General features: G+C 32.7%; 7 protein-coding genes across 10 annotated transcripts; 5 read left to right on the top strand and 2 right to left on the bottom strand.

Annotated features, from left to right (window-relative positions):
* The first annotated feature begins 5040 nt into the window (after positions 1 to 5040).
* LOC107927766 (protein trichome birefringence-like 10) lies at positions 5041 to 9055 on the top strand. 2 transcript variants are annotated; one of them, XM_016858874.2, is made up of 4 exons: positions 5041 to 6129; positions 6927 to 7316; positions 8102 to 8260; positions 8366 to 9055. In XM_016858874.2, the coding sequence occupies exons 1-4, from the start codon at positions 5654 to 5656 to the stop codon at positions 8730 to 8732; spliced, it is 1392 nt and encodes a 463-aa protein (XP_016714363.2). In that variant the 5' UTR covers positions 5041 to 5653; the 3' UTR covers positions 8733 to 9055. The 2 variants fall into 2 exon arrangements, with proteins under 2 accessions (XP_016714363.2, XP_016714364.2); XM_016858875.2 differs by having other exon boundaries at positions 5047 to 6129; positions 8335 to 9055.
* A 5440-nt stretch (positions 9056 to 14495) lies between these two features.
* LOC107927636 (uncharacterized GPI-anchored protein At3g06035) lies at positions 14496 to 16848 on the top strand. The gene is made up of 2 exons (XM_016858745.2): positions 14496 to 14773; positions 16140 to 16848. Exons 1-2 carry the CDS (start codon positions 14692 to 14694, stop codon positions 16658 to 16660), a joined length of 603 nt encoding a protein of 200 aa, XP_016714234.1. The 5' UTR covers positions 14496 to 14691; the 3' UTR covers positions 16661 to 16848.
* An 805-nt stretch (positions 16849 to 17653) lies between these two features.
* LOC107927640 (peroxisomal adenine nucleotide carrier 1) lies at positions 17654 to 20491 on the bottom strand. Its single transcript, XM_016858748.2, has 5 exons — positions 20076 to 20491; positions 19433 to 19664; positions 18584 to 18730; positions 18242 to 18402; positions 17654 to 18166 (listed from the first exon to the last, which is right to left on the bottom strand). Exons 1-5 carry the CDS (start codon positions 20216 to 20218, stop codon positions 17884 to 17886), a joined length of 966 nt encoding a protein of 321 aa, XP_016714237.2. The 5' UTR covers positions 20219 to 20491; the 3' UTR covers positions 17654 to 17883.
* Positions 20492 to 23442: 2951 nt separating this feature from the next.
* Positions 23443 to 31687, top strand: LOC107927788 (protein phosphatase 2C 70). Of its 3 annotated transcripts, none has more exons than XM_041088113.1 (14): positions 23654 to 23838; positions 24701 to 24768; positions 25586 to 25775; positions 25875 to 26078; positions 26177 to 26352; positions 26448 to 26606; positions 27316 to 27459; positions 27548 to 27609; positions 27989 to 28124; positions 28645 to 28739; positions 29563 to 29678; positions 29776 to 29905; positions 30868 to 30922; positions 31334 to 31687. In XM_041088113.1, exons 2-14 carry the CDS (start codon positions 24766 to 24768, stop codon positions 31493 to 31495), a joined length of 1632 nt encoding a protein of 543 aa, XP_040944047.1. In that variant the 5' UTR covers positions 23654 to 23838; positions 24701 to 24765; the 3' UTR covers positions 31496 to 31687. The 3 variants fall into 3 exon arrangements, with proteins under 3 accessions (XP_040944045.1, XP_040944047.1, XP_040944046.1); XM_041088112.1 differs by having other exon boundaries at positions 23660 to 23838; positions 24718 to 24768; XM_041088111.1 differs by lacking the exon at positions 24701 to 24768 and having other exon boundaries at positions 23443 to 23838.
* Positions 31688 to 32813: 1126 nt separating this feature from the next.
* On the bottom strand, positions 32814 to 39397 carry LOC107927756 (ARM REPEAT PROTEIN INTERACTING WITH ABF2). Its single transcript, XM_016858858.2, has 19 exons — positions 38994 to 39397; positions 38150 to 38307; positions 37451 to 37623; positions 37245 to 37365; positions 37087 to 37161; positions 36893 to 36987; positions 36676 to 36751; positions 36348 to 36455; positions 35618 to 35746; positions 35455 to 35523; positions 35232 to 35291; positions 34945 to 35068; positions 34685 to 34824; positions 34372 to 34435; positions 34177 to 34256; positions 33921 to 33985; positions 33702 to 33819; positions 33476 to 33600; positions 32814 to 33202 (listed from the first exon to the last, which is right to left on the bottom strand). Exons 1-19 carry the CDS (start codon positions 39235 to 39237, stop codon positions 33109 to 33111), a joined length of 2118 nt encoding a protein of 705 aa, XP_016714347.1. The 5' UTR covers positions 39238 to 39397; the 3' UTR covers positions 32814 to 33108.
* A 5597-nt stretch (positions 39398 to 44994) lies between these two features.
* On the top strand, positions 44995 to 49889 carry LOC107927757 (vacuole membrane protein KMS1). The gene is made up of 8 exons (XM_016858859.2): positions 44995 to 45404; positions 45929 to 46140; positions 46817 to 46895; positions 47458 to 47757; positions 48303 to 48460; positions 48921 to 49037; positions 49175 to 49354; positions 49454 to 49889. The coding sequence occupies exons 1-8, from the start codon at positions 45347 to 45349 to the stop codon at positions 49619 to 49621; spliced, it is 1272 nt and encodes a 423-aa protein (XP_016714348.1). The 5' UTR covers positions 44995 to 45346; the 3' UTR covers positions 49622 to 49889.
* Positions 49890 to 53877: 3988 nt separating this feature from the next.
* LOC107927805 (TVP38/TMEM64 family membrane protein slr0305) lies at positions 53878 to 59738 on the top strand. The gene is made up of 9 exons (XM_016858923.2): positions 53878 to 54444; positions 54938 to 54999; positions 55486 to 55540; positions 56140 to 56238; positions 56440 to 56526; positions 57538 to 57654; positions 57757 to 57849; positions 58102 to 58132; positions 59368 to 59738. Exons 1-9 carry the CDS (start codon positions 54349 to 54351, stop codon positions 59553 to 59555), a joined length of 828 nt encoding a protein of 275 aa, XP_016714412.1. The 5' UTR covers positions 53878 to 54348; the 3' UTR covers positions 59556 to 59738.
* Positions 59739 to 70032: the final 10294 nt, after the last annotated feature.

The raw sequence follows: 70032 nt of genomic DNA on the forward strand, positions 1-70032 counted from the left end.
TTTGGACTATTTAGGTAAAATAGCCTTCTCTTTCACCATTACATCAACGCGGCAATACACAATACAATTCAAGTTGCTTGAGCTGAAAATTAGATTAGTGACTTTTCATGTTTTTTACTTTTTACTTTTTTATTTTTGGGTGTATTATGGTAATAGTTGCGATATGGATATGACTATGTGGTGATCGAGAATATTTGAGAATTTTTTTTATTAATTTAATTTAGTAAATGCATTTTTAAGTCAAAAAGGGAAAAAATAATTTATTTTTTTATGTACTTCATATTTATTTTAGAGTTTATATATTATAATTTCTTTCAATTTTATAATTTTTATAAAATTATACGCATTTTTTTGAATTTTTATATATTTATTTTCATTTTTAATAATTTTTAAGGTCTATATTTTGATAAAAGGAAAAATATTTATTTTTTATAAAGGAATCTCATGTGACACTTTTTCATTGGCTAAAATAGCTCAAATGTTTTATTTTTTTTTTGTAATGTCTGTTAAATTAGGGACTAAAAAAATATAATGTAAGCATACTTCAAGTACTAAATTGAGATAAGAAAAAAATTAAATAGTAATATGAGAAAACATGTATACTGCAAGGACTAAATTATGAATTAAGCCAAATGTTAAGAATTTTGAAATTTCCTCTCTAAAATTTATTTTGATTGGTTAGTTGACTTGGATTAAATTGATTTAATTAAATAATTATTTAATTCCGTGATTATAATAATTGATTTTATTAAATCTGTTGGAATCTCAAAAATTAATTGCAGAAATGAGACACCAACACGTGTTTTGCTAGTTACTAATGAAAATTTAGGGTGTTGCGTAGCTGTCACTTTTGCTAATTGCTGGCTTTCAATTATGTTTTAATATGTAAACAAATAAATAAAAATACGATAAAGATGGTATAAAATAGAGATATTATCTCTTTTTAATAATTTAATGACATATTAGTAATTTCATCTTAAAATTTAGGATTTTTATTTGAATTTAATTTTTTTCAAGATGAAAATATTGATATGACATTAAATAATTAAAAAAATAGATACAAATGATTTGGCGTCACAATTTCATACAATCTTTTCCCGTAAAAATCTTAAAGCTGAATTAGATTTTCTCCGCGGTTAAGGCAATAAAATAATAAAATAAGAAAAGGGTTAAATTCTAAGTTTAGTCCATAAATTATTGCTAAATCTAGATCTAATCCATGCACTTTAATTTCACTTTTTTTTTTATCTTAGCAATGATGGTAGTTTGAGAAATTAGTCCAAATTGTTGATAGTGTTAGAAACTCGATTAAGCATGAGGTTGACTTTATGGTACAATTGATAAAGGTTGAGGTTGACTTACTAAGATGAAAATGTTGATATGACATTAAATAATTAAAAAATAGATACAAATGACTTGGCGTCGTTATTTCATACAATCTTTTCCCGTAAAAATCGTAAAGCTGAATTAGATTTTCTCCGCAGTTAAGGCAATAAAATAAGAAAATAAAAAAGGGGTTAAATTCTAAGTTTAGTCCATGAATTATTGCTAAATCTGAGATCTAATCCATGCACTTTAATTTCACAATTTTTTTTTATCTTAGCAATGATGGTAGTTTGAGAAATTAGTCCAAATTGTTGATAGTGTTAGAAACTCGATTAAGCATGAGGTTGACTTTATGGTACAATTGATAAAGGTTGAGGTTGACTTACTAAGATGAAAATGTTGATATGACATTAAATAATTAAAAAATAGATACAAATGACTTGGCGTCACTATTTCATACAATCTTTTTCCGTAAAAATCGTAAAGCTGAATTAGATTTTCTCCGCAGTTAAGGCAATAAAATAAGAAAATAAAAAAGGAGTTAAATTCTAAGTTTAGTCCATGAATTATTGCTAAATCTGAGATCTAATCCATGCACTTTAATTTCACAATTTTTTTTTATCTTAGCAATGATGGTAGTTTGAGAAATTAGTCCAAATTGTTGCTAGTGTTAGAAACTCGATTAAGCATGAGGTTGACTTACTAATGAGGCTATGGTACAATTGATAAAGGTTGAGGTTGGAATTGTGGTTGTCTGGTTTGTAACGTTTAATTAGATTATGAGTTTAGTTCTGTATTATCACTAAATTTGAGATTTAATTTCTTAATCAAGATGATAATTTTCAAAATAAAATAAAAAAATTTACTACACAATTGAAATTCCTATAACCCATGTAAAAGTTACATTCAAAATTTCTAAATTGTTGTCCAAAAATCTTATATTGTTTTTCGTCCATCAAACATGCCTATCTACCCGATAAAAATATAGGATCAATTTGTTACTACCTAACTATAGCAACTTTAATAGTTAATAGGGTGATGGAGATTAAGACACGGATCATGTTGCTCTTTTGAGACGATACATACACATTTTCAGTGATAATAATTTGTGCAAAGAAATTCCCTAAAATATAACAACTCACCCAATGTACACCTTGTTAACTTGTACATGTTAAAAGTAAAAACTCTACCAAAACTTCACTTTCTTCACCCAAATAATTACAAATTTTCAAAGCAAAACTTAGGAAAATCTTTAATTGTAATAAAAGCTAGACTTGTCTATAGGTTGGGCTAGGTCTCGTACGAAAAGTGGGAGGATTTGGGCAAAAAAATAAGGCCCGTTCAGAAAATGGATCGGGTCACGGATAAGCTTTTTTTAGCCCGAGATCAACCCCGGCCCAGCTTGGATACCTTAACGAAGTATCAGTACCTTTCACAAAAGTATCGATACCTTGCCTAGTAGCAATATCGTTTTAAGGTTCAATATCTTGAAAATTAAAGAAAATTTGCTTGAGTATCGATACCCTCCTCAAGTGTCGAAACCTCGTAGCAAGTATCGATACTATAGGTTTTAATCTGGGTCGAATCGATCCGGACCCATGTTTAGCATATATAAATTGGGTCGGGCTTGGACAAAAATTTAGGCCCAATTTTTAGGTCGGGCCGACCCGAACCTATCAATCAGACTTAAATTTTTATTAAGACCCGACCCGACCCGATTCATGAGCAACTTTAATAAAAACAACTAAGTTAAGTTGACTATAAATAATTAAACTTATATTGAAAGCAAAAGTAGGTTAATTAAACATATATTAATGACTTTTTTAATTTTTTATTACTAAAGAAACATTTTCATTTTATTAAAATACTCTAATAGAAACATCCCAATCACAAATGCTTTAATTAGGTTTAAAAAGTTTAGGTATTCTTAGTAAAGGTCAAAGTTTTGAGTTTTTAAATGTTTGGGTTCAAAATTTATCATGTGTCAATCTCTAACTTCATCATGCACAATTGTCATGTATGAATTTTATCTGATTTTTTTGTCAATTTGTGTTTTGTATCAGTATGATTATACTTTATAGTTGTTCATATATGTATTTGTAATTGTATTATACTTGTGATTATATTGTATTTCTTGATATCGAAAAGTTGGGAAGAGGAGACAAGCAACGATTAACCTTCTTTGAGCGGAGAGTTATACAATTTTTAGTAGAGTAGAGGGGTTGAAAGGGAGGGCCAGTTGAGAGGGTGAATAAGATACTGTAGTACGAGTTCTAGAGTGAGGAGCAAGTATATCCTCAGCTTCGGGTTACGAAGGGTATTTATATAGGTTAGTCTTTCCCTACCACATATTATCTATGACTGGTTGATCCTTTATATAATTCCTTGTTAGGTCGATAGTACAATATAAGGTGACTAGACTACAAGGTATGTAAATAATCTAATTGTTTGGGGTAGGTGACTCGTTTGTTCCCTAAGATCTAGCGAAATAGATCCAATAATAGAGGAGATATATTAGGCAGAGGGATGGTTATGACCTATATGTGTACTTATATTTATACTTACAAACTCTAAAAAAAATAATAATCAGAAATTACATAACATTTTTTATAGTAAATGACTGTAAAAATTGATTAAGTACTTCTGAACACTCTGAGTAAGTATTAAAGTTTGATTCTCATCAATAATCTTATTTAATTTATAAAAAAATATTAGTATAGAACTTAATTTCAAATTTAACCCTTAAAATTACACTAAATTTTCAATTAAGGACAAAAAAATCTCAATTTTTTATAAATAAAATTAATAATAGTAAAAGTACTAAAACCATAATTTGAAAGAAAAAAGTAAATATAGGCTAAAGGATACCTAAATATTGTTGACAAATGAATAGACAAAAAAGTACACTCATTTTTTGCCTTCTTCTCAATGCCAACGTGGCAACTTTGTTGTCTGTCTCCGTCCCTCTGACTGTAATTTAACCGACTAACCATCATTGTGATGAGGCCACCACTTGTCACCCTCCTCCACTGCACGTGTGATCCACGAACCAATTAGGATAAATGTTGAGACATAACATGAGAAAGATTGAATGAGGAATAGTTGTCCTCCACGTGCTCAATGGAAACTGGGATTCAATCCTATCCGTTACCCCAGTAAAATGGAAAAAAAAGAGTTTAAATATGCATTTAATCCTTATACTTTAGCAAAATTTAAGATTTAATCCTTATAATCTTATTTTTGTATATAAACATTATGGTTCAATTATTAATACTGTTAATATTTTTTATCCAAAATATTTAATATTTTCATTTTTCAAGAGGCCTCGGCTCACTTAGTTAAATGATAAATTTACTTTTAGCCCTAAATTTTTTTAAAACTTTCAATTTTAGTTTTATTTAAACTTTTGATTTTTAATTTTAACCTAGCTAAAAGTTTATAAATTTATCTCGACTCTCTAAACAAAAGTCTTTGATTTCCTTCTACATTATATCATATGAGAGTAGCCAAATCAACATGCCAAAATTAGTAAATTTTGATTGCAAATTTAACACGATTTTAGTGATTAGATTAAGATTTTCAAATAAAAAAAGATTTAGTGATTAGTAAATATAGGGACTAAGTCTCTAATTATGCCAAAGTACATGGACTAACGGCATATTTTGAATAAAAGAAATAAAAGCAAATCAAGTCCCCACTCCCCACTCCCCACTCCCCAGTCTTTCCCACTCCTTTCATAGAACATTGAAACTGAAAAAAAGAAAAACTCCGTCTTTATTAGACCCCATGTTTTTAAACCAACTATTTCTCTCTCTCTCGCTCTCTCTCTCTCTCTCTCTCGCCCTTTATTTTTTTATGAATTTATTTTCTTGTTTTTTGATTCTTGAATTTCGAATGAATCCATTTTCCCAGTAGCTTACAGGTTCCTGTTTTTATGATTCTCTGAAAAAAAGGAAAGAAAAGAAACTGATAGAAGATAAAGAAAGTATAGTAACTCCACCATGAATGCTTCCTTGCTTCATCGACACCCATTTTTTTAAAATTTTTGATCCTTTTCTCTCTCTCTTTGTTGTTGCCCATCATTTATAACTTAAACAAAACTGACCTACCAAGCAAAGAAAACCCAAAAGCCAAAAAAAAAAGAAGAAAAATGGTTCATCACCATTGGACATGAACATGCTCTATTTTGCTTGAAAAGCACACTTCTATGCTCTTTAAACCTTAATCCCCTTTCCTTCCCCTTTTACTGCGCTTTTCTCTCTTTGGGTTTTCTTCATTTTTTCAAATTAAACAATACCCAGATTCAAGTTCCTTTTAGTTTTTTCAAATGTGTAAAGGTCCTTCTCAGCAGCAAGACAATGAATCCATGCCGAGCTTCAAGAGATTACGGCTCTTTGAGCCGTCTGTTGGGGTTCTTGGCTTCTTTCTTGCTGCTGTTTGTGTGATTTGTTGTTTCTTTTACTTGGATTATAGAGCTGTGGTTAAAGGGTACAGGGTTCCAACTCAGTCAGATAGATTCATGTGGCTTAAACTAGATGAGTCTTCTTCTTCTTCTTCTTCTTCTTCTTCTTCTTCTTCTTCTTCTTCTTCAAGTGATATTGTCAAAAGAGTTGATTTCTTGAGTTTTGAAGGTGAAGGGTGTGACGTGTTTGATGGTGATTGGGTCTGGGATGAAACGTACCCCCTTTATGAATCTCGTGATTGTAGCTTTCTTGATGAAGGGTTTAGGTGTACTGAAAATGGACGGCCAGATTTGTTCTACACTAAATGGAGATGGCAGCCTAAGCATTGTAACCTCCCCAGGTTCTTATTGTTCTTCATTATTTGATATGCAGTGCTTATTTTCCTTCAATAATTTTATCGGTTTAGTGGCTTAATCATGAAGTATTAGAAACTCTGCACAATGAAAATGACCCCCGTTTCATTTGGTTCCTATTTGATATGCAAAGCAAATTTGATAAAGAAATGGTCGATGGTAAAGCCAATTTGTGATGTGGTTTCCCGTGATTTTTGATAAAGTTTTTGTCTTTTTACATTTATGTCAACATCATCCTTGTTGGTTTCTGATTTGTTCCATTCATGTAGTTTTCATGGCCATTTTATACGGTAGATAAGCCTCAATCGTGGACTTATATGTAGTCTTTTTTAAATTAAACAATTATGACAAAATTGGCTTTCTATTTGTTTAGTAGTTGATTTTGTTTTCACATGTAAACGTTGTTTTCTAATACTAGTTTTGATTACAGTATATCTTGTCGATTATGGAAAGGTATTGTATTGTTGCGTTGAATGCACCCTGAAATGTTTGTCCTCCGCCTCTAAGGAGAGCTTAGGGGCGTCTAGTGTATGGTGTCGAACCTATGACTTGTAAGATACAGACCTCTATATGCTAGAGGTCTTGGGGTCGAACTGCCCTCCATTTGCTTGGTCTTTAGTGGCCATGAAATTCCATGTGCTCTCGCTCTTCAATGGCTTTAAGAGGCGCCTTTAAACTCTCTTCAAAGCCGAGAGACAAAACCTTGAGGGTGTGTCGGTTCTTCACCAAGAGTTCCTGGTTAATTGACTGAAGCTCTTTAATGGCATTCTTTTGTAAACTGCAGGTTTGATGGAAAAGTGATGTTAGAGATGTTGCGGAACAAGCGATTGGTTTTTGTGGGTGATTCCATTGGAAGAAACCAATGGGAATCACTCCTCTGCATGCTTGCTTCTGCAGTTGCTAATAAAGATTCAATATATGAAGTGAATGGCAATCCGATTACAAAGCATAAGGGGTTCTTGATATTCAAGTTCAAGGATTACAATTGTACCGTTGAGTACTACCGATCTCCTTTCCTTGTTGTACAAAGCAGGCCGCCTGCCGGGTCTCCGCAAAACATCAAGACAACCCTTAAGTTGGATCGAATGGATTGGAATTCATTTAGGTGGAAAGATGCCGATTTGTTGGTCTTCAACACCGGCCATTGGTGGAACTACGAGAAGACCGTTAGAGGGTAAACTATTTTCATTCCTTCCTCTTGATATTCTTTATCGTCTTCTAATCTATATATTGTTATTTATAAGCAGGTTGATTTGATTGAAGACATTATCGGGTTGGTATCCGATTTATGCTTTAATATGTTAGTAAAATTATGCAATGAAAGATGAGTCTTTCTCAAGCATGCTATGGTGAAAATGACTGAATGGGTGCAGCTTTTGTAGATTAGGATAAGTGGAGGGCCCTTATGGTTGATAATTTTGACATTCAGAATGGGAAATTTAGGGTTTTAATTGAAATGATAATGCATGGTATGGTGACAGCTCAACAACTTTGCTTTTGGAAAGGGCTTTTTTTCTTCTATACTTGCTAGTGTGAAATCTGCTTCTACCTTAGTAGGACCATGCATGCATGCATGTATGTATCTTAGATGCCAATGTGATATCTAAGAGGGTCCCATATATATTGTAGATGAAACTAAACAGAGAAGGTAGTTTTGAACTGTGGTGGCCTGCATGCATGCATAGGTCCATTTTAAATGACAATTTCAACATTTAACTACAATGGACCCTACATCTTCTCCGTTATTGATTTGGGTTGCATATCAGTTCAATGTATGTTGGTTTGGATTTTGTTTCTTATACCCTACATGAAAGGGAGGAATGGTATGAAGGAGAAGGCCCGATCGTGAATAGAAACTGAGATTCGGTGCTTGTAGTAATCATATGTTCATGTATGGTTGATGTAGGTGGAAGGAACTAACTAATCTGATCTTAAAAACTTCTCATTTGTGTGTGTCAGGGGATGTTACTTTCAAGTCGGGGAAAAAATCGAAACCAAGATGACCATAGAACATGCGTATCAGAGGTCTTTGGAGACTGTGATGCAGTGGCTACGCAACGAGGTGAATATGAGTAAGACCAAGGTCTACTTCCGCACTTTCGCTCCCGTACATTTCAGGTTTGTCGGTTTTATTTATTTTGCATCCTTGTTTTGAAGAATTGAACATTTGAGGTAAAAAATCGACCGTGAAGTTCACGGCGCAATTTCGTATGACTTTTGCAGAGGAGGGGATTGGAGAACCGGGGGAAGCTGCCACCTCGAGACTTTGCCGGAGCTGGGAACAACATTAGTGCCATCGGAAACTTGGGAGCTTCTCGAAATAGTAAAGGATGTGTTATCACCTCACTCAAACACATCCCATGGAATAAAATTCGACATATTAAACATCACTCAAATGACAGCACCAAGGAAAGACGGGCACGCGTCGCTATACTATTTAGGTCCCAAGGAAAGCCCGGCTCCGATTCATCGGCAAGACTGCAGTCACTGGTGCTTACCCGGAGTGCCCGACGCATGGAACGAGCTACTCTATGCTGTGTTCCTCAAGCAATCCACCAATCACACATTCAACTCATCATCAACATTATGAAGCAACAAAGGCGTGTGATTCTCCATTGTTGAAACCTCTTAATTTAAATACACCATCATCACCTATACAGAAAGATAGAAGAAATTTTTACAATGAATTTTGGAATAGGATCACAGGTTGTTGGTCCATCATTTTGGCAGTGTTAGAAAATGTAATATTTGATTGAAGGACGCTCAATTCTGGGAATAAAGTTGTATGACAAATTTATACCATTGAATTGGGTATCCTTGGAGAAAAAAAAATGTAATTATATTTTTCTTTTTAATTTTTTTCTTATTAATTTTGTATAATAAATGAATAAAAAAAACGTTAATGATTTGGTAGCTGGTGAGCACTAAATATGTGTGCAATGCCTGTGATATCTGGTATGTGATGATTGTGACAGCTTTTGAGTGGGATGTAAATGGAGCATACAGGGGTATTTCAATCATTTTAAATAAATGAATTAAAATGATATTAAACCCGTATTTAATAAATTCTTTATCACTACATTAATAATAAATCTTAAATAAATTTTTTTAAAAAACTAACTTTTAATATAAAATATTTTCTCTCACTAAATTTGCGTATCTATACTTCTATACTATTAATAGAATCTCTAATTAAGTTGGTGTCACGAATTAATTAAATACCAATTCTGTTCAGTTTATTAAATGACTATTATTATTATTTTAATGGTCTTTTTGTCTTTTCATACTTTACTATAATTTTTAAATAAAAAAAAACTAAATTAACATATCTACGGATTAAATTTGTGTTTAATAGATTTATAAACAAATTCTTTACCATTACACCAATAATCATTAATCTTAAGTAAACTATTTTAATTTTCTTTTACTTATAGGTTAAACTAATTTTTTATTTTAATTTTGTACATATTGCACGTGATATTATTATTAGTTTCAAATCTTACTTCATTATTTATTCTATGTTATTTTTACCACACCTGTGTTTTAAATACATGGTTTCCACATGCATTCGCGTGTGATAGGATTTCTAATATTAATAATGTTGTTAATTGAGTTGGTGTTACAAGTCAATTCGACACTAACTCACAATTGATGACAAAGCCATTATAAATTATTATAGTGCATTTAGCATTGTTTATCTGATGTATCTATGTGTTTAGATTTCATTTCTCTCATAATTTAATCTATTTTTATTTTAATATAATACATATTTCATGAATTATTATGATTAATTAATTTAAAATAATACGTTTTATTGTTTACTATGTGTTATTTTTAAATATATATCTATACTATAAATTCGTGATTTCCATATGTATACACTTACAATAAAATTTTTAGTTATAAAATAAAATAAAATAAATAATTTTAGATATATTTTGTTGAAGAATTTAGTGGATAGTTTTTCATAGTAAATAACATATTATTTATTATGAAATGTAAAATGTAAGTGTTATCAAGTGATTAAATTTGGAATAAATGTAAATTTTATACTTAAATGCAAATATTTTGTGACTCTACTTATAATTTACTTGAGTTAAATAACATATTTATTATTTGATAAATTTTAAAGCTCCTTTCTGTCCCTATAAGATTTTCACATTTTGATTTTTATAGTTTAAATATTATTAATTTTGATCACAATTATTTTAAATATTTTAATTAATTAAATTTTATAAAAAATGTATTTAAAACCCATTTTATTAAAAATATTTATAATATATTTAAAAGGTAAATGATCAAAATTTAAAAAAATCACAAAAAAGTATAAAAAATATAATTAAAATTTATTTTTATTACGTTGTTATCAAATTAACTCAAGTGATTAACTTCAATTATAATCTATTTATATGTCACTTTAAGAAATAATACTTTTTTAGATTGTTCGGAAAACAAAAAATAATCTCATCTTCGAAGGTTTAAATCCATGTCCGCTCGTAGGATCAAGATAATATTAGACATTACGCAATCAATCTTCAACTCCTTTCCAAGCAACATTTCTCCCTCTTTTTATCGAAGAACTCGCGTCCCCTCAACGATGAGTGCCTCCACTCAAGCAATGGCCAATAGAAAAAAGAAACTTCCCATTGAAATAAGAGAGCAATGTGTTTTAACTAGAGGTGCTCATGGGCCGGGCGGCTTGCCCGAAATATGGGAGAGTTTGGGTAAAAATATAGGCTCGAAATATGGGCTTGGGCAAAAAAACGAGGCCCGATTAAAAAATAGGCCGGGCCTCGGGCACCACTTTTTTGGCCCGGGCCTGGCCCGGCCCGAATATAATAAATATTTTTATTTTTTTTATTTTTAAAATACTTTTTTTAAATTTTTTAAATTTTAATTTTTTTAAAATACTTTTTTAATTTTAAAATATTTTTAAAATACTTTTTTTTTAATTTTTGTTTTAATTTTTAAAATAAATTTTTGGTATTTATTTAAAAAACGGACCAGACCGGGCCAGGTCCGGGCTTATGATTTTTTTCTCGGGCCGGGCCAAAAAATTTTTCTGAGCCCGATCCGGTCCGACCCATGAGCACCTTTAGTTTTAACGCACTCGAATCTATAATTTTTTTGTATTAATAAAAAAAAGGACAATATATAATATAATTTTTGAACCGACCAATCAATCCATCAAAACCTGGAACTTGCCTGTCATCATTGAAGAGAAAAGAAGTTTTTGTCTTTTAAATGATTTTGGTAATTTCTTTATTTTGTTTTGTTTATATGTACAACATTATTATTATATATGTACCACGTGAATTCTTGTCATTTAATACATTTTTGTGCATTTTTTCAAACAATAAAATTAATAAAATGTGTTCATTCATAAAAATTTATATTAAAAATTTGTTCCATCTAAGTTTATTGTTACTGTTTAATGTAAAATCAAGAGTTCCAAAAAGGGAAAAACACAAAGAAATTTAATATAAGCTTTTATTTTTCATAGTTATAGAAAAATAATTTTTTGAAAAAAAAGAAGAAGCTAAATAATATGTTCTACCTTATCTTAAAAGAAAACATTACACTACTTCAATTTATTTTTATGTTAATAGTGAGTTGGTGAGGCGAATAAAGAGGTAGGTAGGAATTTTTTATTTTGAAACCTCTTCAAAATTTATAAGTTAATTTATAGTAAAATTATAGTTCGGTTTTTAAAAATATTAAAAGTTCGATTTAACATTTTTGAAAATTATAAAGATGTGAGTTAATATTAAGTGAAATATATTTTAGCTACCATAAAAATATATAACTTAATCTCGGTCTCTAAAATATTTTTAGTTTCGCTCTTGTGTATGCTATGTTTTATCATGAATTTTGAAATTCCATTGGAAATGATTATGTGAACACTTTGGGGGTTTAAATAGATCCCCTGTGTGTGCTATGTTTTATCATGAATTTTGAAATTTCATTGGAAATGATTATGTGAACACTCAGGGGTTTTAAATAGATCCATTAATTTGTGAGGACTCAATCAAACTTTAATTTTTCTGATTCCGAAGGTTGATAATCTTTGTAACACAACCTGCTTCAAATTTATTAACCTTTGTAACGTGATTTACAAAGTTGTTTCAGAGATTATTGTCAACAAACTTAAATCAATTTTTTCGCGATGCATTAATGAAAATCAAAATACTCTTTTCTAGAGAAGAACAATTATGGATAATGTTATGTTAGCTTATGAACATACGCACTTTATTAAATCAAAGAAGAAAAGAAAAAAAATGATAAATATATCCTTCAAGCTTGATATGAGTAAAGCTTATCATATACAAAATGAGTAAAGCTTACTCTATTATCCTTAGCTAGAGGTGCTCATGGGCCGGGCCAGGCCCAAAAAAATTTAGCTCGCGTCCTAGGCCTGGCCCAGCCCTTGGCCTAAAATTTTGTCCAGGCCCGACCCAAGAAAAAATCCTAAGCCCGAGCCCAGCCCGGCCCGGCTTATTTTTTGAATAAACACCAAAAATTTAATTTAAAAATAAAAAATAAAAAAGTATTTTAAAAATATTTTAAAATAAAAAATAAAAAATAAATATTTATTATATATTCGGGCCGGGCCGGGCCTGGGGAAAAAGGTGGTGCTCGAGGCCCAACCCGTTTTCTAAACGGGCCTTATTTTTTGCCCAAATTTATATTTTGGGCCTATATTTTACCCGAACCCTTTCATATTTTAGGCGGGCCATCGGGCCGGGCCGCCCGGCCATGAGCACCTTTATCCTTAACCACAAGATTATTGAAAGGGCTCAAATAAGGAGATACCCTCTCATTGTTTATTATTATTATTTTTTTAACTTGTGTATGAGGCCTTTCAACTTTGCTTAAGAAATATTATGATTTGAAGGATGAATTGAGAGTCAAGCATGCCAAAATGGCTTGAAGGTCAATCACTTATTCTTTGCTGATGATAGTCTAAGGTTTGCTAAAGCATATAAGGTTAGTAAGGAAAAACATATGGATATGTTAAAAACTTACTAGGATAACTTAGGATAAAAAATCAACAATGAGAAATTAATATTGTTTTTAAACTCAAAAAAAAAAAACTCATGAAAGATAAGAGATTCAGAATCTATTCGGGTTCAAAGAATCTTTAATCTAGAGAAGTACCTCAGATTCCCAACAGATCATGGAAAGAAAAGTATCTTTAAAAATCTCATTGATAAAGTTAGAGGTAGAGTTGAGGTTGGTTCGACAAATTTCTTTCTTTTAATGGAAGAGAAATTTTTATAAAAGTTGTTTTACAAGCTATCCTTATGTATACTATACAATGCTTCCTCTTCCTTGAAACTCTGAGTCGAGATTACTAGGATGGTGTACAGTTATTGGTGACACAGCAAAAATAAAGGTAAAGACATCTCTTGGCTCAATAGGTTGGGTTGGAATTTTGTCTCTCGACTTTGATGAGAGCCTAAGTATTTGAGGCTAAGTTCATAAAATGAGAGCGCCTAATCAGATTAGGTCGTATGTGGTGCACAACTACCTACCAAGAGAACGTGTGCACCGTGTCCTTGGTAGGATTTGAACTCTTAATCCTTAAATGACATCTAAGGTCACATATTAACCTTAAGCACTCGAGCTCGCGTTTGTGTCGAGAGACAACATGAGGTGGTCGGTTTTCTAGGTTCATCCACCTCCAGATTCGAGCAAAACTAAGTCTTCCCAATTATATGTATTGGATCGAAGAATGCCCCTTTGAATGAATCACATTACAGTTATTAAATAAATGTTAAAAGAACTATTTCATAGGTTGTTGTAAATCTCTAACAAATGAAATTAAAGTACTGCCCATGTGATCTTTTTAAATAAATATATATATATATATTTTTAATTACATTTAAGATCACTGAATTATTAAAAAGTTTATGTGTTGATCATGAAAGTTTAAAAAATTATAAAATGGTCATTAAATTATTTGAAAGCTTTCATTTTAAGTCATTGAGTTGTTAAAATCATTGTTATATGGCTTTTTTATTCGCATCGTCTGCATCAATCGAAAGCTCCTCTTCCTCTTCTCTTTTACAATTCAACCATTTTTTTTAATGAAACATCTTTGAACGTCACAAATATGCAAACTGAAATCTAAACAACTTTTTTATCTGATTTCTGACACTAACCATCAAATCGATTTCATTGACGAATCGTCCCTTGGAGCTCACTAGCCGGATTTTGAAAAAAAACTTAACAATCCAATGACTAAAATAAAAATATTCGAATAGTTTAATAATTAAAATTAAAACTTTCGAATAGTTCAATGATGATTTTGTAACTGTTTGAAATTGAATGACCAAACTGTAAACTTATTAATATTTTAGTGATTTGGTTGTAGTTTACCCCAAAAGGAATAGCTAAGGTCTGAAAACTCTGTTGTGATCTCTGTGTCGGTCCCTCTTGGTCATACAACGTCTTTCAGACAAAGCTTCCACCTCAGACACACTCTCCTTTCAGACAAAAACTTCCCATCTCAAATATCTCATCATCATCACCGTCATCATCAAGCAATGGCATTTTCAAAGATCTCTCTTTTCTTCCCAGTGCTCCTTTCCATTCTCTTCATCATCTCCCCTGTTTTCTGTGACAATGGTAACCTTTCTTTCTTTTTTTTTTTGCTTCTTTTAACTTTCTGGATCTGGGTACTTTGCTTTGTTGCTTAAGCAGTGTTGTTTGACCATTGACCTTGTTAATTTCTCTGAAATCTGTGTAAATTTTACTCTTCTTAAGTGGTTATTCAATGCAGGTATTAGCTAATTTTTTCCCCTTTTTTCTTATATGTTCTGCTTGCAAATCCATATCTATGAACCCATTTGGATGCATCTTGTAGGGTTTTTTCTTTGTCTAATTATTAACCTAAATGTGTTTCAATTGGTGTTCTGTTATAGCCTTTTTTTTGGTCTTTTGTTGTTTGAAGAACATGGATAGTTGCAATTCATCCTGCTTGTCATTGTTACTTGTTTCTTGTTCTTGGTCGGATTAGAACATAAAGTTACATGACAAACTTGATCTATATCGATATTGAATAGATCCGGCATTAGAGCTTTATTAGAAATTTACTGGCTTAGCAACTTGTGGAAGTTCGTACTTAGTGTTATCTCAGTCCCTTAAAAGAAGATTTGAGGTAATAGGTTCAAGTATTTACATTCAAAGCTTGGTTTGAACTTACAGTGTAATGCCGTTTTGGGTATGTCCGGTCAGTGAGAAAATCTAGCTAATGAGAACAACCGCAAGGTAATTATCGGCATCATCTTTATAGTTCTCCTGTTTTGTCTGAAACTGAAGTATGTTAAGAGTTACGGATTGTATTTCCGGCAGTTCACGGGAAAACCTACTTCGATCGATAATGTCTTGCCCTTGTTATGATTCTTATCTTGTAATGAACCTTTGATTTACGATATATGTATATGGAGCTTGTCGAAGAGAGCTCCTAATCGGAAATAGGCTAACATGAACTAGCAAATTGGGGTTCATATAGGCCCCCACTCGAAGGATCTCGAGCAGATCTCCCAGATTGAACTTGTTTTTGTTTTGCCATAATTGATGTGTATGTTAGAGTCTTCGGAAGGTCGGTTCTGCTATTATTGTTCTCTCAGTTACTATCCCTTGATTCGTGTAAAAGTATGTTGTGTGTTGCCATATTGCTAGAATCCGGGTTTGAGATTGTCAGTCCAGTTCCCTCTTGGAACTAGAAGTTTTCGTGTTACTCTCTGACTGCAGAAAATAGTTACTAGTTCCCGCATTCTAAGATGTTGTTCATGAGGAAAGTGTTTGTGAAGTTGAATGAATCATGTTAATATAAGAAATGTTTTTCTCCTATACTGTAACATGATTGGCCTTGTTATGGATTAACAGGTTCGATTTTTGAGTAACTTCATGAGTTGCACTGTCTTGCATTTACTTTGTTAGCATCTGCAATACGTATCTAATCATCGGATTTCGTCTTGACAATCAACAGACGAGGAAGATGATCTTCTTAAAGGCATCAACAGTTACCGAGCTTCGTTAAACTTGACAAGCCTAACAACAAATGAGAACGCCGAGTGCCTTGCTGATGAACTAGCCGAAGAATTCAAGAACCAACCTTGCACAAACTCCACAGGCGCCAACACTGTCCCAGGCACCGAACCACAGTTTGCCAACTATCCAAACCTTCTAGCCAAATGCCATTTGAACGTTTCCGTCACAAGGGACGGAGCAGTAATGCCTGCTTGTGTTCCGAACCTGGCTCCGAGTCTTGTGCTCACTAATTTTACGCAGTCTCAATACTCCGGAAACCTCAATGAAACCAAGTATACAGGAATCGGGATCGGTTCTGAAGGAGACTGGATTGTTGTTGTCCTAACAACCAGTACAACTGAAGGAAACTACGCTACGGCTACTACTGCTGCTACTACTAGTGCGGCCAATTCAGTTTCCAAGATAACCATAATTCATCACCTTCTATTGCTCCTCATGGCTGCTTTCTACATGTTATGAGCAGCTAACCCTTTAAAGACTACACAAAAATCATATGTTTTCATGTACTAATAAGCTTGGATTATTTTTTTCCCTTTTTGGGAAAATTTTCATATGATTCCGGGTTAGATAGGTAATTTCTTATTGTTCTCGGTGTGGGTTTTGTCCGGTTAACAATAATGTGATATTTTAGACCTTGGATTATTTCATGTCCGACCTTAAGCATATTAGTTTGAGACATTTCAGGTTTGTACGTGTTTTACACTTGGATATTTTCAATTTTAAGTTATTTCGAGTTCGTACAAAGTTTTGACAATCATTTTTCATTTGAATCTTTTCGGTCTCGAGTTATTTCAAGTTTATATCCGAAAAAAAAAATTATTAACAAAAACTTTTCACAAAATCATCAACATTAGATGTGGGATACTCATATACTAGGTAAAAGTATCATAGGGGTTCTTGTACTAGGAATTAGATTGCATTTTACCCACCACCCAAAAAATGAGCAAATTAATCTCTACACCCTAAATCAAAGAGCAAACTGGTAATTTCAATTAAAATTTTCACTCATTTGTACTATTAAAAACTAGCATGACTGACGAAACAATAAGACAGCGACATACAACATGCCACATATATTGCATATTGTCATACAAAGACCAATTTTTAATAGAATGGTAAATTTACTCTTAGATTTAACGTACATGTATTAATTCTCATTTTTTGAGTAGAGATGACAAAATGTAATCTGACTTCTAGTATAAGGGCCTCTATGGTACTTTTACTGAGATACCCTCAAATTCTTGATTATGAATTTAAAAGTTATAATTACTTGCACTAAAAGCTATCCTTGGATGCACAAGGAAGCTCAAGCTGAAATTTCAAAAAACATCTTTCCCAAAGTTACAACTTATAAAGCACCGAACTGAATAAGTAATTCATAAAACTAACTCGACTCACTATTAAACATGGTTTGCATAGATGGTACTCGAACATAGGTATATAAGCTCTGAATTGAATAATTAATTCGTAAAACTAATTCAACTCACGATTAATCATGGTTTACATAGATGGTACTCGAACATAGGTATATAACTTGATAATTGATCGTAAAATCGAAAATAATCCAAGTTGAAGCTATCTAGAAAACGAAATTTACTTCCAGGCTGCTTACAATCTTTAAACAATTGTACTGTTTAGAACAACTTATTGTTGTTGAAACATGAATCTTTAAAAAAGTTTCATTAAGCACTCTTTAATCTAGTTTGGGTCATAAAAAGATACCTTCTAAGTGCAAGCAATAAGACCCATGTGCTCTTTGAGATCTTCTCCTTTATCATTAGAAGCAATGCCGAGCTTAGAACGGTCTTCAAGATTTGTGCTTCTATTCCTTTGTAAAAACCGAGCAGCCCTTCCCTTTTCCATATTGTATAGAGTGCCCCCGAAACCGTCTTTTGTTTTTTTGATTCAGCTTCCTCGGTTTCGTTGTTGTCATCCAAGTCTGCAGCCTGAATCGTGATCTTACACCTGCCAAGGAAAGGAGGTCTACATTATCCAGTTCGACATCATGCTAGAGGATGCCAGATAGAATTGACAAAGTACCTTATAGCAGGGTAAGTCACAAAAGTTGCGATACACTTTGCGACTGCACCGAGTACAAATGCAGAGAAAGCTGAAAGAGCCTCGGGGGATGAGTTTGTACTGGTTTTCTCCTTTAGCTGCCTCTTAAGTAGCCTTTGTTTCAATTGATCAAATGCAGTATACTGCAGAAAATTAAGTTTTAAGACATTGTAATGTCATATCCTAATTTTTCCCATCAACTGAAAACAAAATGAAACTAAAACAATACGATATTTGGGATCTTGAAATCGATTTACAATTCAACTACACTCAATATACTTGCTATTAATACAAACCTATATTGCAGAAGGCATGGTCAAGTACCTGAATAGATGGATTTGTAGTGAGGAGAAGAGATATGCCAAGAGCATCAAATGCTTCACTCAAAGAGCTCTCCGAAAGCAACTTCCAAAGTCCTTTGGATTTCCCGAATTTGCTTGTCTGCATTCTCGAGGATGCTGTATCCAAGGGCTGGTGCATATTAAAGTCAGATCCCAATATCCAATAGTAACACAAAATTGGGATGCTCATTAGGCATAGTAAGGGAACCATAAAACATACAAGGAGGATAAGGAAGCTTGCATGGAAATAAGAATTCCCATACATTGTAGCTAAAGAATCTATTATGGATGATAGCCATGTATCCTTTTCCTTTTGAATTCAAGAAATGTGAATGGATTGATTTTTTTCAAGGATTAAGTCCTTTTTCTAGCTAAACAAACAAGACTTTTTTTCGCCCTTTTCGAAGTTACAACTAACTAATTATATCAACAATTCCAATAAGAATCAATCATTACAAGCACTGAACTGAATAACTTAATTCAACTCAAACTAACTAGCTAGTTAGCTTACACATAATTTTCACAAGGTGGCACTCGAACTTGGGCACTCAAGGCCTCAATCTTTGCCACCACAACCAGGCCTCATTGGCAGCTAAACGAACAAGTTTCGACTTCCGGTTTCCAAAAGAAAGCAATGGTTTTAGTATATAATTCCATCTAATATCTGAACAAGATTCATTACATGGTTATCACAGTTCTATTAGTGAATCTAACAATACAAAGTTCTTAAATGGCCCACATGCAAACCAAACTCCCAAGTAATGTTCTGATCATACATACATAAATATGCCTATATATATACACATATACACAACAATCAAAACACCAGTACCTGTGTAATTATAACAGTACATGCCCCAGCAGCAACACCAACAATCAAATTTGCTTTAGTCCCAATAGTATTGTTTCCAGTTTTCTTCAAGTACAGCCTTTTAAAGAAGCTATATCCATAAAAATAGATGAACTGTGAAATAAAAGACTGCAAATTTTTGGTCCCAAGACCTTGGTACAATGAAAGAACTTGACCGTTAGCTATAGCTTCCCACAAAACATCAGCAGTGTTCCTGTATGAACCAATGCATATATATCAAAACACCAAATCAAAGCAGCTCTTTAATTCTAGAACTGCAACAAATTATGATTAAATTACTGAAAACAAGGCAAACCCAAATAAAAAATTCTCAAAAAATTAAACTTCCCCATTCTAAATCATTTAGTCTTCCAATAAAATCCCAAACAATCATTAAAAAAAAGGTAGTTTAATTCTAGAACTGCAACAAATTATGATTAAATTACTGAAAACAAGTCAAACCCAAATAAAAAAATTCTCAAAAAATTAAACTTCCCAATTCTAAATCATTTAGTCTTCCAATAAAATCCCAAACAATCATTAAAAAAAAAAAGGTAGTAAATAAAAATATCCAAAAATTTTCAGGTGGGACCCGAAAACAAAAAAAAAATCTAAAACAATGGACCTGTATTTTTGTTGATGGTGAGCTCTAACTTCAGCTTGATACTTGGTTTTACAAGTATCAAGTGGGTATAAAATGGAGGTGCTGACAAGAGCTCCAATGGCTCCTGATGTTGCCTCTGCCAAAGATTCTAGATCAAACGCCATTGTTTTTAGCTCTATCTTCTTAGCATCAAAATTTGTACAGCTCTTTTCTTTTTCAATTGGAAAAAAGAAGAAGAGAGAGTATGAAATTCAAGATTTTGGAAAGATGGATATGGATTTATACAGAGTTCCAAGTTGTTCAATTGTAAAAGAAAGAAAGATGTTGAGAAGGAAGTTTTGGGAAAATGAAAGGAGAAATGGAGGCTAATTTTTTATGCCTTTTCTGTGTGTGTGTGTGTCTTTTTTCTCCTAACTTTGATTCTGCTTACCAAGGTTAAATTTTGTTATCAGTCCTTGTATATATATAAATTGTAGATATAGTCTTTTGTACTTTAATTTGATCATTTTTAATCTTTCTACTTTTCGAATTTTGAAAGTCCAGTCGGACTAAACGATATATGTTAAATTCAATAAGTTAGATTACTTCCAAATGTTGAGGTGGTGAATATATTATTCAATGTGTAACATTATGTTATCTACGTAATACTTTAAGAAAAAGTCAGTTAATAGATTTAATAGTTGTCGTTTGTGTCAATAATGAAATTTTGAGATTCAAAAATTGTAGGGATTAAATTCGGTCTAATTGAAAAATATGAAAAATTTACAACTTTACATATAGTACAAGATTAATAGAAGAATTTAACTAAACGAATTTAGCCGCTATTGTGGGTCAGAACTAAAACATTGAAATTCGTAAAGTATAAAGATTAAAATTGACTAATTCCAAAACTAGAGAGAGTAAAACGTAACACACTAAAATACAAAAAATTAAATCCATAGTTTGTGCAAAGTATAGGAACTAATAGCACAATTTGACCACTTTTCATGTCTTTTATCTCCTGTCTTTGATTCTGCCTAATAGAAAAGGTTAAAATATGGCACAAGTCTTTAGAATTTTCACAACTTTTGAATTTAGTCCCTATACATTTACTTTCAGGAATTTATCCCTCTAATTTTCAAAATTCAGGTCCAATTTTTAATATTGTCAATTTTTGCTTAAATTTGTTGATGTGACATTTTAAAATAAAAAGAAATACTCACTTGATAGCCATATAACTTAAAAAATAACATTATAATGATATTGAATTTAGTAAAATAATTTTAATAATCTTAGCAATTGGACCTGAATTTTAAAATATAAATAGACTAAAATTCTAAAAAATATATAAATTAAATTCTAAATTTACGGATAATACGTGTACTTATATCATATTTTAACCTAGGAAAAAGTAAATAAACGGTATGGCCTCTTGGCTTACGCCATCTTCTTCGGTCCCTTTTGGTATGGGGTGATACTGCCACTAGATTATAGTATAGATATTATTTTGATATGGACATGGTTAAAATAGTAATTTCCTTAAATTTGAAATTTAATTTTTAATTTAGTTTTTTTAATTTCTAAGATATTGTAATGAATTTTAATTTAACAAAATAAATTTATCAGCGAAATTTTGAGTTTAATTTTATTTGATTGTTTGTTTTTTATCGATCTGAATCTAATATGAGTATGATAAAAAAAACAAAATAAAGATTCGTTATAACATTAAAACAAAACCGATATAAGAAATTATCTAGCAATTGTACCTGAATTTTAAAATCTGAAAAATAAAGAGACTAAATTCTTAAAAATAAAAGTATAGAGACTATATTTTAAATTTGTAAAAAATACAAAGACTTATAATATGTTTTAACCTATTAACAAATATGTAATTTAAGTTATATTGCCATTTGTTATATATTAATATAATTTTAAATATGTTTTAAATAATTAATATAAATTATTTGTAAATTTAATTTGAATATATATTATATTTATAATTTGTAATTAATATAAATAAATTATTACAAGCCAAAAGCTAACATTTTCAATTTTTTCTAATATAAAAAGCACTTTTAAATATAATAGTAAACGCACTATTATTTAAAGTTAATTAAATCTAAAATATGAGTTAAATTTTACTCAATTTTGTTTATATCCGATCAAACATTTATTTTAAGTTTGAGCTCGATTGAGCTTATTTATCAATTTTGTATTTAAGGTTAATAATGTATTAAGAATAATATCGTAATTTAATAATATAAAAATATAAAAAAACTCGATAAGAGTCATGAATTGTTCAAGTTAAATATTATTAGGCTTGAATTTGACTCAATTGATAATTTGATCTCAACTCAATAATTATCGAATCGAATTTAATTTTTTTCGAATAAATCTTAAATAACTTACCAACACGAGTGTTTCATTTAGGGTGAGTTTGGATGGGCGGTGCGTTTACCTGCGGTTAGTGTAAAAATAGCGGTGGCGGTGAGATTAGATATTGTAGCGGTACTGTTGCGTGAGACAAAAAGTAAGCTAAACGCACCACACCGCATCCAATCGCCCATCCAAACCCAATCTTAGACAAAGGTAATTAGACCAAAACTCAACAGTACATTAGCCACCAGACACCTAGGCAACTAACACCTCGATGGAAAAACATGCTAAGAGAGAACAAACACTTGTATCTAACTTTGTGCTTTTAGAAAAATCGCGAAACAATCACAATTAGATATATTAATGAGTCGGGTTAGGTTTGAGTCGATATTTGGTAAGATATTTACACTCATTTTTTTATGACGAAACTCAGTTAGAAATGTAAATGGGACATCGGTATATACAAACTACTTGAGTTTAACTTAAAAAAAATTCAAACTCAACTCAATAATGTTGAAAATATTAAATTGGGTTCCCCAAATGGATTAAAACCCAAACCCATTAATATTTTAAGTTTCCCTACATTATGAAGAATTTAGGTAGTGAAAAGTGGACAATTTTCGTTATGCGATATTGTCTCCGACCAATAAATCAAAACCGGTTCCATATTAAATGATCTTGTAAGTTTATCAAATTAATTTCACATACAAATCATTAGATGTAATAATCATCAAATAATTATTGAGCCGAGCTTAAGTTCTAATTATCGATTGAGTCGCATTTTATATTTTTATATTGTTAAATTATATTAATACGCTTAATATATATAATTAATTTTAGGCTTAATTTTTGAGTTAGAATTTAAATTTGAACTTAAATATAAAAATTGGTAAACGAGATTAATCGAGTGAGTTTAAACTTAAAAATATACGTTGGATGGAACTCAAGTAAACCATATTCGAATTCAAATTTACTCAATTACACAGCTATCTCAGCTCAATCTGAAATATTAACTACTCTTTTGAGCAAACGCGAACCAAATAAATAAAGGCCAGCCCTATCCAAATACAAACGTTTTGTGGGGGAAAAAAGCCATATTGATAAATAATTCATAAAATATATCAATTGGATAAATTTCTATTACAGACGTTCAGGGGAAAAACCACAATTAAAGGAAAAAGAAATTGGAGGCAGTGAGGGTAGGAGGCGACCAATTCAAAGCGAGGTTCACGCCAAGAGGGAAGCCCAATCCGAAATCTATGATGAGAGAGAGCGCGAGACGACGATGGCGATGCTACAAAGCATTGTCGTTTTCACCCTCCTTCTCCTTATGTTGATCCTTATCATCATCATCATCATCATCATCATCGTCTTCGCCTTCAAACCATGGCGCTTCTTCTCCTACCCCTCTCGCTGTCGTGCTATCAAGGTACACCTTCTTCTCTCCGTTCATTTCCATTCTCAATATCATCTTCCCTTCTTTTTTTTTCTTTTTTGTTAATATTTTATGATGCGAAGTGTTATTTCTTTGGATCGTAAGAGAAATCTATTTCATCTTTAGTGATTGTAAATTCGAGATTGCGGATCATCGCCTTTGAGCTTAGGTGGAACTGGATTTGTATTTTTCTTTGAGGTCCTATTTGTTAAAATGCATTTTTGATGATTTCTGGTAGTTACAATTTAAAAAAAAAAAGTTGATTTCGAGACTGATTTGCTGGAAAATCATTAGGTTGATTCTTATATTAGCTGTTTCATGTGCAATGAATCAATGCGGCCTAGTCGTAGATTTTATATTGATGTTAGAGGAGTATATGGTTTTCAAGCGGATCAAAAGATTTATTTCATTTTTTCTGACGCAAAGTTTTCTTTAGATCTTAAGAGAAATCTCTTTAGTTATTGCATCAGCATTGTTTTTGTATGATTGTAAATTCGAGATTGCGGATCTTTCCTTTTGAGCTTAGGTAGAGCTGGATTTTTTTTTTTGAGGTCTTATTTGTTAATACATATTTGATGATTTCTGGTGGTTACAGTTTTTTTTCTTGCAAGTTGATTTTGAGATTGATTTTCTAGAAGATTATTAGGTTGATTCATATGTTAGCTACTTTGTGTGCAATGAATCAATGCAGCCTGTTCGTAGATTTTATATTGATGTTAGAGGAGTATCCACTTTTCAAGTGGATCAAAAGATGATTGATGTGTAAAATGTTATCTGTTTTATATTAGTTGTTTGAAATGTCAATTTGATTCTTGAGTACTGGATATGACGTTTGATATGTACTCTTTTTCACCAGCTGTTTTGAAATTGTAGATTTCAACAATGAATATCAGTTATGGCAAGTAATTTGGTGGATTTAATATGGTAGGTAATATGCTCAGAGATCCATGACATTCATTCTGAGTTTGTTGACAATAACTGACCACTTAATGCGTATTTGCTAAGAATAAATGCCTATCCTAAGGGTACTTTTTAAGTTATCGTTTTTAGAAATATATATGCATCCATTATGGTAGTTTAGGATTTGTGTTTTTCCTTTTCAATGGAACGAATAAATTTTTTATCAAACATTAGTTTTAGTAAGTGACATTCCACACTTTCCATCAATTCCTTTGTTGATTTCTATTGCTTGGATGCAAAAGCTGGCCAGAAGAGAAAAGTGGTTAATTTCATTTTCATTTGCAATTTATCTTATAATTCATTTTTGAACTCTCAGTAAGTGAGAAATTTGGATTGGAAGTAATGAAACCAACCAGCCAATAGACTGATTTTCCAATTATATCCTCTTAAGTAAAAGATGGAGCAACAATCCTGATATCATATAATTTACTCATCATCTTCTTCATTTCTTCTGTCATATATCAAAACACAACTTTATTGAAATTAAATTTCACTTTAGTTGATTTCTCTCTGTTTCTCTTTAACTTTTCTCCTATCAATCCAAACACAAAGTGCATGTTATGGAAGGAAGACTTGGGATCTTTCTTTAAACTTGCCGAGTTTTTCCTTACCTAAATCTGAAACTTGTGATAACATTTGTGTCTAGTTATTATTTTCTTTCTGTTTAGTCCACCCCTCCCCCCCCCCCCAAAAAAAATGAAAAACCCAGAAACTTTTATGGTTTGTTTCTGTTTGAAACTCTTATGGTCGTCATATGTTTGACAGTTTACATTTATTCCAGGTTGGTGAGTTGGAGAGACCTCTTGTATCAAATGATGTAGATCTGGCTCAAGATCAAAGCAATGATTTGACAAGAAACTATGACTTAGAAGGAGAGTGTCACCTAAATGCAGCTCTTCTGCGGCCACCTCGTACTGAGGGACTTGTTCACAAACAACGGCTTTCCTCTGCATCTCGCCGTTTGGCTCTGGGTATTAACTTTTATGCCTCCATCTTTTGTTAATTTTCTCTTTATACTTATGACTATTCGGCTTAGGCAACCACGAATGCTAATGTTTTTCTCTTTACAGGTGATAGTGTGGTTGGAGATGTATCTGATCCTTTAGATGGTATTTTGGTTGGTCAGACACTAAAGCGTCGAGTGGTGACAGAGCACTTAGTTGAACTGCAAAAACATGGTAGACCAGAAAACCAAAGTCAAAACTTGAGATTTGGCACGGAAAATGATAGACCACAAGAGTCTGTGCCCAACACCGACGCTATCAGTGATCAAAGTAATTTTCCTTTTCTATAAGGAGATTAAAATGTTGGTCTATTTCTATTAGACTGAATATGTGAAGCATGTAATTATATCTTTCTGTTAGAAGTGCAGGAAGTTGCCTCTCTCTTCAGGTTGTCTCGGGTCCTTCTTGTGGACTTCATTGTTCTGTACTGTCAACAAGCACTGCAAGGCTACCATTGACCCTTGGAAGAGTTCCTCCAAGTTATTTATTATTGAAGGATTATGAGGTTTCTGGAAAGCATGCAATGATAACTTGGAATTTAAATGTAAACTCCTTATAAGTTGAATGACATGATTTGCATTTTGTTGCATTATGTATGTATGGTTCACTAAGTGTTTTAAATGTGTACAAACTTTATAGAAATTGAGATGGGAACTGGTGGACATGGGTAGTCTGAACGGGACACTGTTGAATTCTCGTCCAATTAATCATCCTGATCCTGGAAGTAGGCTATGGGGTGACCCAGTGGAACTTGCAAGTGGAGACACAATAACAGTTGGCACAACCTCAAACATTTATGTAAGTCAACTTCTTTTCAATTTACTTGTAGTTCTGGCACTTTTGCTTTTAAAAATGTCAAATTTTCTAGATAAATTGTAATATATCTATATGTATTGGAGTTTGCATGAACAAGATCTTCTCTTTATTCACTTCTTCAGGATATTGGAGTATTTGCAAACTAGTAAAATTTTATTTTAGCAGTTTGATGAGATTGTCGTAATCTGGGAACATGAGTTTAGAAATGACTTCCTTTCTTTCCTTTTTCTACTCAGGATCATCTCACTAATGTTAAGTACCTTTTAAGAAATTGTGTCAAATGCCACAAGCAATATATACATTTGACGTTCTAAAAATATTTAACTTTTTTTTAATTCTATTTGTTGAAAATTTTTTATTTATTCCCAAGGAACTCTCATCTGCTTATGTTCCATAACTATTCTTCTATGTTGCTAAGATAAATTGAGGAACTGAACAGCAATGGTGCAAATCAGTTATGATAGATAGCTTGTTGTCCAATCAATAAGAGAAGATCATTTATGGTAATGGGATTGTGGACATGATTGTTCACTTAACTGCTTGAGTTTTCTGATGGATTCTTTTGTTGTTTAAGTAATTTCTTTTATGCGGTCAGTGCATATAATATGACCATTTTTGTTTGTAATGCATGGCATATTGGATTTGAAGCTATTTTTACTGATTGTTTTTTTTTATTTTTCTCCTGTAACAGGTTCATATTTCATCCCACAATGAGCGTCTGGTCCCTTTTGGAGTTGGTATGACTTCAGACCCTATGTCATTGCGTCGAGGAGGAAAGAAGCTTCCAATGGAAGATGTTTGCTATTATCATTGGCCTCTTCCTGGCATTTATCAGGTTTTCAATTTTTGATATTTTAGTTGATATTTTTCTGCTTCTTCCAGAAGCAACAGAATTCGATATTTTTTTTGTGCTGATATTGCAGTTTGGAGTTTTTGGTATCTGTGATGGACATGGTGGTGTTGTTGCAGCTAAATCCGCAAGCAAGTTAGTCTCCTGTTCTCATCTTGAGTGTGTTCTTGCCAGGGTTTGTGGCTAGTAATGTGCTTGTTTTCCCACCGTGTCCACAGATGGAGTGTTATGGCTATACAAAATTAATGTTGTCCTCATAGTTTTTAGAGTTTGTTTTTCTTTTGTACTCTTTGATACATGTATATACATGTTCTTCTGTGTTGTCTCGTGCTTATTCTAAATTGGCAAGTTCCATACTGAATGCCTGAATTGCTCTTCTCCTGTAGTCTGAAGCTTTGAATTTCAGATCTAAGGTTTCTGATAGGACAAAACACTAGTAATTCTGCCTTTTGTTAGCCATTATTTTGATTTTTAAGGAACTATTTTACTAAAATTTGAAGAATTTGATGTCTAGGATTCTGCCTGAGATGGTTGCTACCATTTTAGCGGACTCTGTAAAAAGAGAGAGGGTTGTGTCAGAACAAGATGCCTCAGATGTTCTCAGAGATGCATTCTCTCAGACAGAAGCTTCTATGAATAACTATTATGAGGTTTTTCCTTCCCCTGTTTTATCTTATTTACTTTGCGGTTCTGTTTGCCCTTTCATTGGCTAATCTCTCATAGTGCACCGGAATGCACCTTAATATCCTCTATGTTAACCTGGAAACGGGGGTATCAGATATGGGTATGTGTCCGACACAAGTGTACTTAAACTTTTTCGAAGTTTTTCCATATACTTGGAAGATGATACTCTATACTCGTGCCCAAATGTGTCGAACGCAGGCACCAGACCTAGATACTTTAAGGAAAATGAAGAGTGCATGTAGCATAGAACGCCTTTGTATGTTGTATTTATCCTTTCCCTTTTTGTAATGGTTTGTACTATGCTAGAACTCTTTATTGTTGAATAATAATATAAATATTCTAGCTGTTGCATTTTCTCTTCTTTGGACTTTTCGTGGCCTTTTGGTCTTCACTAGATTTAATTGTTTATTTTCAATTATGGACCCTTTTTTCTGCCTTCATTGAAGTTGGTTTTTTTTGTATATCATCATAGTTTTTTACTTGCAGGGCTGTACGGCGACACTGCTTCTGGTTTGGGCTGATGCTGATGAAAACTTTTTTGCACAATGTGCAAATGTTGGAGATTCTGCATGTTTTATAAAGTAAGTGTTTCTATTCTTATTATTCCAATTCGTAGGAGCTGTAAGGTGAATGTTATTTTACGATCAAATTCCATTGTGTAAAATATGGGTTCACTCAGAATTAGTTGTCTGCTATTCTTAGGAATATTTTGATTTGAAAGTTAAAAATACAGGATGGGTTGCTTTCAGCAATTTGTAAAGAAAGCTATTGGCATATGTTAGAAGCTACTTGTGCTAAGGTTTTGCTAGGTAGAATAGAAAGAAAATGGAAAATATGGAAAATTGGAGTAGAAAAATAGAAAGGTAGAAAATATATGTTTTCTTTCCATTGGTGTGTGTTTGGTAGGAAAAAAGGGAAAATAGAAAGAAAAAGTATATTTTTTTCATTCATTGCTTGGTAGAGTTGAAAAATAAGAGGAAAGAAAATGGAACTTTGGAAAACTGTATAATTTTGAACTAACTTACATCTCTCATTTTCTTGCCTCTTATCATTTCAATTGGAAGAATGATAGAAAATGATTATTTTTCATTCCCCCTTTTTATCCTTCTTTTACACTCAACCAAACATACCTTAAGTGCTGTCATTCTAGTCTCGGATTCATCTAACCATGCCTTTATATTGAAGTACTGATAATAGTGACAATTTTAGTTTGATTGCTTTGCTGGATGCTTCTTGTACTGTCAATCTATCTTATTTCTGTCTTACCTTGAGCAGAATTCTCTCCATTTTTCTATTTTTTGGTATAATTTTCTTATCTTCTCATCGTCTATTTAGAAGCAAAATGGTTATTATGATAATAGCTTCTGTTATTGTACTTATGACCCAATACAATTTTAATGACAGCATGGACGGTAAACAGATTAAGATGACTGAAGACCATAAAGTAACGAGTTGTTCTGAAAGACTCCGAATTGAAGGAATAGGGGAACCATTAAAAGATGGGGAAACACGGTTATGTGGTAAGTGCAAATTTCTGCATCTAGTCATTACTGTCAGGATTCAGCAGCATCACAAAATTAAGGTACATCATTTGCATATTTGACCATTCCATTTCAGGTTTGAACCTCGCTAGGATGCTTGGAGACAAATTTGTGAAACAGCAAGATTCTCGCTTTAGTTCCGAGCCTTATATTAGTCAAGTCGTGCATCTCAAAAAATCAAGTGGCGCATTTGCACTACTGGCAAGGTGATTCTATTTTTCTGTCACTGTTGGGAATTTTTGTACGCTAAAATGTATTGCCATTGTTGTAGGGGTATTTTGTCATCTACTTTATCTGGACTCTTCATTTTTCCTAAAGCATTGGTGTCTGACATAGATTTGTACATTAGTATGGAGGGATTGATCTTCCAAATATATGAAAAACCCATAAAAAAATTTTGAGCATACCTATATCAAAAGGATATCCATATTAGACATTGTTGAGGGGAGGCCAACTCGTTTTGGAGTTTTTTAATTGTCATCCGTTGGGAGCCAGCGGACCTCTCTACGGGTCGGTATTGTCCCCTAGTTGGGGTTGTCTCCCGACTCTAGAAAGCCCTAGTGCCTGAGGTGATAGGTTCATAGAGCAGGAACGCCTTGTCAAAATCAGTGCATAGTCACCTACCAAAGGAAATGTGGACGTTTGCCTATGGTAGGGTTTGAACGCCCAACCTATAGCTTATAGGTCGTCTTGAGGGGAGCATTTGTTGAGTAGAGGCCATCTCCTTCCGGAAAAGTCTTTTAAATGTCATTTGTTGGGAGCCGACTAACCCTTCAATGGTTTGGTATTGTCTCTAGTCGGGGTTTTATCTCTCGACTCTAGCGAGAGTCCAAGTGCTTGAGACGAGCATGGTAACAATTGATTTAGCTGTCGGCTTCCGATAGATGACACTTTGAAGATTTCTCTGGAAGAAGTCGACCTCCCCCTCAACAGACATTAACTTCCGAGTCCGGGTAAATATAGTCTGTCACTAAAGCCATGTTTTATCTACATTTTTGGGTTTAGCTCGCATAATATGATCCATTGTAGCTTGTCATTAACACCTTTTTGTTTTATTTACCTTTCCTAACCAGCCTTCTCGTGTTTTTCTTGTTTGGACTCTCTTTATTATTTGGACATTTTGTTTGACATGGTTGAAATGTGGATCTGATTTGTGCACTGATTGCAGTGATGGATTGTGGGATGTTGTTAGCTTTAAGAAGGCAGTTCAGTTAGTTGTACAGGTATTATTGTTATTATTGTAACATTATATATAATATACAGTTTCTAGACTTGTGGTCCCAACTTGATTAACCCGAATCTTCCTACCCGATTTAACCGTTCAAAGTCAGCAACTTGAACCTGCCCAACCTGAATCCAGAAAAGATTCAAACCAAAGATTACCTGAATCTGAAATAATCTGAACTCGGAATGATTCATACCCGAAATACCCAAACTTGAGTGCCAAAACCTGAAATTACTAGCTCTGGAAAATCAATAGGCAAATCCGAATGACCTGAGACTGAAACAACTCAAAACTGAAATTACCCGTATTAGAAATGACTAGACCTGAAAAACCGATAACCGAACCTTAATGACCTGAGACCGAAACAACAAATTTATATTTTAACCTGATCTTATAATTGACCGTGTAGACGAGGGAGAGACATCCGACAGAAACGGAGAATTTGGCAGAGAAGATTGCTGAAGTAATGTTGGATGAGGCTAGAACTCAGCGCACAAAGGACAACACCTCTATTATTTTCATAGATTTTGACTCCATTTCCACCGTCTCTTCTTGTAAAGTCCGTCCCTAAATGTGATTTTCAAGCCCTTTCTTTCTTTTAGTGTGAAATTTTTTATTAATTTTATTTCCTAATGTTATTTTCTATTTTGCTATCACCCTTCCTTTTAGGCCTTAGCCGTTATATGATGGCTGCTTTAATGGAATGTACTTTTTTTTCTTTCTAATGTATATAATTGAAAGAAAGAGTGCAGCATTTAATCAACGGAACTTGACAACATTTCAACGTATTCTTTTCACTTGCGGGCCGCACATGGCACGTCTTGTCAATGAATGGTATTAATATTTGACGCATTTATATAGTATGCAATCTGTATTTGTATTTAAGCATTCTATTAATCTGGTGTGAATAAAATTATCTCATAATCGAGTTTAAAATGAGTTGGTCTTTTTCGTTTGATTGAAAGTTATCTTCTACACTTCAGTTCTTTTATGAAATACGAATTAAAATTTAAATAATTTTTTTCTTAAAAACTATTTGACTTATTTAAAATATGCTCTACTTACCAATCATTAAATTGCCATTTGAAGTTATCTACTTGGTCTTTAAAAATAAAACTTCACATCTCAATAACTTAAAAATTTTCAAATAGTTCAATGATTTAAATAAAATTTTTTAAATTATTTTTTGAGTAGGCTATATTTCAACTATGATTTTTTTTATTACCCAACTATGAAATATTACAAAATGGTCACTAACAACTAATAAATTTCCTTTTTGATCACTCAATTATGAAAAGTTTACAAAATAGTCGCGTACTTAATTGATAATTAGCGTGCTATGAGTGGCTACCTTAAAAACCTGGTTCACAATGCCAAGAGTGCATCGGCTGCACATAGGCATACCGTCACCCATCAAGGGGACTTGAGCGCCTTACCCTTGATAGGGTTTGAACCCATAACCTATATCATATTGGTCACCTTTTAGGGAAGGTGGTACCACTTCCCCTTGGTGAGTGACCGTACACCCATGCACAGTCAAGGCACTCCCAACTCTGTGAACTAGACCCTCAGGACAATCGTTCACTGCACACCAGCTCTCGACATTATAAGAAGACAACTCTCAAAAGACAATACCTTCAGTTGTTGGAGGACCAATCAAGAATCGACCCTCCAAAACAAGATTCATATATGCATCCAATCATACTTTTGTAAACCATATAACATAACCTTTGGCTCTAACTTTTGTAGACCATATCATTACACCTATCTTTTGAAAGCGATCCTCAAAGATACTGTGTTTAAACCTTTAAAGCTACAGATCTTGTTAGTTTATGAAACAATATATGCCCTAGTTCCGATCAGATTCTACGTAAGGATATACACAGAAGTTAATAAAGCAAAGTCCAATAGCTAACAAATCGTGATACAGGTTTTTGTTCGTGTAAACATCTAAATGCAGACAAGACAATGAATTAAAATGAGAAACTTACACCTTGTTTTCTACAAACACCACGAAACAACTCGGGCATCGGAAACGATTACGAACCGTGCTACAAAGAAACGAATTAGAGAACCTTCAATTGGCTCCACATCAACAACAGCTACTACATTTCTGTACATCAACGTATCTTGTTAGAGATGAGATGAGTTAAAAACCAGCCTTCTACAGCCACTGGTTGCCTTCTACGGCCGCTGGTTATGTGGGTTAGGATTCGTAAGCGCTTTCGCAAAGTAATTGCGGATCTCTGGAATTATACGCTGGATCAGATGTGAGTGCCTGCGATAATATTTAACATGAGTGAAAACTTTCAGCCGCCGGTCATAGATTTTAATATGCAAAAACACAAAATCGATACCAACATGACGGTCGAACCTACTTCAAATAGCCCAAATTCACTTTTATCATTCCAAAATTCTAACTGATGGTACTACACCGACTGAAAGCATTTATCAAGGAATTATCACGCACACGGATGACTAAAACAAGTAGTTAAATACTGTATGATGTTCTTTGTACTGCTAAATGCAGAGATGTGGCAGAAATACACACCCGGGTCTGTCGCTCAATTGAGAGAAATGCTCCAAGATAAACAAAATGCAAGTGTGCCTCAATGATATAGCATGAAAAGCTTCGGAGAGTTCGTACATGCTAGAAACATTGTCCAGTGTTACATCCTTCAACCCAAGCATAGAAGTAATCAAACATCAATTCCCGATTTCAAAGCAGCAAAAGGATTCGAAATATCTATATATAGACAACCTTAGTTTTAGCTCACCTGTGCAATGGTGTACTCACAGAGTCGCTTAAGCCCTTCCAAAAGATATTGATCAGCAGCTCCAAGCAGATCTTGTGCAATATCCAATGAAACATCTACTGATCCAGTGTATATAAATCTGTACAAAGAAACGAAGTCAACTACATAAAATGATGATCAAAATAAACAAAATGAAGTAAATCCAGTGTTTATATATCCAGATCGAAGAATTTGTAATACCGCATCATCAACTCGAAAACCTCCCATCTAATGTTTGGAATTTCAATATCCCTTGCATCTTTTTCCTGCAAAATAAGCCAGCTACATTTTAAGTTCAAAGCTAAACTTAGAACTAGAGTACTAATACTTTTAACAAAGAACAAAATAAGAACATAATTTTCACCCGAACACCAAGGGGGAAAGAAACCCTAGGCACCGATCTGGAAGAGGAAGGACAACCAACTGGAACATTAAAACACCACAGAAGGGAACTCACCCGATAACCACCATCAAACATAGCACGAAATGCATCTGAAGAAGCAAGAAGGCAGATTCTGTGCGCATAGAACCGTCTACCTGCAGAAGAAAAGAGGAAAAAATCTTAATTAAAACAAAAGCTGTATTTCTTCTATCATCGAATGTTTCTCCATAGCAAGTATCAAAGCTTTAAGCAAGCGGATTGTTAAACAACCTTCAACTAGGAAAGTAACATCAGATAATGTAGCATTGTTGACGTATTGCTCCCCCAAATAGACCTGCATTAAATCATATGTTATAACAGAAGCTTAATATATAACTTCCAAATGTATAAAGTATTCCCCTACATCTGAACCAATTAACAGAAAGTTGTCATTCCATTTCTGCAGTTTGAAATGATTACATAAAGAAACATCGAAAAAATCTGTAAAAAGAACTCTTATAATCACGATTATTGGTTTTTCATTTGGTTCCTGAGTACACTTCGAAATGCATGGGACTATATTAACCAACTTTTTCAAACTTGCCTGTGGTGTTGGAGAAGGGGGAGCTGCATCCATAGGAGAAAGCGTCATAGCTTTGTTGGCCAACTTGTACAGAGCTACAGCACCATCAAGTTGCTGTTTAGGGTTCGTAGAACCAAGAAGCCCAAGAAGCAACTCAAGTCCTGCATGAAAATAGAGCATAATCAACCTCCCGAAGCAACAAAAACACAACATGTGTGCTCCATTAATGCAATATGAATGAATGATTTTGGGATAACGGAAGAAGGGTAAAAGGATATGACCATTATTATCAATGAATATAGTTCTCTGATCATCAGGAGAACAAAGATGAGCTAGAGCAAAAGCCACTCGTCTTTGGACAGGCTTCTCGGCTACACGCATCAGATACAGCAAATGGTTCAAAACCTACAAAAGATTATTAAAACCAAAATATCAGAGAGTAAAGATACACATTTAATGAGACCTAAAACATAAAAGAGCAACGAAGAGCTTGGTCATTCAACAGCCCAAACAGAAAATATACTAAATAAATAAGGGTAAAGGATGTTAAAGGAATGAAAATGCTTACTCGCCCATGAATCTTCTCCTCTAGTCTTTTCAATGTCTTGGCTACACAGTCTTTTGTCGCCTAAAAATTACCATTTCCGATATTTAATCAGTTAAAACGAATAAAAACACAGAATGGGAAGGGAAAGTTTTGAGCTCTTATGGATATAATGCAGCAATTAAGTAATTAGCAGCATGAAAACTAAGGGGAGAGTATGAGGCAATATCTGAAAGGGTTGACATACTTGAACAATAAATTCTCCATCTTGCAGCCGTTGGACACCACCCACCCTAATAAAGTCGGATACATTATCCTATGGCAAAGAAAAATATAATAAAACAGTGTTACTCCAAAAAAGAAAAAGAAGAACAAATTTCCCAGGTCACAACTATAACAAGCTACCATACCTCATTATCTGCAAGACCATAAAGAGCAAATGCAGCATTGTGTTGCAAAGATCCATTCTTTGAATCTAGAAGCTTCAACAAAGGCACCAAACCACCCATATGTGCAATACCAGCTTGATTGTGCGTGTCCTGACACCAAAAATTGTTTTTTAGTGATTGAGCTATCTGCTAGTTCCAGTTTATAGAAACAAGAACTTTAGTTGAGTACTAAGTTTCTTGGAAGCATAGGACAACAATTATTGGAAATTTTAAACCTACACATCTAGAAAAGGCCTCACTGAGTGTAAAAGAAACCTCCTAAACAAGAAAAACCATTGAGAAAACAAATCACATTGTGCCTTTTGGGAAGATGCAAATGCATATCCTGAAAAGTTTGAGATGCAGGATAGTTAATTTGGTGGAAAACAAGGATTGAGATGATGGGCTATTTTCCTGCAAAGCCATGATCATCGCACAACTTTTAACAACCGCAAAATCAAGAGTACAACAAGCAGTCCAGTTGATGGAACCAATTTTGTGTAAGCTAGTTTTTTCAAAACAGGGAAAAATCCTTTAAGTAAAATTAACTTCAGTCTTTTAAAAAAAAAAAGTAAATATTTGGAGTAAACAAATTACTAGCTCGGGAAAAAGGACAAAGATCAGCAAGGTATGAAGATAAAACCCAATACACATCATTTACAGCATTGATAAAAACCTGAAATGATACAGCCAAGAAAATAACAATAATAACCTGTGCCAACCTCCCCAAAGCAAAGGCTGACATCTCTTTCAGCTGTATATCAGGAGAGTGAAGCATTTCAATCAAGGGTCTGACAGCACCCCTTTGTACAATATGAACCTGCAATCCAGAGCACATGCCAAAAAGAAGCAACAATGAAAAAGTAATGGTCAAGGGAAATTAAGTAAACATAGGGATCAGTCTCCTCTTAATCACTACAAGGACAGAAGAAATTATATGAAAAGCAAAATTCTTTCAAATGTTTGGAAAGTAATTTCAGAGTCAACAAGGAAGAAGTATCTTAATCCTAGTAAAGTATAAAAGAAAATCCACTCTTCACCTTGCAATCAGAATCAGTTGCGGCAAATTGCCCAAGTAGCAAAGCAGCCTCTCTTTGGCTTTCTGAGCAGCAGGAGCTGTTTCCCAACAAAACAAATTAATTAATAAGGGAGAACCTTGATAAACTGCAACACAAGAGAAGAGCCCAAAAGTAACAACTAAAAACTCATGCTATGACAAGTAAAAGAAAAGTAAAAAACTGAAGCATAGTAACATACGTAAGCAAACCAATGACAGGTTGCAAAGCCCCAGCAGCGAGAACTTCCTTTTTTATGTTCGGTGATGAATGCACCAGATTGCCAATCACACCAACCTACAAGGTGACGAGATTTTTTTTAACGCTACAGCTGGTAAAAATTACTAAAACCCAGTGGAATTTGCAAAAGTATCTTGTGTTTCAATAAAATTCTACCGCTTCATAGTGTATGGCAGCATCATCTGATCTCAGCATCGAGATGAGAGTAGGAAGAGCATTGCATTCAACGATCTGCAAAGCCACAGTATTCACTCCATTAACTAAACATTGAAGGCAATTTTATCAAATTCAACTTCCAAAGGCAGGTCGGTTACCTGATTCTTGTTTTCATCATTTTTGAATGCCAGGGTTCGTAATGCCCCAGCAGCTGCTCTTTGCACCTTTGTGTCAGTAAATTCAAGCAACTCAACAAGAGGTGGAATTCCACCTTCCATTCTGTCAAACAAATCAAGATAGTTATTGGAATAAACATAAAGTTAAACAAATAACTTGAAATAAAAACAGCACAATTTTAGCAAACCTGACACGGGTTTTAATGCTGCTATTCTCATGAGCAAGGTTGGTGATAGCATCAGCCGCTCTTCTAATGACACTGATCACAGCACGAGAAGTAGAACTATCCTTGTGTCGCCTCAACAAATTCACAAGATGCGACAAGGCCCCAGAATCAACTATAAGTTGCTGATGTTCTGGCTGTTACCAGCAAAGGTAATAAATAGCAGATTCAGTGATTAACAATAGTGAAAGCTACATTTATTTGCATTTGCATCACTAGCATAACATAAATCATGTAAAACCAAAGAAAATTACAAGACTAAATACATAACCAAGCTTTGGTGGCTTAGAAATAAAATCAACAATTCTAGATAGTATTTTCTGCATAATGATAGCATGAACAGATGCCGTCTCTATGCACCAGAATCATTTTCTTTTCACACCTCAAACTTTCTGGAAGTTTAATTTCTAATACCTACTGTAGAATTGATATTAAAAAATCAGCTTATGTAACATACTTTTTAACCAAAATAACATTTTACAGAAAACTTCATATATTTACTAATGCTACTAACAAGAAATTAAAAAAAAAAAATCATGCATACCATGAAAGAAGAGAATTTCCAATATACAATTCAAAACTTTAAGTCTTTAACTACAATAAATACTAAACTATATAAATAATGACTACTTTTGTAAAAATATAAATATTCAATAAAATCACCTTTACGGCAAGAAGTCCCAAAGCGAAAGCACTTCCTTTCTCAACCTCGTGCTCAAAAGGCTTCAAGCTTAGGTCACCTTCATCAGACAAAGGTGCTTGCAGATGCTTAACTAGAGCTGGAATCGCACCACCTTCAACGATCACATTAACAACTTCCTCTGCAAAAGAGAATATTAAAAGAAGAAAACATTTATTACCAATCATCCTGAAAAGGGATGGCGGCTGTTCGGATGTTTACTATTAGAGCATCTGTATGCGAATCCCATTATGTTAGAAAATATTAGTATTACTATCCAGATCCGATTTAGATAGCATTATCTGTTTGAATATAGAAAGCAGTTAAAAGATAAAATCAAACAATAAAGAAATTTGAAGTTCAAATTCACTCATAATTAACAACAGTTTACTTCTAAGATACTAAAAGATAATTAATAAAAATAATTTCCGATTAAGTATCTATTAAAACATTATTATGTTTCATTACGCTTGATAATTTAACTTTTAAGTAAATGTTATCATTACAATATCTAATATTGGATTACTAGCTTAAACTTTTAGTAATAAAGACTACTTGACAAGGCTCGAACTTCTCCGCAACTATATTTTTTTTTTCATATTTTATAAATCGGAATCTAAAACGTAAATCTTCTATTCGAATTAAAAAAATTATTCCATTACCCGAATTTCCAAAAATAAAAAAAGATCGGATAGTACCGAATATCCTACATTTTTACTAGTCATGTCTAATAACGAAAATTCAAAAAAAAAGTGAAAAACAGAACAAAATTAAAAAAAGGTGTAAATAAGACTGAGATCGGAAGCTGGAGATTTCAAAAATATTTACCGTTCTTTGCGAGCTCAGCGAGCACGTGAGTGGCACGCTTGGCAGCGGCGCGATCGGATTCGTGCCAGGAGAAGGCGGAGTCGAGGACCTTAACCTGAGCGGTGACTTCGGCCAAGAGAGCACGGCGGGCGTCGCCGGTAGGTAGCGGAGTAGCATCTCTATCCTCTTGAATTTCTTCCTCAAGTTTCCGTTTTTGCCCCTTTCGTTCTTGCAGGCCCTGTTCCTCGCACCTCTGAAGCTCCATCAAGAAGGAAAACCAAAGAGAGGAAAAGGTTTATTATCGGAAATGAGACCAGTGATTTGAAAAGAAACAGTGTGGATCAGGGGTATTTTGGAGATTTAGTAAAAAAAGGGCGGAGCTTTTTCCTTTTTCTTCCTTTCCTTTTCTTTCCGTTATGGTTTTGTCTTCTTAAAGAAAAGGAAGGTAAATTTTTAGTTTTGGTCCTTATACTATACTATAAATTTGGGATTCATCTTTTGTATTTTATTTTATTATATTCGGTTTATCTATTTATATAATGTAATTAATTAATCCGAATAATTAATACCTCGTTAACATATGGTCATGGATTCTTTTAGAAAAATCCTTTCCAACTCATAATCCCAAACATAGACTATTTATTTTATGTTGAAATCAAAGTTGTTATAATCAGATCGATCAATCAATCGATCAGGAATAGGTCGGTACACTAGTTCAGAGGAGGTTGAATCGATTGACTTTTAAACTGGTATGGACCGAGTGAATTGGGCTAAAAACTAATTGAATTGTGATTGTACTATATTTTTCTATTTCTAATATTTTTATTTTAATAATTTTTTAATAATTTATTTAATCAAACTGGACCAACTACTCGAACCAATTCAACTACTGGACCAATTATAAAAACATTGGTCAAATTTAATGCTTTTTAAAAAAATTCATGTTAATTCATCAACTTAGAAAAGAAAAATGTTTACTCTAACTCATGATATTTCATAAAAAAAATGAGATTAAACTACGTAAAACTAAATTATAAGATTAAATTTTAATTTTAAAGATAATAGAAGGATCAAAATTGTAATTTAAAGAAAAGATTAAAGTAGTATCTAAAACCAGCCGGGCACGATATTTCCCTATTTCTTGCCTTGATTGAACTTTTTTTTGCTCTTATTAGAATATGTTTGTATTATTTTAATTTTTTAGCATTCTCATTATAAATTCTAGTTATATCTATTTTTTTGATATAATACTTAAAAGTACTAATAGCCCCTTCTCAACTCATACCAATCGAGCTAAAACTTAATTAGCTTGTATTATTTTAATTTAATATTTAATAATTTTATGTAGTGTTTATTTATTAAAATTTTTAATTAAATTATCTTCATTTTTTAATATTTACATTATAGTAGTATTATATATTACTACGTTATAAATTCTATAATATATAATATAATATAAAATATTACAAACTGAAAAAAAAGATTGGGGCCTTAAATGTTCAAACACGAGTTCATCCCACATTTTAAACAGGCATATTTTTTTTTGTTCAATCCTATTTTTGAGGCCTAATATTTTTTCTCAAGTCCTCTCAAATTTTGAATGGACCTTCAAGTCTATGAATAGGTCTAGCCTATTATAGGACCTTGATCTCATTAGAGTTGGTAAACGATCATATTTGAATCGAACTTTTTTCAAATTAGAATCAACTCAGGCTTGGGCTTTCTTGATCTCGAGTTTTTTCGAACTTGAATTTTCTTAAGTCGAGACATTTCCAGACTCAGATTGACACAAACAAACTTTCAAGCTCGACTTGTTTTACTAGCTTTAGATCTCACTTTACATTTTACCATCACACTCCCATATATGGCCCATATTAAAAATAATGAATGTATCAAAATTTCATTGGTTTAAAACTTGGGCAACCTTTTTAAACCAGTCAATACCATATCTTTGCAAGAACTGTCCACTTTAAGCAACAATGAGGATGGCTTTTGCAGCAGTAGGAAGGTTCCCATAACAAGCTTTTTCACCCAAAAAGCCTTAACTTTGTTAGGCACAATTTGTGTTCCACAGCTTTCTTCACACATGTCCATGCCGCCCATAGCTTGGTCTTTTGCCAATAAGAAGCTTGTAGTCAACATAGTGCCGGGATAAGGTCCCTGGCCAGTGGAATGTTACAAATAAAATCAGCTTCATGTTGATCAAACTCTTCGTGGATAAGATCCTCTTTCCGTTCCTTCAGATCCAAATTAACGAGAGTATGGGCTTTCTAGACAATACTTGAAGCTAGACCTAATTACGAGGCAGGTCACCCGCTTAAGTCTGAATTAGGCCTGTCTGAAAAGTAAGAGGGTATGAGAAAAAATATAGGCCTAAAAAATGAGTTTAGACAAAAAATAAATTCCGTTTTCTAAATAGGTCGAGCCTCATGTTGAATTTTTTTTACCTGCCCAACCCAACCCGAATCACATGACTATACTTTTTTTTTTTTTGAATTTTCAGTTTGTTGGGAAACATTTATTTTACTATTTTTAGTGTATTTGATGTATTATATTTTTAAAATTTATATTTATATAAAAAATCTTTAAAAAATTTATTACGATCAAGCTAGATCGGGCTTGAGTTTAGCATTTTTAATATGGGTCAGACTTGGACAAAATTTTAAACTCATTTTTTGGGCTGGATAAGACCTAGGCCTAAAATTCTGCATAAATCCGACCCCATGATCAGGTCTACTTAAAGTTCATTGTTCCTAGTAGAGCTTATTTTGGGTATGCAAAAAAAAAATATAAACAGAAAAAAAAATTGATATAATCAGTTTCAAAATTCGGTTTAATTAATTTTTCTATCGATTTTTGATTTTGATATTTTCTTAATAAATTTTTAATTATTAAACGCAAAACCATTTATATACCCAAGACCAAAATAAAATAAATACCCAATATATAAATATTCAATACCCATTAAAAAAAAACCCAACCCAACTTAACAATTAATAATAATCATAAAAATACATCTCTATTTCCTCTCAATTTTGAAATTGATCAAATTGGCCTCTCTCAAAAAAGTTGAAGCGATTAATCCATATCAAATGGAGCAACTGAGGACAATTAATTATGACGTTAATGTCTTTCATCAACCGTACATAATTTTAATTGGTATAATAATAAATTTAGCCTTCAATATTTATATATTTTGTCGTTTTAAATACTGTACAAAAACATTAAGCTTAAACACAATAATATTATTTCTTCCCTATCATCTTAGTTTTTATTGAGGAGTTCATAAGCAACCATGACAGGAGCAAATCCAAAATATTTTTTAGTGGGAATTAGAACTTAATTATAATTTTTTAAAAGGTCAAAATATAATTTTATCATTTATTAATATTTGATTTCATCATTTTCAAAGGGACTAAACATAATATTTTTATTTTGGGGAGATAAATTGCAATTTTACCATATATTAACTTAAATTTTCATTATTCATAAAGAGACTACATACCCTCTTAAATTTGCCCCTATCTATGATTTGTTGACTTGGGATGATTGTACTCTAATAGTCACTAATGCAACTTGGAATGACATGTTTAAATTTGTTCACCAAAACTATGGCAATGATTTTATAGACAAATTGGACCAAACTGGATCAAGATTAAAACTTTTAGGAATGAGAGTAATATAAGTGAAATTAGCCACATTTAACTCCATAGACATATTCGATAGACTCACACAAGTAAGGATGAGAAGCAATTCGTGGCTATTCACGTCACGTCTAATTAGTCCTCAACCCATGCACCTTTGCCATCCTCAAGAACACATGTTTTATTATTTCGACATTGAATCCTTGCTCGAGCATGAAAAACTTTCATGTTTTTGTCTCTGCCTTTCAACCATTTAACACGAGATTGTTGGTACTGAATGATCCTCTTTGGCTCTTTCATGTTTTTGTCTCTTGGCTCAAGACATCATTAGACGATGCCATATTTTGTAATCTACTCAATTAATGTTACATTAGCCTTATGCTAATCCACTAGCTTGTTGCCAACCTTCTCTAATCTTTTCATAATGTCCATATGCACCAAATCTATCCATGTGTCGATAATAATTTGCTCACACTCTCCATCTATGATCCCTTGCTCTATTATTACCACTAGTATCAAGCAATGATATGAGGATGGACATGATAAATGTTGGACTTTGTATAATGGGAAGCTTTCGAACCAACTGTTAGTCGCTAAAAAGCGGTCTAATCTTGCCTTTACTAACTCATTGGTGTCTCGCCTACTAGACCCTACTAGACCAAGCATACCAAGTCCCACTGAATCCTAAATCCGACAAACCACCATTCGATGTGACTATCCTGAAGCACTTTATTTGCCCTTCCGGCCTAGCATGGAGATTATTTTTTCAATGCCATGCAAAATATCATTAAAAATCACCCATGCAAATCCAAAATGACATCGGTTGCGATGTTAGGAACTTAATCCCAAAATGCTTCTCTTCTACTAATATGTGGTCCACCCATGCAAATATGGGAAGAGCTAGTATAGGTATGACCGTTCGGGATCATTAAGGGAATTGGGTTGCTGGTGCTTTCAGGCATATACCACATGCTACAAGTGTCCGTGCTACATTTTAGTATTGATGCTATTACTGTCATTAGCTCGGTGGTTAATAGAAATGGGACTAATTAATACATTACTTCATACTCTTAAACATTATTGCATTCTGCGGTACCAATTGAAGCACACATTTGGTGAGGGTAATCGGTGTGCAGTAAAGGTGTTTATAGGGCCGGAATTGAAAAATGAACTTAAAATTTTATTCAAGCTTGACTTGGATAAAAATGTTAAAATTTGAGCTCGATTCATCTTTATTAAATTTTTTATATTACTTTTTTTATATAAAAATAAATTTTAAAAATATAATATATCAAATACAGTAAAAATATAAAAATAAATATTTCTCAAAAAACTGAAAATAGATGAAAAAAAGTCTTTATACTTAAATAACACTAAGATGAACCACATGTGATGGCCCGATAGTCAAGGGTGTTCATCGCCCCAAGTGTGGTCTGGGTTCGAGTCGCGCTAATCGCGTTGGTTGTTCGGGCTTGGCCCTGTTATTATAATTCACAAAAAAAAATATACTAAGATAGGGGCAATTTAACAAGCAAATGCCTCTAAAATAGTAGCAAATTCAGAGTTATACAATATCCAAACAATAATAACAAAATAGTAACAATATAATAATGAAATTGCAGCAAAACAATATTTTTTTTTGCAAATTCGGGCCAAACTGAGCTCAGGCCAAAAAAGCTTACCTTAGGCACGTCTCGTTTTCTAAATAGATCTTATTTTTGAGTGGGCTTTCAAACCGGATCGAGTAGCCTGACCCAAGATCAAGTCTACCTTGATGCCATTAATAAGAATGAGACTAATTAATACATTACTTTATACTCGTATACATTATTGCATTCTGTCGTGCCAATTGAAGCCCATATTTCGAGAGGGTAACCGATGTGTAGGCATGCTTGCAAGATTTTAGGAGCAATATTTACAAGTGTTATAAGTAAAAATATAGATATATGTTTGAAAAACTATAAATATCAAATTATTACAATACAAATAGACTAACCGAATAATCATAAAATAAAATCAAATTTTTACAATACAAACAAATTAAGAATCGATACAATTTCAAACTAAAACCGAAAACTAAAGTACTTTCTCAATGCCTCATTCGCTTTGGGAGCAATTTTTAAATCCCGCGAATTACAAAAAAATTCATGTTTTAGTAGCTTATATGTTATTTGTGACTGGTCCTGGGATTGTATCATACCATTATGCCTGCTGAGGTGATTGGGGGAAACTGTGTTTTGAAAATTGGGAGCAATTTAAAATTTAAAATTTAGTTTGAGGACTTTCAATGTAATTAACCCTACACTTTACATACCATGCGCAACAATTTTGTTCATGTTTTGGCCTATAAAAGTGGATCAAATTATAATATTCGAAATGGGTTTTTTTTTTATTAAATTAAAGAAGTGCTTAAAAGGAAAAAAGAAACCCTCAAAGTAAGAAGGAGATACGCAAATATTGTTCTCCTCAGCTTTTGAAATATTCTTCTTCTTATCTAGATCTACAATATTGCTTCAAGAAAGAAAATTCTTTGTTGTTATTACTAGTGATTTAAAAAGAAAAAAAGTGGTTGATTCCTTTTCAAGTAATACGATTTTATAGCCGCTTGATTCTTGCCCAGAATCGAAGCGTTTCATCACCAAAAGTGATAGATATTGACGAAAATTTTAAGTTTATTGAAGAAATTGAAACAAACAAAAAAAAACTGAATCGTAGTATGTTTGTTTGGTGATGGGGTCAGGCAAAGGCGCGACTTCTTCTGCCCAACAAATGGAATCGTCTGTCCAAGGCAAGTTTTTATAAGTTTTTTCTTCTAAAATTTTGAATTTTATCACTTTATTTTGGTTTCCCCTCATTTAATTCTATTTTAAGAACTCGAATGAGATTGGGTTTTCCTAGATCTCTTAGTATTTATGAGTTGTTCTAGTTTATTAATTAGATTAGTCTTTTTATTATTGTAATTATTGTATAAATCAATTGTTAAGTTAACCGAGTTCATCTGAAAAAATGTTTTGGTTAATTATTAGATTGCTTAAAATGAGCTGAATGAATGACAAGGATTAAAAAATGAAGTAGATTTTGGGCTTGAAGCCTGAAGGTGCAAAAAGGCAATTGTTGGGTACTTTTGGGGCATCAAAGTTCATAGAAATGCTTCTGCATCTTACATTAGTGGATTAGAGGAGGATATGAATCCTTTTCTTTTAAGCATAAATGCTGGATAATATTAGCTTTATTTTGATTTCCTCTTAAAAAGAAAATGTTGGGTTTGGAGTTTTCTAGACTCATAGCTGATTGACTTGTTACATTTTGTAGATCTTCGTGAGAGATATAGGCTAGAATTGGAAAATTTAACATTGACTACACAGCCAGTCAAGACATTAAGGTTTTTCCTTCTGGCTATCCTTCAATATATCAAGCGATCAGCATCATATCTTTTGGCAAAGGGTGGTTGGCTTATGCTTTCAAGCACTCTAATAGCAGTTCTTGGAATTTTGCTTGTGACTATTGAGGGCCCTCATGAAAAGGTAATAAAATTTGTAGGTTATCCTACTATATCCATCTTTTCTTGTCATGGTTTTCTGTTGATGTGCAGCGTACCTTGGTATGCTGTTGTGAAGGTTCTTATTTGTTTAGAGCTAGTGCTGTGCATATCTGCTACATTTAACTATGAATTGAGAAATTCAAATGTGATGCAGGAGCTTTTTCTTATTATTATGTTATTATTTGTCTTGTTTATTAATGGTTAGATATAAAGATTGGCTTGCATTATTAGTTATTTTTAGGGTTTAAATCTAGGGCTAGGAATAAAACTTTATCTTTAACCTTAGTATAGTTGTGCTGTAAAATAGATTTACAGCCACACTATTATTATTATTATTATTATTATTATTATTTTCTCTCAAGTAATAAACAGAAGCTAGAGTTCTATTAGAACCATACATTTTCAAGAGTTCCAACTTCTATCATAGTCATTTTTCATTTATTATTTTGTGTATGGGTTAGGTGAGGATGTGGGGTTGTGCTAGGTCTTATTGCCCCTTAATGACTTTAATTTGAACCTTTTTTGATTTATGTGTAAGTTTTTGCTCAATATTTAGTTGATTTATTTTATTTTTTCATTCTTATTTTTCATCATTTATTATAATCAGATTAGTGGAAACAATAATTAACAGTTGATATCTTGATTACATTTTTCATCAGCATGTTGAGGAAGTTTCTCAGTATGTTCGATTTGGATTATGGTGGATTGCACTTGGTGTTGCATCTTCAATTGGTCTTGGTAAGAACTTTGATTTCAGAATATCATTTGTGTTGTTTGGAGGAGTGTGCTTGATGAATAATTCATTGCTGTTATAACTAGCATGCTTTTTAGGTATTTAAACTCTTTCTTACTGCGACTGGCTGACTAAGCAGACGTCAAATGGTATTTTTGGAAATATGTAATTTTGTTCTGCATTGCAGCTCAGTTCTAATCTTTTAGATGGGTTTCTTCCTTTAAGAGAAATTTTGAAGTGGCTTAGGCTGTTTAGTCCGATTCTGCCAAATGTAGTTGAAAAACTAGCAAACTGGGATAATTTGAGTATTAGCAGTAGCAATTCAGTGATTGTTTCAAAGATTATTGTGTATGATGTACCCATGTATTTTGAACATTTTATGTGGAAGGGAGGAAGCCCTTTTTTCTGGTTTCTGCTATTCACGCTTCTGTGCTGACGAATATTTCTGGAGTCTGATCTGATTGTCTTTTATGCTGCCTTGGAACAAAAAGAAAATTTTCTGGATGCACGAAGATATATGCCTTGATCTGATTCTTTCATTTTTCTAATTCATCTTTCTTATTCCAGGATCTGGTCTGCACACTTTTGTCCTTTATTTGGGTCCTCATATTGCCTTGTTTACAATAAAAGCAATGCAATGTGGACGAATAGACCTGAAAAGTGCTCCATATGATACAATACAGTTGAAGAGAGTTCCTTCATGGCTGGATAAACCCTGCAGAGAGTTTGGGCCCCCGTTATTTTCATCATCACATGGGTCAAGGGTTCCTATTAGCAGTATATTGCCGCAGGTGCAGATTGAGGCTATTTTATGGGGTCTTGGGACTGCACTTGGAGAGCTTCCTCCTTACTTTATCTCGAGGGCAGGTGTGAGCCCCATCTTTACACTATATATTTTAACTATAACAAGGTTTGCTAGAAGAATTTGCTTATGGTAGGCTGGTGAGGGTATTTCTGGAAGATGATCCAATCACTTTTGCTTTGGGTTTGATAAGTGATATAATACTAACTTTGCAACTTAACATTGTATTATACTTACAGTGCAAAGGAGTTCCTTGATCCCATTTATTCCAAGAAATTATGGAGCCCATCTTTTTTTCCCCTTCTATAATGCTCTGTGAAAATGGGGTTTTCATGTTTCATATTTTTCTTTGATTAATAACTTCAAGGTTTTCAATTTTGTGTCTTAATCAAATTTGCTTTAGTTGCATTGCAGTTGCCTTTTTTTCTAATGTAACTTTTGACTCTGCTTTGGTGGATGATTGAGTTTTCTCCATGAAGTTGAGGCCCTAGGTTGTTCTTTGTCCGAATGTTGGTTGTCTACTAAAGACTGTTATTTCCATTTAGATTTTCTACTAGCACTCCATACTGTTAGAATAACCAGCTTATGTTGATCTTCATGCTGTATCCAGCTAGTGTATCAGGAAGAAAAATTGAAGCCATGGAAGAATTGGATCATTCCTCAAGCGAGGATAATGGATTCATAGCTACTCACCTGAAGCAGATCGAGCACTGGCTGTTATCTCACTCTCAACACATGAACTTCTTCACCATTTTACTGCTAGCCTCGGTCAGTTATATGCTTTTTTTTTTTTCTCATTCTGTCATTTGTCATTTTGAATAATGCAAAATATTGATGTGTCATAAGATGATTTATTTTTAGCAAACATTTGGTTGGCTGACTGTTTTCCCTGTTTTGTATGTGCATGAACAAATGCATGTTCTGATGCATTTTCTCCAGAGGAAATCCTTGTTTAGGGCTTAAACTAAATCAATCCGGTAAAAATTTCAAGCTAGAAACATGCGTTGCTAAGATAAATTTAATGTGCAAATTTCTACTTCATTTATGAAGTGTTGTATTATGTTGTTAGAGCAAGGTAGAGAAACTTGAATGGTGTTTGAGCGCTAGCCCTTGTTAATTATATTCTTTTGAAGATAATATAAGTTGACCGCAAATTATAAACGCTATTTATTTATGCCGTTTTTTATTGATTTATAACCTCCTGCTGATGGACTGAATCATGTTTCAGATCCCAAATCCTCTATTTGACCTTGCTGGCATCATGTGTGGACAATTTGGGATACCATTCTGGAAGTTCTTTCTTGCTACATTGATTGGGAAGGCAATCATTAAAACTCACATACAGGTTTGTAAATAGTGATGTTCTCTCTATGTTTTACATACAAGCAGAGCCTCAATTGACCTCACTGGTATTGGCATTGTCCAAAATAAAGCTAGATTTTCTTGAATTCTTAGAAGTATCTATTGGTTCCTTCTTTGCAGACTGTATTTATCATCTCTGTCTGTAATAATCAACTCCTTGACTGGATAGAGAATGAATTGATCTGGATTCTCAGCTTCATACCCGGATTTGATTCTTACTTGCCCACACTCACGGCAAAACTTCATTCAGTCAAAGAGAAGTACTTGGCTGCCCCACCTCCGGTGCCTTCAAATATCAAGGTACTTTCCATAAGCCTGTACAAGAAATCTATCTATATTTGCCCGAGTTTTGATTGACTAGAAAACTTTACAAATCCGTTCTACAAAATGCTGCTGCAGGACAAGTGGGACTTTTCATTTGCTTGGATTTGGAATACCATCGTGTGGCTTATGCTTATGAACTTCTTTGTCAAGATTGTCAATGCGACTGCTCAGAAGTATCTGAAAAAGCAACAGGATAAGTCACTTGCGGAAATATTACCTGATTCAACACATTCAGATTCGTAATTCGACGAAAGCACTCATCATCCTTTTTCGTTTTTCTTATTTACAAGTAGCTTTATTGAATTAGAAGTGAATTCTCCTTCATGAATTACCATTAGAGCTATCCACTATAAGAAGCTTGTATATATATATAAAAGAAAAAATTGAAAAAAAAAACCATAGACAAACAGAAGATACATGTTTTAGTTATAATTGTTTCGGGCTGTTTTTCACCCATTGTTGACTGTAAAATTTGGATGAATGCAAGAAAAACTATCTGCCTTCAACTTCATTCATAATTTCCTTGCATTCATGCAATGAAAGCTTTGCTGACTATTTAACTATTTCTTCAACCGCGCAGGACATTTTCATATGTTTTGAGATAATTACATTAGCTTTAAGATATTATTAGTATCATAATTAGGGTTAAATCATTTTTTAGGGTCTGAATATGACTACTATTCTCATATTAGGGTTTAAAATTTTTTTTCAAGTTAGGCACTGAATTTGGTAATTATTCTCACATTGTGGCTTGAATTTTTATTTATTTATCTAAGTTAGGCTTTGAACTGGCAATCGTTTCTATCTTGAGGCTTGAATTATGTTTGTCCAAGTTAGGCCTTGAACATGGTAATTGTTCATAAAATTTTTTTGTCTAATTTAATTCTTGATATTTTTTTGAAACCTTTAAAGTTTAGGCTTCAATGTGAGAATAATTGTTAAGTTTATGCTCCAATATAAGAACAATTGTCAAGTTTAGAGATAAAGTTAGATTTGGACAAAAGAAAAATTCAAGCCTTAACGTAAAAGTAATTATCAAGTTTAGTGCTTTACTTGGATCATAATAAAGTTCATGTTTCTAATGTGAGAATAAGTGGATCATGGAAAAGTTCAAGCTCCCGACGTGGGAATAAGAGTTCATAAGAGTTTAAGCTCCAAATAGTAGTTTAACTTTATAATTATCATATTTTAATGAAAAATAGGGATATTCATTGATTAAACATGAGTACATTCAGTCTCAACAACACTAGAGATTGCACCGGTGCTTTCTTCAACCCCATATCAGTCTTGTAAGCCGTAGCCTCTGCACGTCCATTATTGTTATGCTACAACAAAGCTTCTTATAGAGTACTTGGTTTCATATAAGGTCTCTTCTAGCCTCTACGTATAGCTCACCATTTCTGCTATTCCATATTGTCTACAATGTTGTCGTATAGTATAGAGTTGCAGATGTTCCTCATCAAAAGAGCTATTTGATTTGATGTTTTCAAGATGGAAGACACTGTTGATGGGGTTTTGGGCTTCCATTGGGAAGAAAGTGCGTTAGAGAGGTACCGGAGGTGGTTCTTCATAGCATGCTCGGTACGAGGGAGTAGAATGGTTTTGCATACTTGAAATTTGGAGAAGGCTATTCATACATTTTTAAGTCACAAGTCAATTGCTCAATGAGTGATATAAATTTGATGTGCGTATTTGTAGCTTTATGTGGTTGTGATATGCTTGGGGATTTGAGGAAGCGTCTTTAGACATTGTGCTCATGCCTATTTGGAGCAAACTTTTTAGAATCGGATCGGTAGTTCAATTGTGGGTTCAACTGTTAGTTATTGGTTCAATTTGTTTGGTTTGATTAAATAAACTATTAAAAAATATTAAAATAAAAAAATTTAGTTCAATCGGTTCGTACCGAATCTTGAATCAATTGATCTAGTATCTTTCTTTAGATCGATATCTTAACTGATTTTCGATTCAACCAGTCCAATCTATAAATCCAATTCAGTTCAAACAATATTGGTTTGGAGGCTTTAGGACACCTCTACATGGGTTGTGATGTACTTGACAAAGCAATCTTCACCCAATAGATTGTGGGTGCATCTAAGGGTGTTGCATATGGAGGTGATGGTGGCTCTTCACAGTGTGCTCCGAACGAGGAGTAGAACGGCTTTGCATACTTGAAGTTTGGGGGAGAAAGCTATTCATACAATTTTAAATTACGTGTCGATTATTCAATGAGTGACATAAATTTGATGTGCCTATTTGGACCTCTATGTGGTTATGATGTGCTTAGGGGTTTGGAGAAGCATGTTTAAACGTTGTGCCCATGCCTATTTGTAGCAAAATTTTTAGAACTGAATTGGTAGTTAAACTAATCAGGTTATTGGTTCAATTAGTCTGTTTGGTTTAATTAAATAATTTCTTAAAAATATTTAAAATAAAAAAAATTAGTTCAATTGGTCCATATCAGATCTTGAATCAGTCGGTCTAATATCTTTTTTTTGAATCAATATCTTAATCGATTTTCGAGTTAATTAATCCTACCAATCGATCTAATTTGATTCAAACAACATTGGTTTGGAGGCATTAAAACACCTCTACATGGGTTGTGATGTACTTGATGAAGCGACCTTCGCTCAATAAATTGTGGGTGAGTCTAAAGGTGTTGCATATGGAGGTGATGGTGGTGAAAGTGCTTTTTGCATTGGTGCTGAACGAGGCACATGAACTTGACCACGAGATCAAGGGTGGTGCTCGTGTGGATGCTAAGGACGAGGCTTCGGCCATTGGTGCTATAGGCGAGGACAAATGCGATGTTGGGGCAAATTTTAGGGAAGAATTATGATTACCAAATACCAAAAATGCTTTACTATTAGTAAAAGCATGAAAAAAATTCAATTTAATCATTTTTGAAAAGAATTTGATTCTATCAAAATAAACAACATTTTCTTTATCAAAATATCTTAGTTTGTCCATATTTTTAATTAAGATATTATCTTATTAATGTCTTAATCATCTCGTAAATATTAACTAAAAATATTATTTTATTCAAAAAACCTAAGCTCACGATATCCAATTTAAGATATACTTGAATCTTATCAAATTTTATTCCAAAATTTTTAAAATAGGACTTTGAAATTTTACCCATGTTTTTTTTCAAGTCTTTGCATTATCGGATCTTAAGTTTAATTCGACAATTTCATCTTATCGTGTGTGACTTAAATTCTCAACATATTAATTATACATATAAGTAAATTTAACTTTAAAAAATTTATATTTACGAATTTTAAGCGAGAGCAACCTATTTTGAACAACCAAATATTGAAGAGTAAAATAATTTATCAAATACAATTTATTAGTGATATTATATGTTATATGACTTATGGTATTCAAACGAATATATAGAATTAGATATAAGATAATTAACTCGTAACATCATACGCAATGTGTCGCAATCCACACCAATCTACAATGTATTGCTTGTTTTGGATAATTTTGTCTAATAAAATATACCTCATGAGTTAAAATCTAGTACACAACCAATGTAGGATGCATGACTCCTTTTTAGGATCATGACTTATACCCTATTCCAATAAGAGCTTAGGGTATTCAATGGCATAAATTGTTACTCTCCATTAAATATGTTATAAAAATTGCTAGAAAGAATGTCATAGAATTATCAATTGCCAAAATTGTAAGAAACTTCTATGTACAAAATTCTCTCCAACAAACAATTAAAAAAAGAATTTGGATAGTTGATTGACTTAAATGAAAATTTTTGAATAGTTTAATGATTAAATTATAATTTTTTTTAGTTAAGTGACCAAAACCAGAATTTACCAATAATTTAGTGACTAATCATGTAGTTTACCCTTTTTTGCTTGTCTTTTTCTATGGAGGCTGTTGTTTGGGATCCCTTGATCATGAGAAATTGTTTTATGAATCATTCTCACCACATCATCCACAGTCTCTTTCTAATTATTTAATGACTTTTCAGTAATATTTTCTATGTCATTGACACATAATTTTGGTAATTCTTTTACCCAGAACCTAAAACCTCGACCCCAACCTCAAACCCAAAACCTTAAACCTTGACCCCTAATCCTGAACCTTAAACTCTAAATCTAAAATCCTAAACCTCAAACCCTTAACATGAATTCTTGAGTTCGAATTTGGGGTTTAGAGTAAAAAAAACCAAAATTATTTACCAATAACACAAAAAAAAGTTAAAATATCGTTAAATAATTAGAAATAAATCATAGATGATATGGTAAAAAGAGTGCATAAAATAATTTCTTCTTGATGAGCTATGCCGAAGCTTTCAGTGGACTTATTGTATTTGGGCTCTAATAAGGCCCAAAGCTAGCTTTTTTTTTTCTTTAATTAATCTGGATTATTGGAAAAATAATATGCTTAACGGCTAATTAAATAAGAAGATATTTAATAATTAAGATTACAAGGATCCCTAAATTGCTATAAAGAATTTTTGTTCTTCTATCAAATTTAAAACATAAAATAAACCCCCAAAAAAAGTAGCACCGCAAAGACGAAATCGCGGTGGAAATCCTAATTTTGTAGAAAGAAAAATAATTTAATTTCCTCACAATTAGACAAAACAGAGATTAAAAAACGATGCTTCCTACATACTTGCAAAGCCTTATCCATTGATATCATTTTCATCTGTTTTAATCGTTAATACCCAAAAACCCAGAAAAAGAATTGAAATATATAAGCAATCCGACAAAAACCCAGAATTTTTCTGTATTTTTTAAGGTAAAAACCGCGGAAGAAACAGACCAAATACAAGGCAAAAAGGGTCGTGCATTTTTTGTTGTTTCCTGTAACTCTTTTTTTTTTTCATTTTTTCAAAAATTTGGCAACTATAGAAGGTTTGAGGGAACTTTCATCGTTGAAACAAAGCGGTGTTCTATACTAACAACGACGACGAAGAGTGCAGGCTTTGGCGTCGTAGGTTGTTAATGGCTTTCACCAGGGGTTCTGCTCTAAGGATCGCTCTTCTTCTTGTTCTTCTCGCTGCTATCGTTTATGCTTGTTTTACCCTCCCCATTGAAGCGGTTTGCTTCTTTTTCTAGCTATTAAATTATTGTTGATTGATGGTGTTTCTTGTTTCTATGGTTATTTTGGCGTTGTTAATCTGGGTCTTTTGTTGTTATTTTGTGACTAATTGTGGAATTTGGGTGTTAATTATAATGATTGAAGATTAGAAATATGGGTTTCTTTTTCCCCAGTTCAATGGATTATCTTGGCGCATTTTGGGAACTGTTTGTGTATGACTTCCTATATATTAACTTTTAGGATATGAGATTAAAAGTGAAAATTTGTACCTAATTGTATATTCCATTGCTGGAATTACTATAAATGCTAAGTTGGTTAATTAAAGGTGAGAGTTTTGATGAGGAATCTGAAATTAAATAGGGTTGTGAATTCATAGCAATTGGATTTCCATTCTCCCCCCACATTCCAAAATTTAAATTTTAGTTATAAATAAGCTTGGTTGTTATTTTGCTACAATCTGTGCATTGTTGAAAACCAAGTTTTTTCTTGCAGATTCTGAAGGATTTCTTGTTATGGGTTGAAAAGGATCTTGGACCTTGGGGTCCACTCGTGCTGTAAGTCACTTGAACCCTACCTAACTATCTTTCGGTTTTCAATTAGCATATGATATTTTGTTTGCTTAGTTCTTTACTATGTAATGCAAATTTCTTTTGTACTAATTGTTGTTATATTTCAATCTATGAAGTCTAATTTAAATTGTTTTTGACACTTTGCCAAACCTGGTCTGAGTTGAAAGTTTGTCATTTGGTTTAATCCAGCGTTCTCTAGTAATATGTTTGTGTACGTCTAAAATGGAACCGGATTGTCTTGTCTATGCGAAACATAAGAACAGTGTAACTGTATGTGTTCTCAGCATTGAATGAATAGAATGCCTCTCAATAATATCAATCTTAGCCTGTTGTTAGGTTCTAGCTCTGAATTTGAAGCTTTGGGATGGATAATTGCCACTTTGATGGCGAATTGAGTAGCTCTAAATGACTTGACTCCAAAGTATTAGAAATTTTTTACATTCCAACTCATTTCTCCTACTTGATTTGCAGGGCTGTTGCTTATATTCCTCTGACAGTCTTGGCTGTTCCAGCTTCAGTGCTTACTGTAAGCTTAAGCTCCTGTACTGATGCTTTAACATAGCCAAATTTATTACTTTTTTGTAACATCTTGCAATTTTCTTGTTCATTTTCCATTTTAATTTTATGATTGGCTTTTCCCACTTTGTGGTATATGGAGTAATGATCCTGATTCTTGCAATCCTTCGTAGTGGTGGTCTTATGTGCAGTAGACATGATGTCCAAGGCTCCAAGCAGTGTAAATTATCTTTATGTACTGATTTTGGATGCAGAACACATTAGTAGTTCAAGTCAATTCTTCATGCAACTTATTGTGCATGGCTCTTTCAAACACATTAGTAGTTACTTGTTAATAAACCTGATTTTAGCGATGAGTGTAGCCATCTCTAAGTATCTGAATTTGATAAGCTATCCTTAACTTGACACTTGTTGAAACCTATTCTACCTATTGGAAAATTACGAGAGCACCACTTTTTACTGTATACTTTTGTTTCTCAGTTATTCATCTATGATTGACTTGCATTGTTACTCTGCAATGTATAGTTGTATATTGAAATATCCTTACATACATTAAATGAGAAAGAAATAAGGTTTTAACATTACAAGGTATTGTGTTTTATCCTTCAGCTTGGTGGGGGTTATCTTTTTGGATTGCTTCTGGGCTTCATTTCAGATTCTATTGGTGCAACTGTTGGTGCGGGAGCAGCATTTCTTCTAGGCAGAACAGTATGCTTATTGATTTCTTATGAAACTTTTGGTTTAATGTCTTACTGCTTTATCTTTCATTGAAAAAAACAACGTATTGATGTGTTATATATTATTTTTCACTAATTTTCATATCTTGCTTTATATTACTTTCCTTTTTAATTAGTTTTGGTGTGTCTCATTCAATTTTCATCTTATTAGAATTATGATGTTCTTGTACAGATCGGGAGATCATTGGTTGTAACTAGGTTGAAAGATTATCCTCAGTTCCGGTTAGTAGCAATTGCAATACAGAGATCTGGCTTTAAGGTTTGCATGCTTCGTATTAATTTTTAAAGGATGATTATTGGTTCTTAAGCTGTATATCTATGAGGCCTGTGTTTTAAAACACCATATAACATTTCCTAAATTTTCCTAAATTCTTATCATTTGATGTTATTTGGTGTAAATAACACTTATGCTATGTTTGGTAGGAGTATTATTTTTTCCACATGTTTTAGTATATGAGTTAGCAATCAACTAATTCAATTGGTAATATTTAGCCACTCCTATGACTTACTTTTAGCAAAGAGAAGGAAAAAAATTCACTTATTTTGAAGGGGTCTTATTTTTTATTAGAGTTTTTACTCATCTTTCTAATTCCAAGTTTAAATTTGTACTAACTATTCTTTATTTTATGTCTAACTATTGTAATATATATGTAATAAATAAGCTTGTTTCCTCATGTTGTTACACTAGTAACCAAACGGAGCATTAATGTATTGGCACGAGTTCATGAATGTGAAGGTATCATTACTTACTGAAAAATGCTATTAGCCACATGGTGGAATAACCAAATTTTGTTTAGTGATACCTATCACATTGTTATATTAAAAAGTTTCTGCATGGTTTTTCTTTTCTATATGGCTCTGAGTTTTGATAAGATATTATGCATATTTGCTAATCCTAATTTGACATTGTTGAAATGTAATGTTTAATGTGTCCCTGGGGGAAAAATAGTTCTCTTATAAAGCATTGGCATCTATCACATGCTACATTCAAGTGTTTTTGTTCATTCAATTCTTTCTATATGATTTGAATTATGGATAATGTCCTATGTATGTTTGGTAATCCTAATTCGAAGTTCCTCTAGTCTGGTGACATTTATATTTTCGCGGATGATTTCTGTGACAACACTTTTTTATTAAGTTTTATTGAGAAGACAAATGATTAACATTACAATTCCCTAAGTAGGCAGTGCAGCTATTTGGATTGACTATTTTATTTGCTGCTCAAAAATCTCTTTCGTGGACTTCTTAACTCACTTCTCTTAGTGGACAGATTATTTTGCTGCTTCGACTTGCACCCTTGCTCCCTTTCAGCATGTTGAATTATCTGTTGTCGGTGACTCCTGTCTCATTAGGAGAATACTTGCTGGCCTCCTGGTTAGGGATGGTGGTATTGAACTATATAACCTTCCTAACATTCTTCCCAATAGTTTCTGTTTATGGTGGTTTTGTTATACTTGGGATTTAACATCGAGATTTGTGTTTCTTACAGCCAATAACCCTTGCTTTAGTTTATGTCGGAACAACACTTAAGGATCTTTCTGATGTGACACATGGATGGAATGAGTTTTCAACTGCTCGTTGGGTAAGTCATATTATTCTTTCTATACTGTCTTTATATTTAGAATGATAATGACTGAGGTATGTTTTAGGCCTGGAAAATGTATTTCGAGTTACTTCTCTGTAGGATTCTTTCCTATGACAGGCGCCAAAATAAACCTCAGTACATTTTGTGTTTATATTTGGCAGTCCCAATTAGGACAAGAAAGATACACTTCGCTTGCTTCATGTCATTTATGTCTTGAATTCTTATCCATGTTTTACTTTATGAATGCAGGCATTTCTCATATTGGGCCTTGTTGTGTCTGGTAAGTTGCTGTCATTTTGTGAATGCATGCATTAGAGGATGCAAGTTGTGTGATAAAACAGGAGTCATGTAACATTCATGATTGTTTTTGAAATCCGTGGATTAGTTGGAAGCCTATTCATTAGAGGTATCAATGGGCCAGGTTGAGCCAGCCGAACTTTTGGTAATCCTTTGTCCAAGCCTATTTCGGTGGGACTCAAACCGGCCTGAATAGCCCATATAAACTAATCTGGACAATAAAATATTAAAAATATTTTATGTTAATGTTTATATATGGTTTCATAAGGTAAAAGTACCAAGGAGGCCCCTGTACTAGGAGTTAGATTGCATTTTGCCCCCTTTACTCAAAAAACAGGCAAATTAGTCTTTACACGTTAGATCAAAGAGCAAACTGGTCCTTTTTATTAAAAATTTCATCTATTTCTACTACTAAAATTGGCAGGGCTGACAAAATAATGAGACAATTACACATGATATGTATATGTACCTTATGTTGATGTACAAAGACCAATTTTAAACAGTAAAAATGGATGAAACTTTTAACAAAAGGACTAGTTTGTTCGTTGATCTAACGTATTTTATCTATTTTTTTAGTAGATGGGGCAAAATGCAATTAAACTCTCAGTACAAAGGCCTCCATGGTGCTTTTCCAATTTTATAATTAAGTATAAATAAAAATATTGTTTTTCTTTTATCAAAATAGTTTTTGACCTGGTCTGATGTGAATGACCTGACCTTGTCCACGGCTCTGCTTGGGCAGGTCGGGCCTATTGGGCCAGGCAGGTATACCGACTTTTGGATAGGTCTACTATTTAGTATTCCCAAACGTAACACTTACAGACTCCACTCAATATGTTTACTTGCCTATTGGGGTGCAAACAAAGTTCAATTATTACAACCTTGACGGTGAAGCCATTCATGCAATAAAACTCATAATATCACCTTGAGCACAAGAGCTACATCGCTAATTGCTTTGTCTTTTTCTATTTTATTAGATAGATATAATGTTTTTGACTTTTAAGTAGAGTTGGGTTTAACCTAATAATTTAGGGATTAAAATATAATGTCATGTCCTCGGCGTAATCAAATGGGGCAAACAATTAAAGGGACTAGATTGGTACCTTATGTGATTATATTATATGGTAGTTGAAGGAAACACTTCATTATTGAATTATAATCCTTGTTTTATGATTTGACACCATTTTGACATTTGTATTATTGATTTTACATATGCAGTGGTTCTAATGATTTGTGTGACTAAAGTCGCGAAAACAGCACTGGACAAAGCATTGGCTGAAAGCGAGGACGTAGATAGCACCGTAGGATCATCACCGGAATTGCCGGTTGATAGTGAAGCACCAGTGGATCTTCAGCAGCCTCTTATAATAAAGGTAGAATCTGGTGACAACAGCACTCATGAATAGTGAAAACTGAAATCAGCTGTAAATATATGACATAATCAGTGCTAGCATGTCATTTGGTGCTTTGTTGCATATGTGTTTTGTGTATAGATAGAGCCTTATTGACAAGGTTAGATCTCCCATAGAAATAGCTGATTTGCATATAAACAAAGTGATTGAAAATTAATGAAATAATTGTTTTTTTTACACCCTTTCTTGCGGGGCACGTTATGCTTTGAGATAAACCGAGTTCTTAAAATCTTATCATGACATTAAGTAGGCAATGAATGAATGATGATGTGGGTCACATTTTGCTTGTGGACCTTCTGAATTGTCCTAAGATTTGAATCTTTCGTTGATGGAGAGTTTTTTTTTTTTTCCCTGAGAGTTTTTGTTATCCAATAGTTGCATTCGAGTAAATCCGAAATCAAGACTCAAATTTAAAATTTCATTTAAGAGGCATCGAGCTTCTTACCATTCAACTGAAATGTCAAAAGTTGAAGGGTATATGATAAAACAATTTTTATAAAGCAAGCTTTTTCCTTATAAAATCGGTACAAAAAGACAAGAATTTGATTCTGGAATAATATTTGATTCACCGTCAATCAGTAATAATAAATGAAACATTAGTTATTAAATAAAACAAAAAAATATGAAGACTTTATAAATAAATACTAATAATTTTATTTGAACTTTATTAAATATTAATTAATTATAATTATTATAAGTATATAAATTTTGAGTTTAAATTTTAGAATTCAGGGTTTTAATATTTATTTATAATTATTTAATTATATTTAAATTAAATTGTTAATATTTATTTTTAAGTTTATTTATTTTTATTGGATGATGAGGTAGATTTTTTTTACTAATGGTGCATTAAATTCATATATTAATTAAACATTATCTTCTTATTTTTTATTTATTAATAACACCTAATAATCTGATTAAATAGTAGTGGGTATAGACATTCCACTTTTAATCAAAACATAAAAATAGACTCGATCAACTCGAATCTGAACACAATTAAATTCGATTTAATCATAAAAATATTAATTACTTAAATCCACCTAATTTAAACTCAAAAACAATTTGAACTAAAAATAACATAAAATCCTAAATTATTCAAATAAAAAACTACGTAAACTCGAAACAAACCAAAATATCTTAAACCAATTCTAACCCGACTTGAAACTAGCATGACATGCCCCCATCAACATGCTCAGATTGGTGAGTGATTACCGCGTTTCATGATTGAAAGCAAGGATGTCAAAGACATCCCCAAGAATGCTCAAACCCTCACTTTGGAGACATTATCCACATTTATCCAAATCTAGATGGTCCAAAGGTTACCACTTTTTCTTTTCTCTATTGTACAGTTCCCTACACTTTACTGAACTTTGGTTGGGGGTTGAACTGATATTCAGGAAAAAAAGAAAAACCCATAATAAAAGATGAAGCAACATCATATCTACCTTCATCATCATATTGGGTGTCATTAAATTTCTTTTGTTTCACCTTCCCAACAAACAAAGGGAGAAAAAAAATGGGTATTTGTTGGAATGCTATAAGGTCTTTTCACTTGTGATTCTTTTTTACTTACCCCATTGTCCTACTTTTGTTGAATTTTGGGGGTGCTAAGGGACCCCTCCAATAATCAGATTAGTTGTTTTAGTCAAAAGGCATAAAATTTATTTTTTAGATGGATTCAAGCAAATGTGTTAAATTCGAATGCGTGTTAGGTGAAAGCATTTAAGAGATTCTTGTATTATAGGGATTATATTAAATTATTTCCTCTATTATTAAATGGGTCAATTTAGTTATAATCACAGTTTGAATATATTTAATTTTTTTAATAGTATAAGGACTAAATTGATCCATTTAATAATAGAGAGACTAATTTAATCCAGGCCTTATAATACAAAAACCTGTTAAGTACTTAAGAAGATTGTATTCTTATACAGATATACAAATATATGTCTAACATAGTTAGACTTTCTAATTGAGCAAGCCAAATTGGTTTTGTGTGAGTCAATTTGGGTTAGATCAATTTGAATTTGGGTAGATTCATATTTAAGTCATTTCAAGTTAGAGTTATTCTGGGTTTATACATTTTTATTAGAGTACTATGAGTTCAAATCATTTCAAGTTTAGGGTAACTTTGGGTTAGGGTCATTTTGGGTTGTACATTTTGGTTCGAGTAATATGAGTCCAAATCATTTTAGATTTTTAGTAACTCCGTGTGTCCAGGTCATTTCGGGTTACTTCTTTAGGTCCTTTTGGGTTCAAATGATTTTGAGATTGGGTCGATTCGGGTTTAAGTTAGACAAATTCAAGTTGTTAGATTTTTAATCTATAAGAGTTCATTACATCAAACATCCCTAGTCTAAATTAACCCTCAAACTTAAAAACATTATACATGCATCCTCAAACTATTAATGTTATATCAATTAAGTCATTTTATTAATTTAACTATTAAATAACACGACAAATCTTATGTAACTACCGTGTAACACCCCTTACCCGTATCCAACACCGGAATAGGGTACGAGGCATTACCAAAACACATACACTTGTAAACGTATTTAACCGAGTTATAAAATTTCATCAAAATTAAAACTTTCAAAATAATTAACATGTTTCTATAACTTTTCACAATATATCCTCAAAATATTATAATCATAATAATTAGGGCCTGCGAGACCCGATACATACTCATGCAATTTAATGCTTCATTTCCATTTCATTCAATTCGCAATTTCTCATGCTCATAATTTAAATCATATCACTAGAAATTTCCATTTAATTCACGTACAATTCAATGACATCAAATTCAAAACTAATACGTATTTACCATTTAACTCAATGTTTATTGATTATACCATTCAATAACACATTTATGAAATTCTCAATTTAGCAATGAAAATATCACTTTAGTTTGAATAACAACATCGTCCTGATATAAATACACTACCACTTATCCATTTACTTTAATTCTTTTGGGCCCATTTGTCACTTACCATCCTTAATCAAATTAGGGAACGGTCACGGAAAATTGAGTACTTCACTTTCACTTTGCCATAGTATAACTATGGTCTTACGTATGATCACTTATCACTTGTCCCTGATCAGATAAGTGTAGCCACCTATCACTTTGTTTCTTGATCAGATAAGTGTAGCCACTTATCACTTTGTCTCTTGATCAGATAAGTGTAGCCGAAGCTATCACTTTTCACTTTTCACTTGTCACTTGATCAGATAAGTGTAGCCGAAGCTATCACTTATCACTTTGTCACTTGATCAGATAAGTATAGCCGAAGCTATTACTTATCACTTTCCACTTGTCACTTGATCAGATAAGTGTAGCTAAAGCTACCACTTATCACTTTGTCACTTGATCAGAAGTACTCAAATCCGGCGTTCCGCTCAATTTGATCATTTATTCATATATCAGGCTTACCAACATGTGTTAATTCATAAACCATTCATGGTATTATTTCATGCCAAATCATATACTGAATATACCATACACACATACTATGAAACTTTATTTTCACACATGAGCTTAAACCATGACCAATAATGCACAAAAATAAGCATCATTCATATTTCATCGTTTATGAGTTATAATCAAACATATGACCATTTATACACGAATCATTCATATATTTCCCAATTTTCCTCCTCCTCCTCTCCATTCCACATCCTTAATGTGTATAACACACTTAAACAACATTAACCATAATTTCAATATTCACTAACATGTATATTCAAAGCTGTTTATCCGAGTCAGAGTCACTAAATTATTTTTATCCGGAGCTACAGAGCTCCAAATTAAGATCCGTTAATTTTCCCTGAAACTAGACTCACATATCTTCATACCATAAAATTTTCATAATTTTTGGTTCAGCCAAATAGTACAGTTTATTCTTTAAAGTTTCCCCTGTTTCGCTGTCTGGCAGTTCCGACCACTCTTCACTAAAAATTAATTATCTCATTGTACAGAATTCGGATGATGTTTTAGCTTGTTTCTTATAAAAATAGACTCATTAAGGATTCTAACCATATAAACTATAACTCATAATCATTTTTGTACAATTTTTAATGATTTTCCAAAGTCAGAACAGGGGAACCCGAATTCATTCTGACCTTGTCTCACAAAATCTATTATATCTCATGATTTACAATTCCATTGCTCACATCATTTCTTTTATAAGAAACTAGACTCAATAAGCTTTAGTTTCATATTTTATTCATCCTCTAATTCAATCTCTACAATTTTTGGTGATTTTTCAAAGTTACACTACTGCTGCTGTCCAAAACTGCTTTAGTGCAAAATGTTGATTTCCATTTTGCCCCAAATTTCACAGTTTATACAATTCGGTCCTTTCTCAATTAACCCCTCAATTAATCTAATTTTCTCAATTAGTACTTTACTAGACATTATAAGTTGTTACACAACTATTGAAATTCAGAATTTCCACATATAACTCTATCTTCAAACTCTTTTACTATTAGGTCCCAAACATTCACTTTCTATTCAATTCTTTCAATAAAATCAGCATATGAACAATTTAAAGCTCTAATTTCATGCTAAATCATCATATACTTCCAGCACATATTCATATCAACTTTCAACTTCTTTCATAAAATCAAAAACTAATGGATTTAACAAGTGGGCCTAGTTGTAAAAGTCATAAAAATACAAAAATTTCAAGAAATAGTCAAGAATTGAACTTACTTGTAATAAAAATATGAAGAACCAGCTTGAAGAAGCCCTTCCATGGTGTTTTAGCTGATGAGAATTCAGAAAATGAAGAGAAATCTGGATAATTCCACTTGGGTCCTAACTTTATTAAGCAAAATTTGCAATTTTCCAATTTTGCCCTTAATTCTCCTTACTTTCTTGCTGATTTCATGCCTCTGCCGTCCAGCCCAAATAGACCTTGGGTCTATTTGCCTTTTAAGCCCTCTTCCTTTTATCATTTAAGCTATTTAATCATTTCCCAAAATTTTGCATTTGTTACAATTTAGTCCTTTTTGTTCAATTAATTATCGGAACTTTAAAATTTCTTAACGAAACTTTAATACTAACTTTTTAACACTCCATAAATATTTATAAAAATATTTATGGCTCAGTTTAAAATCCCCGAGGTCTTGATACCTCATTTCGATTCTAATTATTTTAATATTTATTTCTAGTGCACTATTCACTATTTCAAAAATTTTCCTAACTTCATATTTAACTTATACTTACTAAATTAATAATATTTTCTACCCATTTGTCGAATTTAGTGATCTCGAATCACCGTTCCGACACCTCTGAAAATTCAAGCCATTACATTTTTTTTTCGTCGGATTTGTGGTCCCGAAACCACTGTTCCGACTAAGCCTAAAATCGGGCTATTACAACTCTCCCCCCCTTTAGGGATTTTCGTCCCCGAAAATCTTACCAGATGGTAGGTTAATGATTTACTTCCACAGTATATTTCAAATTCACACATGATTTTGGATTTTCATATCTTTTACAGATAATCACATAGATTCATAAGAAAATCAGGATAGCGATATTTCAGCATCTGAAGCTACACAAAGTATCGAAAAATTACAATCCATATAGAATGATATCCATTTTGATAACCTGAGTAGTTTTCAGAACTATCAAATATTTCTCTCTTTTTATATTGTCCTCATTTTCTAATTCATTCACTTTTCCGACCACATTATTATTCTCCCGTACACGAACTTCTGTAACACTACACTCGTAAGCTTATTCAACCAAAATCTCACAAATTTCATTGTAACATTTTACTAATATGGGGGTGAGTGTAGTAAAGCCTCAAATTTATCTTACACATAAATGCGCATAACACATACCATCACAAATAGCCAATTCATTACTAAGTTCACATTCTCAAAGCATTTAATAAACATTTGCTTTTAATCACTTTTGTTCTCAACACAAAATTCTAACTCAAATCACTAATTCACAATCAAAATTTCTATATAGTATCATAATCCAAATATCATAACTCATATGCTTGTATAATTATAACATTCATCAATAAAAAAATGTTTTATTCTTTGATCCATACCTTTATGAGTTTCAACTCATAATCAATACATTTTCACTCAAACATTTTAGTATTTATTTCTATACTATTAGAATTAACTCAGTTGAAAAACATATCTGTCTCATCAAGATAATTTTCGTCATAGAACAATACTGATAAGGGGGTGATGGTGAAGTCATAAATCTTTCAACTTGCTCTCATAGATACATATATATATGATTTTGTATTCATCATCAATGTAATACCATCATAACCACGTAATTCATTCCAAGCAAATTAACACATCTATTTATTACAAATGTTTTCTGTCACTCACAATTTCACACAACGAATTTACTGACTCAAGCTCAACGTTAATATCTAATTAAATTCCAATACTTGGCTTCTATTTTACTTACCGACATTTGCCAAATTAGAGAACGTCTTACGGAATTGAGTACTTCGTTTTCTCGATGCCATAGTCCAACTATGGTCTTACACGTAATCACAAATCACATACCGATGCCATAGCCCAACTATGGTCTTACACGAAATCACATATCACTTACCGATGCCATAGCCCAGCTATGGTCTTACACGGAATCACATATCACACATATCACTTACCGATGCCATAGCCCAGCTATGGTCTTACACGGAATCACATAATCACATGTTCACATGTTGCCATGGTCAAACCATGGTATTTTCCGTCAATTCATCACATATCACTGAACGAAAGTACTCATTCCTGCGTTCTACTCAATTTGACTTCCAATTCAATTTTTCATACTATTATAATATTCATGGTTTAGACATAAAACAAAATATTTTATTATCTTTAATTTAACAATTAAACATAAGATTCTATCATATGAACATACTAATTTCACTTATTCAAGCAGATGTACATACACACGTTCCATCTATTTAAGTAAATTTGCTTATCATATTCACTTAATCAAATATGCTGAGCACATAGCATTATATAATCACCAACATACTTGGATGAGCTTGTCACAACATAAACTTTTATTTTTAACTTATAGTCATCTCTTTTCATACATGAACACATCCATATCACAAATTTTTATACTTACCTTTCCAAATTCCAACATAACGTGAGCATATTTCATTTATCTCAATATCATTTTTGGCATTATCGAAAATAGCTCGATTGAAAATCATCTCTGTCTTAACAAAGCAATTTCGTTAGAGCCCGGAGATATCACATCATCAAGAGTAATAACGTGGCATGTATAGCTAGGCTCACATATGCTACGTTTGGTCCGAGAACCGACTAAACCGTAGCTCTGATACCACTAAATGTAACACCCCTTACCCGTATCCAACACCGGAATAGGGTACGAGGCATTACCAAAACACATACACTTGTAAACGTATTTAACCGAGTTATAAAATTTCATCAAAATTAAAACTTTCAAAATAATTAACATGTTTCTATAACTTTTCACAATATATCCTCAAAATATTATAATCATAATAATTAGGGCCTGCGAGACCCGATACATACTCATGCAATTTAATGCTTCATTTCCATTTCATTCAATTCGCAATTTCTCATGCTCATAATTTAAATCATATCACTAGAAATTTCCATTTAATTCACGTACAATTCAATGACATCAAATTCAAAACTAATACGTATTTACCATTTAACTCAATGTTTATTGATTATACCATTCAATAACACATTTATGAAATTCTCAATTTAGCAATGAAAATATCACTTTAGTTTGAATAACAACATCGTCCTGATATAAATACACTACCACTTATCCATTTACTTTAATTCTTTTGGGCCCATTTGTCACTTACCATCCTTAATCAAATTAGGGAACGGTCACGGAAAATTGAGTACTTCACTTTCACTTTGCCATAGTATAACTATGGTCTTACGTATGATCACTTATCACTTGTCCCTGATCAGATAAGTGTAGCCACCTATCACTTTGTTTCTTGATCAGATAAGTGTAGCCACTTATCACTTTGTCTCTTGATCAGATAAGTGTAGCCGAAGCTATCACTTTTCACTTTTCACTTGTCACTTGATCAGATAAGTGTAGCCGAAGCTATCACTTATCACTTTGTCACTTGATCAGATAAGTATAGCCGAAGCTATTACTTATCACTTTCCACTTGTCACTTGATCAGATAAGTGTAGCTAAAGCTACCACTTATCACTTTGTCACTTGATCAGAAGTACTCAAATCCGGCGTTCCGCTCAATTTGATCATTTATTCATATATCAGGCTTACCAACATGTGTTAATTCATAAACCATTCATGGTATTATTTCATGCCAAATCATATACTGAATATACCATACACACATACTATGAAACTTTATTTTCACACATGAGCTTAAACCATGACCAATAATGCACAAAAATAAGCATCATTCATATTTCATCGTTTATGAGTTATAATCAAACATATGACCATTTATACACGAATCATTCATATATTTCCCAATTTTCCTCCTCCTCCTCTCCATTCCACATCCTTAATGTGTATAACACACTTAAACAACATTAACCATAATTTCAATATTCACTAACATGTATATTCAAAGCTGTTTATCCGAGTCAGAGTCACTAAATTATTTTTATCCGGAGCTACAGAGCTCCAAATTAAGATCCGTTAATTTTCCCTGAAACTAGACTCACATATCTTCATACCATAAAATTTTCATAATTTTTGGTTCAGCCAAATAGTACAGTTTATTCTTTAAAGTTTCCCCTGTTTCGCTGTCTGGCAGTTCCGACCACTCTTCACTAAAAATTAATTATCTCATTGTACAGAATTCGGATGATGTTTTAGCTTGTTTCTTATAAAAATAGACTCATTAAGGATTCTAACCATATAAACTATAACTCATAATCATTTTTGTACAATTTTTAATGATTTTCCAAAGTCAGAACAGGGGAACCCGAATTCATTCTGACCTTGTCTCACAAAATCTATTATATCTCATGATTTACAATTCCATTGCTCACATCATTTCTTTTATAAGAAACTAGACTCAATAAGCTTTAGTTTCATATTTTATTCATCCTCTAATTCAATCTCTACAATTTTTGGTGATTTTTCAAAGTTACACTACTGCTGCTGTCCAAAACTGCTTTAGTGCAAAATGTTGATTTCCATTTTGCCCCAAATTTCACAGTTTATATAATTCGGTCCTTTCTCAATTAACCCCTCAATTAATCTAATTTTCTCAATTAGTACTTTACTAGACATTATAAGTTGTTACACAACTATTGAAATTCAGAATTTCCACATATAACTCTATCTTCAAACTCTTTTACTATTAGGTCCCAAACATTCACTTTCTATTCAATTCTTTCAATAAAATCAGCATATGAACAATTTAAAGCTCTAATTTCATGCTAAATCATCATATACTTCCAGCACATATTCATATCAACTTTCAACTTCTTTCATAAAATCAAAAACTAATGGATTTAACAAGTGGGCCTAGTTGTAAAAGTCATAAAAATACAAAAATTTCAAGAAATAGTCAAGAATTGAACTTACTTGTAATAAAAATATGAAGAACCAGCTTGAAGAAGCCCTTCCATGGTGTTTTAGCTGATGAGAATTCAGAAAAATGAAGAGAAATCTGGATAATTCCACTTGGGTCCTAACTTTATTAAGCAAAATTTGCAATTTTCCAATTTTGCCCTTAATTCTCCTTACTTTCTTGCTGATTTCATGCCTCTGCCGTCCAGCCCAAATAGACCTTGGGTCTATTTGCCTTTTAAGCCCTCTTCCTTTTATCATTTAAGCTATTTAATCATTTCCCAAAATTTTGCATTTGTTACAATTTAGTCCTTTTTGTTCAATTAATTATCGGAACTTTAAAATTTCTTAACGAAACTTTAATACTAACTTTTTAACACTCCATAAATATTTATAAAAATATTTATGGCTCAGTTTAAAATCCCCGAGGTCTTGATACCTCATTTCGATTCTAATTATTTTAATATTTATTTCTAGTGCACTATTCACTATTTCAAAAATTTTCCTAACTTCATATTTAACTTATACTTACTAAATTAATAATATTTTCTACCCATTTGTCGAATTTAGTGATCTCGAATCACCGTTCCGACACCTCTGAAAATTCAAGCCATTACATTTTTTTTTCGTCGGATTTGTGGTCCCGAAACCACTGTTCCGACTAAGCCTAAAATCGGGCTATTACATACCGTTTGTCGTAAATTTTAATAGTAAAAACTAAAATTAAGTAAAGTTGAAAAAGGAAGTTAATAATAAACCTCTAAAATATCCATTTTAAAAAAAATATTTGACATATCACTTAATAATTAAATTAATTATTTTAATAATAAAAAAAATCTAATTAATATAACTTCAATAATTTTAAAATGTAATTAAAATGATTTAAAATTTAGCACTACTTTA

Source organism: Gossypium hirsutum, chromosome D02 (genome assembly GCF_007990345.1).
Source record: "Gossypium hirsutum isolate 1008001.06 chromosome D02, Gossypium_hirsutum_v2.1, whole genome shotgun sequence".
NCBI classification, from domain to species: Eukaryota; Viridiplantae; Streptophyta; class Magnoliopsida; order Malvales; family Malvaceae; genus Gossypium; species Gossypium hirsutum.

Excerpts from the sequence above, each read along its gene's own strand:
- LOC107927766 (XM_016858874.2), top strand. The coding sequence starts at position 5,654 with ATGTGTAAAGGTCCTTCTCAGCAGCAAGACAATGAATCCATGCCGAGC. Across the intron at positions 6,130-6,926 it reads AAGCATTGTAACCTCCCCAG|GTTTGATGGAAAAGTGATGT; the intron begins GTTCTTATTGTT and ends TGTAAACTGCAG. Across the intron at positions 8,261-8,365 it reads TTCGCTCCCGTACATTTCAG|AGGAGGGGATTGGAGAACCG; the intron begins GTTTGTCGGTTT and ends TGACTTTTGCAG.
- LOC107927788 (XM_041088111.1), top strand. The coding sequence starts at position 23,695 with ATGGCGATGCTACAAAGCATTGTCGTTTTCACCCTCCTTCTCCTTATG. Across the intron at positions 25,776-25,874 it reads ATCTCGCCGTTTGGCTCTGG|GTGATAGTGTGGTTGGAGAT; the intron begins GTATTAACTTTT and ends TTCTCTTTACAG. Across the intron at positions 30,923-31,333 it reads CAGTTCAGTTAGTTGTACAG|ACGAGGGAGAGACATCCGAC; the intron begins GTATTATTGTTA and ends TTGACCGTGTAG.
- LOC107927757 (XM_016858859.2), top strand. The coding sequence starts at position 45,347 with ATGGGGTCAGGCAAAGGCGCGACTTCTTCTGCCCAACAAATGGAATCG. Across the intron at positions 45,405-45,928 it reads AATGGAATCGTCTGTCCAAG|ATCTTCGTGAGAGATATAGG; the intron begins GCAAGTTTTTAT and ends TACATTTTGTAG. Across the intron at positions 49,038-49,174 it reads TCATTAAAACTCACATACAG|ACTGTATTTATCATCTCTGT; the intron begins GTTTGTAAATAG and ends CCTTCTTTGCAG.
- LOC107927756 (XM_016858858.2), bottom strand. The coding sequence starts at position 39,237 with ATGGAGCTTCAGAGGTGCGAGGAACAGGGCCTGCAAGAACGAAAGGGG. Across the intron at positions 37,624-38,149 it reads TGGGACTTCTTGCCGTAAAG|CCAGAACATCAGCAACTTAT; the intron begins GTGATTTTATTG and ends TGCTGGTAACAG. Across the intron at positions 35,747-36,347 it reads CTTTGGGGAGGTTGGCACAG|GACACGCACAATCAAGCTGG; the intron begins GTTATTATTGTT and ends TTTTGGTGTCAG.
- LOC107927805 (XM_016858923.2), top strand. The coding sequence starts at position 54,349 with ATGGCTTTCACCAGGGGTTCTGCTCTAAGGATCGCTCTTCTTCTTGTT. Across the intron at positions 54,445-54,937 it reads TTACCCTCCCCATTGAAGCG|ATTCTGAAGGATTTCTTGTT; the intron begins GTTTGCTTCTTT and ends TTTTTCTTGCAG. Across the intron at positions 55,000-55,485 it reads CCTTGGGGTCCACTCGTGCT|GGCTGTTGCTTATATTCCTC; the intron begins GTAAGTCACTTG and ends CTTGATTTGCAG.
- LOC107927636 (XM_016858745.2), top strand. The coding sequence starts at position 14,692 with ATGGCATTTTCAAAGATCTCTCTTTTCTTCCCAGTGCTCCTTTCCATT. Across the intron at positions 14,774-16,139 it reads CCCTGTTTTCTGTGACAATG|ACGAGGAAGATGATCTTCTT; the intron begins GTAACCTTTCTT and ends GACAATCAACAG.
- LOC107927640 (XM_016858748.2), bottom strand. The coding sequence starts at position 20,218 with ATGGCGTTTGATCTAGAATCTTTGGCAGAGGCAACATCAGGAGCCATT. Across the intron at positions 18,731-19,432 it reads GTACTGTTATAATTACACAG|CCCTTGGATACAGCATCCTC; the intron begins GTACTGGTGTTT and ends AATATGCACCAG. Across the intron at positions 18,167-18,241 it reads GTGACTTACCCTGCTATAAG|GTGTAAGATCACGATTCAGG; the intron begins GTACTTTGTCAA and ends TTTCCTTGGCAG.